Source organism: Lepidochelys kempii, chromosome 6 (genome assembly GCF_965140265.1).
Source record: "Lepidochelys kempii isolate rLepKem1 chromosome 6, rLepKem1.hap2, whole genome shotgun sequence".
Classification (NCBI taxonomy): domain Eukaryota; kingdom Metazoa; phylum Chordata; order Testudines; family Cheloniidae; genus Lepidochelys; species Lepidochelys kempii.
The window spans coordinates 113,455,365-113,527,453 of record NC_133261.1 but is presented as its reverse complement, the minus strand read 5'-3'; the positions used below and the strand labels follow the sequence as shown (position 1 = coordinate 113,527,453).

At 45.2% G+C, this 72,089-nt stretch overlaps 1 protein-coding gene across 4 annotated transcripts; it reads right to left on the bottom strand.

Annotated features, from left to right (window-relative positions):
* Positions 1-22,422: 22,422 nt before the first annotated feature.
* Positions 22,423-71,135, bottom strand: TNFAIP2 (TNF alpha induced protein 2). 4 transcript variants are annotated; one of them, XM_073349726.1, is made up of 12 exons: positions 71,056-71,135; positions 43,719-44,115; positions 41,167-41,806; positions 36,596-36,710; positions 35,035-35,157; positions 33,649-33,749; positions 33,447-33,545; positions 31,604-31,730; positions 30,189-30,311; positions 28,252-28,407; positions 26,978-27,099; positions 22,423-25,896 (listed from the first exon to the last, which is right to left on the bottom strand). In XM_073349726.1, the coding sequence occupies exons 2-12, from the start codon at positions 44,101-44,103 to the stop codon at positions 25,755-25,757; spliced, it is 2,133 nt and encodes a 710-aa protein (XP_073205827.1). In that variant the 5' UTR covers positions 44,104-44,115; positions 71,056-71,135; the 3' UTR covers positions 22,423-25,754. The 4 variants fall into 4 exon arrangements, with proteins under 4 accessions (XP_073205827.1, XP_073205828.1, XP_073205825.1 ...); XM_073349727.1 differs by having other exon boundaries at positions 43,719-44,074; positions 71,056-71,113; XM_073349724.1 differs by lacking the exon at positions 71,056-71,135 and adding an exon at positions 55,418-55,500.
* Between the last annotated feature and the right edge of the window lie 954 nt (positions 71,136-72,089).

Genomic DNA, 72,089 nt, shown 5'->3' with positions numbered 1-72,089 from the left:
TCGTGCTTCCTCCCAGTAACCCACATCCCCACTTACCTCAGGGCTTTGGTCTCCTTCCCCTGGTGAACCTAGTTTAAAGCCCTCCTCACTAGGTTAGCCAGCCTGCTTCCGAAGATGCTCTTCCCTCTCTTCGTTAGGTGGAGCCCATCTCTGCCTAGCACTCCTCCTTCTTGGAACACCATCCCATGGTCAAAGAATCCAAAGCCTTCTCTCCGACACCACCTGCATAGCCATTCATTGACTTCCACGATTCAACAGTCTCTACCCAGGCCTTTTCTTTCTACAGGGAGGATGGACGAAAACACCCACCTACAGACTATACCACTTCATCCAACCAGTAACATGGAGCCATCAGCTTCTTAGACTAGGTGAAGGGAGATCTTTAGCTGCCCTCCTCCCCTTTCCCCGTCCCTCTTCCTTCCTGTGCCTTTTGCCCCTTCTGAACTAATGAGTTAATTAGCCTTTCAGCTTCCTCTAACCCATCCCAATCTATCAACTGGGAGCAGTTCCCATAGTCAGGTGTGCTCTGGGGCAACTAATTGGAGTTGCACTGTCTGAGTGTAGGCTCAGGTGAAGGTCCTCAGCATTCTGTCCCTTCCCCCCTGCAGGGTCTGTTGCCCAGAATGCTCAGATATGCTTGGGATGAGCTACTCTCATCTCTTTCCTGCCTTAGTTAGAGCACTAGGATTCTTGGCTGAGGTAAGAAAAGATGACTTTGTAAGCTTAGACTGTTAGGCCTTATGATCCAACACATAGTTAACACAGTATTAGCGTAGCACATTAATGGTGTGCTTAGTATAACCCAAAGGTACTTCATCCCCTGCATTCTAGCCCTACATCAGTAGAGTGCTGTGTATGTGAAAGCTGTTTTGCTTTGTAGTTTCAGTTTGGATTAATTTCTTGACTCTTCTTGTTTTCCACTTTTCTCTCCATTGATTGACATTTATGTCTGCATTGGGGAGAGAATAACTGGGGCCTACTGATTTTCATTGTGGATTCACCTGACTTCAACCTAATGGGAAGCAGTTGGTGGTAGGGCTAATATGTGCTGAGCAGCTCCTATCCCTGTCTCTCAGGGAATGTCTTGCTCTGGAAAGAAAATAACCAATGCGGGTAAGAGGAAAAAGAGCTATGACTGGTTAGCCCTGAAAGGGCCTTTGTTTTCTGGACACATGTAGATGGATGTTGGTCTGGGCTCAAGGTAGAGTCTGGTTCTTCCTGGTACTGGTGTCTATATAGCATGTTTGAGATGAACTTGTAAATCTGCAGTTGGGATTCCCAAACCCTGTGCCGTGACAGCTTAATGGCAGAAGATGTCCTACCTCTGCTCGCTGCTGCAGAGTTAAACTGGCTCTGTCAGCTTGGACTGCAGCTTGTTTGGACTGTGCCGGTGTCTGCTGCTATTTCAATATTTGACCGCAGCCTGGCCTCTGTGGAGAGGGCAGATGTGGTGCCCAGCTGGTATCTGTGTACAGGGTGCGTAGTCAGCCTAGCTGCCTGAACGGAGTGTGGAAACTGGAGAAGAATACCAGGCAGACACCTGGCATCTTCCTACCTCCAAACTGAGGCAGATGCTGATCGGATCCAGACTGGGATTTTGTGGCTCATCTTCCCTCCTCTAGTGGACAAACACCCCAAATTCTTTTACTGGGAGCTAGGGATGGGTTTGGCGTCTGTGCTCAGGTATGAATTTTGCAGCTCAGGCCCATGTTTAACAGTGGCTCGGGCCACATGCATCCACATCCTGGTTTCTGAGTGTGCCAGATTAGACTCTTGAACATGTGGCCCTTTGGGACCACGCAAATGAGCATTATGAAATTAAATTGGTGAGCGACTATGCAGGGGCTTGTAAAGCACTACCCAGAGATTATTTGTGGTCTATGACTAAGGCTATGTTTTAGTCACAGGTATTTTTAGTAAAAATCATGGACTGGTCATGGACAGTAAACAAAAATTCACGGACCGTGACCTGTCCATGACTTTTACTAAAACTAAATTAAACTAAACCTAACTAAAACTTGGGTGGGGAGCTGGGGTGGTCTGGGGGGGTGGTCTGGGTGTGAGGGGCTGGGGTATTCTGGGGGAGGTTGGTCTGGGGGTGCCATGGGTGCTGAAGAAGATGGTCCAGGACCCACGCTGGGGCGGGCGGGGGAAGCCAGGTGGCAGCACGTGTCCTAGGACCCCCACTGGTGCTCAGGCAGGGGAGGGGAAGCCGGGAGGCAGCGCGTGGCCCAGGACCCCCACTGGTGCTGAGGCGGGGAGGGTTGGTGCGGCTGGCAGGCTCCGTACCTGGCCCCACGTAACCCTGCAGCTCCTAGGCGGTGGAGGAGCTCAGGGGCTCTGTGCATTGTTCCCCCCACAAGCACCATCTACGCAGCTCCCATTGGCTGGGAACCATGCCAGTGGGAGCTGTGGGGGTGGGGCCTGCAGGCCGCGCACAGAGCTCCCCGACCCCTCTGCCACCTAGGAGCCGCAGGGCCATGCCAGTGGGACCTGGGGAGCCCCCCACCCCAAGGTAAGTGCTGCCCCACACGCCAACCCTCCACCCCAGCCCTGAGCCCCCTCCCACACACCCAAACTGTTGCTGCTGACTCAAGGGCTGCCTGAGCCAGGCAGCCCCTGAGCCAGCACCGGCTGCTGCAGAAGTCACGGAATTTACGGAAAGTCACGGAATCCGTGACCTCTGTGACAGACTCGCAGCCTTATCTATGACTAAGCCTGGAACTTAAAATATGTTTCATGTACTACATGCTAGGTAATAACAGGAGAGGATTCCATATTTCTAAAACTAAACTGACTCTTTATTAAGAAAATTGTGTATAAAGATGTTGGAACTGCAGCTAATATTCTAGCCATGTAAATACAGGAGACTGCCTTCCTGGTGTCTTCTTCAAACTCTTCCCTCCTGCAGCCTGTGTTCCTCCCTCCAAATTCCATGCAGGTTGCTACATTCATCTTTCCTTTTAACAATTTCTGCTCTGTCTTTTGTGACAGGATTTACTGACTTGGGGCCAGAAGTTACTAGTTCATGGCCTTTACCACCAACCCATTGCAGCCTGCTAAGCTTCATAGGCTTTAAACCACTATCCCACTTGTTTGTGTCATGATTGTTATTGCAGGATTGCTTCCATCCTGTTGCTGCCTTCGTCCTGTTGGGTGGTGTCCTGTTTGTCCTTTGTGTTGCATGTGCACCTCATTTCTTCTGCCTCTCCTACATCAGGTTACCAGCTAGCTGAGGCTCTCTGTCCATATTTTCTATGAGAAAGCTGGACAGGGCCCACGGTGACTGTTCTCCCTCTTCTCTCAAGCTGGGGATATTCTGGTGCTGTATTGCAACCAAATCCATGGTTTGCACTGCCTAGCTGTGAGAGATACTCCTATGTGTCAGCTACTATAAACTCCTAGAGATAATCTCTTGTTTTGTGGGTTTCTTTTCAACACTGTGTACTTGCCCACCAGCCTCAGAATGGTTTTCTTCTACATCACCAGCACTTGGTCACATTTCTGCAGTATAATATTGTTTATCAGTGTTGTTGGGATTACTCTGCAGCTGGCTCAGCAATCCATCTGGGATTGAATTAGTCATTGTTCTGCTAGCATAGCTATAAATATGGCAATTAAATGACTGGCAGCCTAGTGCGTGTATATTAGCAGATCCCAAAGAGGCTCCAAGTCACACTGCAGATATCTTCCTCTTCGCTAGAAGTCTCTACATCCTCAATCACTGCACATACTGCTGCTTTTTCCCATCTTCCTGGGGTAGCTTTAGCACTGGAACAGACAATGCTTCTATTTTCCACACCCTGTACCCCCGTGTCCATAAACTGGGCATTTTTCTTTCTGCCTTTTGTGTTGCCTTCTGCAGTACGTACACTGGACCATGATGTTCACATTTTCAGTCACTCCATCTCTGTCCTGCTTATTGGGCTCCTTTAGGTTGAGCTTGTGTACCTATTCTGCACTCGTAGCTATTGCTGTTTTGATACTTCCCCAGGCAGTTCATCTGCCCTTGCTATTTGGAAGCATTTTTCTGGGGTTAGATCTGGTTCTCTCATGGAAGCTGGAATCAAGTGTCCCACATATTATCCTGTCCCCTAATCAGGGAATCTTTTATGTTTCCAGAGTTACATGTGGACGACAGAGTTCTCCACTCTGCAATGTAAGTATCTGTTCTCCCTTCTGTTTGTTGGTATTGTGTTTTTTTTTAAAAAAACACCCCAATATCTCTCCACAGTCTCATTTTTGTCTGGTGTCACAGTACTCCTCAAACACCTCTACCGGCTGTTCCAGAGTTTTGGGCGTTATTCCTGGCAATGGTTCTCACTTCTTGCCCTGTTTTTCTATAGAGATAGTAAAAAAAGCTTTACCTCATTTTTTCTTCTTTATCCCTATGCTTGGAAGGATTAGATTTTTATCATAAATGTTGAGGAAAAAATATTTCCATTGATGATAATAAAAGAAATGTACAGATAGGCAGAGTAAGAAAAATGTTGTTTGAGAACTGATTAGAGTTAGATTTGAAGATATTTACTTTGTATATTTTTACGTGTGATGTTGACCCTCCCTCCCCACCATAATTTCACACAACTGAAAATTTAAAACAATACAAATTTGGGAAAAATGCTTCAAAATAAACATTGATATTTTCTGTCGCAATTATTTAAAAGAATGTAAAATTGAATTCTGCCAAGCCTTTTTATCCCCCATGGTCAGCTCTGCATACAGACTCAGTTATTGCTTCCCCTGCTCCCATGCTTGTCCAAAGTATTTTGTCTTCAAATTCAGCAAGCCTTGTGTTTGGAGTCCCTCCATGCTGCCTGTTTGCTCTGTTTCTAGGTGTTGCTTTGTTTGCATGTTAATCACAGTAGAGACACCACTTGTCTGATTTTTGAACTGGACAGCTCTCTTTTTTTGGGCAATTTGTTCCCCATGTGGTACTGAAACAGAATGGACATAGTTTTTGGTATTGGATGGGAGATGCCATTTTGAAGCATGTGCTGTTCCATTCCCGCCAGCTTGAACTTGCATGCATTGTGTGTGTAAGTAAGATCATGCCCGCGGGGATGGAGCAGTGTGCTCTTCAAAATGATTTCCCCTGTGTGACATGACGGTGCATATGAGGTCATGCAGGCAGGGGTAGGCCCACACCATTCCCAGAAGTAGCAGAATGTCCTAAATCAAAGTCTTCCTTGGTGTGGGCCTCACTACTACTACCAGGTTTTTTGTACCATGTGTTGGGTAGTAACATGAAGACTCCATATTTCTAAAACTTAACGCTGTTTGTTAAGAGGACTATTTACAGAGGTGCTGTAACTGCAGTTAGCATTCCAGCCACTTGCACACAGACTGGCTTCTTGGTGCCTCCTTCAAACTCTTCCCTCCTGCAACCTGTGCTCCTCCCTGAAGGTTCCCTGCAGGTTGCTGAAAGAGGACCTTGATTGTCTGCCTGTCTGGGTTTGGGAATGTCTAAACTTGGTCCTGTTGTGCTTTGCAACTGTGCAACCTGAATCTGCTGGTTGGTGTTGAGGTAATAATATCATTGAGGTGATATGCATCATATGAGAACCTGTATAGAATATAATAGGTCTGTAGTGGCTGGCTCGAATGTAGTGGAGGTACTTCACAATGAGGCATAACATCTTGGCCCTGTGCAGTGGGGGGGGGAGTTTTTTTGCCAAAGTCTCTTTTCAGAACCCCGATTTCTGTGTCCTGATTCTCTCTGTGGGGAACTGTGCACTTCATTGGCCATTCCAAAAAATCAAACACACAGAAAAAATCAACCAATGTTAGGTTGGGCTTAAAGGTGTCAGGATCCCAACGCAGGCAGTCAGGACCAAGGGTTGGAGCAGGAGCAACCCTGAGGCATGGAGTAGAGTGTAATCAGGCTCCAGGCCAGGGCCCATATCAAGGGTCAGGGTCTGAGTCAGAAGGCAAATCCCAAATCAAGCTGAGGTCGAAGCCAGGAATTGGGGAACAAGGAATGGCCATGACAGCTACAGTAAATCCACACTGTTGCCTGGACACTTCCTGGAATGCCCTTAGGTTTATATAGGATGGGGAGTCAATCAGCAGCCATGAGGTTGCTCCCTGTCAGACCCCTTGAGGCGGAACTTCCCGTGGTCCGAGTCCACAGAGGGTTGTGGGCAGTGGTGTGTGAGCAGGTTACAGCTGTTGCTAGGTGGCAGTCTGGAGCTGCCCACTCCATAGTAGCATTTCAGGCCTGAGTTCTAGACCTGTGGGGCCTTACCAAAGGGAAGCCTTGCCTTTAAAACAAAAAGAGGCACAGTCAGTTTCTGATTAATAATGGTGCAGCCACATTACTCCCATCCTTCAGCATGTAACATATGTGAACAGACTGTGTGCCTCCATCACCTATGCCTGCATTCTGGCAGTATTCCAAAAGGTACCCAAGGGGTGCACTGCTGCCTAGCACACTCAGAGTCTGGGGCTAGTATTGCGCTGAATGCCGTATGCTATCTACTAGCTGTGTTCTTGACTTCCCAGGCTCTTCCACAATGCTAGTAAACTAGCAAATTCCCTTTGAAAAACAGACACTTCATACAATTTGCTTCAGTCTGATTTAGAAAGGAGGATTTAACTTTAGTGAAGCTTTGCTCCTTCACTGGTTAACATACAGTAGATAAATACACGCTTTCCCTTTTGTGCACTGATAACAGAGAGTGCACATTGATAAGAATCTGTATCGTCTCCAAGCTCTGCTGGGCATTTACTCCATTATCAGCTAGGGGCACACAGTAGTCATAGAAATGATAAATAACTTTTTGGCAGGAATGGAATTTAAAATGGTTTAGCCTCCATTAGCAATGGGGAAGCACTCTAGGCCATTCATCAGCCCCAGATATCCAGACAAGCTCGTCAGGGGGATGAGTGTCAGGAAAGATCTATCCAATTCTGATCTTTAATAAATAAATAGATCGTCATTGTTGAATCATGTAGCCCACAAATATCTCCAGCCTTTCTGCAGGCCGTAGCAGGCCCAGCCAGCATAAGAGGGTCACAATGGAACTGAGAACTGGGGCTGACATCTTTAATTACAGTACTTTCCCAGTCTGGCTTTCTAGTTGGAACCATGAGCTTCAGCTTCTAGAGCAAGAACGGGTCTGACCTCTCTTTAACCAATTTGCTGTGGGTTTCATGCGTGGGGGTTTCATGTACGTGCTCATCTGGAGAAGTGTTTCCCCTGCATAAAAGCAATTTGAGCTCCTTGGGAGTTTTTATTAGGGGAGATCAAATCAAACAAAATGGGAATGTATGGTTCATACATTCCACAATATCACTTTAGCCCTCGTGATATTTTAACAGATTAGTAGGGGATCCTGAGTTGGGCAGTTAAACAAAGACCCACAAAAGGCTTTTGAGCATAGCTATAAACACTGTGAGAGCTTTGATGGCTGCACTTCCTTTGATGCATTCTCTGTTTATGTAGCCCTGTTTCTCTAGGGCAACTCCTCCGTTTTTCATACTGCCTTACTTCTAAGGCTGTCTTTGTGCTTGCTGCTAGTGCCGTATAGTGTTTTGCTAACTTCTAGTTTGCACCTGTTCCCAGTGAAGCCTAGGAAAGTCACTGGGATGCGGGGAGTGCTTCTCCTGTTTATGAGCTGCCCAGAGTAGACACTGCTAGGGGATGGTTTAGCTCTCTCAGTGGCTACTAAGGTTACCCCAATTTGCTCCCCTGATACAATGGTTCCTATTGCCAGGTTGTAGAACCACAGGGATGCAGATTCACTCTGGCCATGTCCCTACCTGCTAACAATCTCCCCCTTCCACTTTCTGGCCCAATCCTGAATGCCCTGTGAACCAAGGGCTCCTTTGGAAGTGGTGCAGAGGTTCCCTATGCTGGGGATATTCCTCAGGTTGGGGGGGAGGAGGGGGAGGGTCATGCCTGCTTTACATCCCTTTTATGCAAGGGGAACCACAGGACAATGATGAACTGGGCCCCATTAGATCAGTACCAGCAGCCCCCAGCTTGAACCAGACAGCGAAGGAGCTAGAAAAGGGGTAGAGAGAAAATATTGAAAACTTTGGAAATGATTAACTGGGTCAAAAACAGTGACACTCCCACTTTAATTAGGTGCAGCCTTTGGAGACAGCTGCTCCCAGCATGCCTGGCTCCTAACTGGGAACTATAGCCTACATGTGCTGGAGGATGGACTTGTTCTAATAATGTCTGTGATCTGGATCCAAGATGGAACATGTCTCCAAGATGGAGCATTTGCATGAAACAGAATAGGTTGAAGCTGCCACTAATTAATGGCATCTCTGTGGGCTGCAGCAATTAAGGGCAATTTCAACCTAGTCTGTTTCATGCAAGTTTGGGGCTGCCTTCATGCTGCTGACATGTTGCCATGTGGCCATCAGTTTGGTAAAGTTTGGCTGTCCGAATACACAGCAAATAACAGCCCTGCTTGCTGGGGATGAAATGTCAAAGCTGGGCTGGAATTCAGATCCAAGAGATAGGCACAGAAAGGGGCAGCATTAGGGCTAGGCCACCACTTTCACTTCCTCTTGTTCATCTTCCACATTTCAGTTCCCTCCCTTTGGGCTTTGTAAATCTTAGAATTACAAAAGTGGGAATTAGAAGAATAGGCTCAGAGTGGACCAGAAGCTTTAAAAAGCACTGGAGACTTAACTGAGGCTGATGAGGATTGCAAGTTATGTACTTACATTATATGTATTCATGGATCACAGGAGGTCTGAGCTGCCAATTAAATACAGCTGTGAAAAAAGTAAATGCAATCCTAGGATGTATCAGGTGAGGTATTTCCAGTAGATGTAGAAAAGTAATAATGCCATTCTACAAGTCACTGGTTAGACCTCATCTGGAATACTGTGTATAATTGTGGTCACCCATGCTCAAGAAAAGATGAATTGTACCTGGAACAGGTGCAGAGCTGGGCTACTAGGATGAGCAGGGCAATGGAGGGCCTATCTTAAGAGAGGAGATGAAAAGAGCTTGGCTTGTTTAGCCTAGCAAAATGAAGGCTGAGAGGGGATCTGCTTGCTCTGTATAAATACAGTGGGGGGTCAAACATCAGAGAGAGGGAAGAGCTATTTAAGCTGGTACAAGAACAAATGGGTACAAACTGGCTAGGAGTAAATTTAGACTGGAAATTAGGTTTTTTAACCATCACAGCAGTGAGGTTGTGGAACAGCCTCCCAATGGTGGGGGGGGGGGGGCGCAAACAATCGAACTAATTCTAAGATGGAGCTTGCTACATTTATGAATGGGATGTGACCGGTTTGCCTGTGATAGCAGGGGACTGGATTCAGTGACTCAGAAGGTCCCTTCCCATCCTATGCCTTATGTTCCTATGTATTACAGTAACTCCTAGAAATCTCAGACAAGAACGAGGACCCTATTGTGCTAAGCATAGTTCAGAAAAATAATGAAGATATGTGAGTAGGTGGGATCATGATGGAACTGAGTGAACAGAATCTAGCAGAAATAGGTCCCTATTAAATAGGACAATGAAGCTATCTTTACAAAATCATTTTTATTCTTGTTCTTGGCTGAGCTGTCAAGCTTCAGTAGTCTCATCTGTGGGGTTTATGGGTTGGGTTGGGCCTGAGGGATAGTATCTGGCAACTCTGGGAGACTCCAGGATCAATATTTTTTTCTATCATATGGTTTGAGTTACAGCATCTCCTCCCTTTCCCAGTTAATCTCCTTTCTCTCACAGGCATTCCAACATTAATGAGAACTCGGAGAGCTCAGCTATTTTGCTCCAAGTTCACTCTTTTTACTTGTTGAAGATTGAATAACATGTCAGTCTCCAGCAGGAGTTATTCTTGTCTGAATGCTCTGTCCTAGTTAGATAAATATTATCGGAGCTTGTGGTTCATTCCTTCTCCTAAAGCAGATGGCGTATTAGGACACAGTTTACTCCATGCTCTGCTGCATTGCATACATTGGCTGAATGGGGGAATGGTTCAAGAATGCACTGGGAAGGTCAGAGGGAATGCATGGGGTAAGAACTACCCGTGAATGCTAAGAAGGGATTCAAAAAACATCCCCGGGGAGACCCAGGCCAGAATTGCTGCTATGGGTAGGCACTAGAAGCAATTAAAAGATTCAGAGGGAATTGCAACAAGGTAGAGAAAGGTCAAAGAGCGCCAAGGAAAACTAGAGCTATTGAGCTGAGAGGTTTGACTGAAAACGTCAGCTGCTCCCCTAGGAAATGGTGGCAGATAACTGAGAACGAGGGAAAGCGTTGGGGTGCTTGCCATGAGAGACAAAAGGGTGGGTGATACTGGAGTGCCAGAGCAGCCACAGGGGCGGGGACCACACTGGTCGGGACCAAGGACTGAGAGGAGGGGTTTGTAGAGAGGGATGATCAGCAAGAAGGGTCTGTCTGAAGACAGAGAAGCAGAGCAACACAGGAGAGAAAAAGGGCAGAGTAGTGACTAGTGAGAGGAGAGGCACTGAGGGAAATGGAGAGCTTCAAAAGTCAAAGTACAGGAGCCTACTGTGCGTAGGGCCTACTGTAATACATAAGTATGTGGAGGAGGAACTGATGGGCTGGGTCATAGGAACAATGAGGAGATCTCTAGGCTGATCAAAAAAAGAAGGATTTTTTATTGTTACCCAATTTCTAAAGCCCAGGGAGACTGTAACACATAATCAGGAATGTTTACATTTCTAGAGCTCATCTGTTTAAACAGTGTAATTACCCAGCCTTCAAATCAACCACCCAGATGACACATGTGATCAGACTGGCATTTGTATGCTAACACATTTCTACAGGTGCATTCTCATCTCCATAGCAATGGGGCTGGCAAGATTCAGAGCTTTTCTTAGACTTGTGGAATCACTGCTTCACTTGGTGGGGGCAATGTTCTTTGTTCAAATAGCTGCAGTGCTAAATTATTCACAAAGGCGATGGATTAAGCTGCCGCCTATTTTGACACGTCTCTTACAGCTAACTACACAAGATATAGTCAATATTTTAAAAGTGCCATAATAGAGGGTGTGGCCATATCCTCTTTACGAAACACGTATGTAGTCATCACACCAACGCCTCTGTCTAAAGTGTTCCGAGGCACCACTTTGATCAGGATTTTGCCAGCTGCCACATCTGGAATCTCTAGCATCCAGTCTGCTCCTGAAATTTTCTTCATCTCTGTTTAGCATTGTGAGGTCATAAGGTCATTTGCTCCCTGAGTTTGCGAAGTGTTTGCTGTGAATCTAAATTATGTAAAGTGCCACTAGGTAATACAGTGAGGGACACATAAATGCTGCTATAATGTCTTGTTTACATTAACTGAATTTATGCCTGTTTGTGCAACTAGGAGACATGAAGACTTCCTAGGACACAGTCATCGGGGCAAAAAATATCCATGCAGTAGTTGTTGGCACTAAACCGCTGCTTTGGTTGGTTGGTTGATTTGAATTAATTTACTTTATTGTGTGAGAGTTGCTAGGCTGCTGTGTGAGAGTTGCTAGGCTGCTAGTGGATTGTAACAGTTAGGCTTTGTCTATATTGCAGCCTGCACGGTTTAACTAAAGGTGAAATTTTAAACCAATCCAGTTAAAATGGTGCCAAACCCTGTGTGGACACTCTTAATTTGGTTTAGCTTGGTTTAGTTGAACTTGATGTAGAACTGAATTGAACTGACATAAACCAGATTTCGATGAATGTCCACCTATAGCTTTGCATCATTTTAACTAGACTGGTCTCTCACTTGATTTAATGTTAAACTGGTGTGTACCTTTGAATGCAGAAAGGCCTAAATGTCAGGACACCAGTAGCTTGTGTCCATGCATGCTCACTGTCAAGCTGTGCTACCGTGGCTCCAGAGCGTGGGTGCCAGCCTCTGCACAGACGGTTGGAAAACAGGTCACAAACCCCCAAACTGGCTGTGAGTTCTATACTTACACTTGATAATCGGTTGGTGAAATCTAACTCCTCAGGCACTCAGCCTAAACATGGAGTCACAGGCAGTCCCATTAGGTACTCTGATCTGTCTTGCCACCCAGGTAAGCTTACCTTTGTGACAGATGGTCCATTACACCAAAGATCACAGCAATATTCAGGCTACTCCCAGTCCCAAAGGACCCGTCACTCGCCCCACTTTAGATTTTGCACCAAAGACAACACCTGTCGACATTCCTATAACAAACTATTGTATCTAAATATTTATTATCAAGGAAACAAAATAAGAGTTTTTACAAGGTAAAAGCACGTAAACATATATACACACAAATGAGTTCCAGTCTTGAGCTTCAAAAGGTAATAAAAGCTTCTATAACAAGCAAGCTCTATATGTCCTTTAGAGCTAACACAGGCCACACTTTGGGGATCTCTTGCTTTTACCTAGAAAACCTTGCCCTTGAGAATCCAAGCAGCATAGAATCATAGAAGTGTAACACTGGAAGGGACCTCGAGAGGTCTCCTAGTCAGTCCCCAGCACTCAAGGCAGGGTTAAGTATTAGACCATCCCTGATAGTTGTTTATCTAACCTCCTTTTAAAAACTTCCAATGACAGGCAATTTATTCCAGTGCTTAACCACCTTGGCAGTTAGGAAGTCTCTTGTAATGTCCAACCTAAACTTCCTGTACCTCAGTTTAAGCCCATTGCTTCTTGTCCTATCTTCAGAGGTTAACAAGAACAATTTTTCACCCTCCTTGTAACAACCTTTACATACTTGAAAACTGTTAACATGTCCCCTCTCAGTCTTCTCTTCTCAAGACTAAACAAACAAACCCAATTTTTTCAATCTTTCCTCATAGATCACGTTTTCTCAATCTGTCCACATCCTTCCTGAAATGTGGCACCCAGAACTGGATACAATACTCCAGTTGAGGCCTTATCTGCATTTAGTAGAGTGGAAGAATTACTACTTGTATCTTGCTTACAACACTCCTCCTAATACAGGATGATGTTTGTGTGGTGGGTTTTTTTGTTTGTTTGTTTGTTTGTTTTTTTGCCATAGTGTTACACTGTTGACTCATATTTAGCTTGTGGGCCACTATGACCCCCAGATCCCTAGGCAGTCATTTCCCATTTTGTACGTGTGCAACTGATTGTTCCTTCCTAAGTGGAGTATGTTTCATTTGTCCTTATTGAATTTCATCCTATTTACTTCAGACCATTTCTCCACTTTATCCAGATCATTTTGAATTTTAATCCTATCCTCCAAAGCATTTGCAACCCCTACCAGCTTGGTATTGTCTGCAAACTTGGGAATTGTACTCTCTATGCCGTTATCTAAATCATTGATGAAGATATTGAACAGAACCAGACCCAGAACTGATCCCTTCGGGGCCCCACTTGATATGCCCTTCCAGCTTGACTGTGAACCATTGATAACTGTTCTCTGGGAATGGTTTTCCAACTACTTGTGCAACCACCTTATAGTAGCTCCATCTAGGCTGTATTTACCTAGTTGGTTTATGAGAAGGTCATGTGAGACAGTATCAAAAGCCTTACTAAAATCAAGATATACTACATCTACCAGTCCCTCCATCCACAAGGGTTGTTACCTTGTTAAAGAAAGCTATTAGGTTGGTTTGACATTACTTCTTCTTGACAAATCCATGTTGATGTTGTTTACCACCTTATTATTATCACCTTCCAGAGATACATTTTCTCCCTGTTAGGGCTTTTTATTCCTTCCCCTGTTCTGCTTTGAGTTGCAGATTCAGCTGTTGGGAGGAATTCAGTTGCATGTCTCTCTTCAGAGAGGGTGGGGGGAAGAGAAGCAATTGACAGTCTTTTGTTCCCTGATGTTCCACAATATCTCATTTGGTGTTGATGGGCCTTTATTGTCAGGCAGGACATAGCACCTTCTGTTGGAGTCTAACATTTCACACTAGTTAATGCTTCTCTCCTGTCTGGTGACTTACACAGTTACAGAAGCTTACAATACAAGTGCTCAAATATTACCTTACAATATGGTTTACAGATGTTATAAGTGAGAGTAATGCATGTAGCAATTTACAAACATTCAATACAATCTAAACATATTTTTATAACTCTAGTACTTGTTTTCAGGGACGGCAGGTTTGTATAATTTTTGGTGGTGCCCAGAACAGGTCCAAGTCCCGCACCCTCCCTGCCCCAACACCTGCCTTGTAAGCCAATGTACAGTAACTCCTCACTTAAAGTCGTCCCAGTTAACTTTCTTGTTACGTTGCGGATCAGTTAGAGCAGTGGCTCTCAAACTTTTTTTCCGCGGACCACTTGAAAATTGCTGAGGGTCTTGGCGGACCACTTAATGATCTTTTCAAATGTTGTTTGTACCATTAGCTAACTATTTTAAAGCGCTTTGGATAAAAGTGCGATATTAAAAAAAACCCCTAAATAATAATTAACTTTTTTTGTTCTACACATAAAAGCACCCAACTCATATTTTAATATCAGTAGCCATAACGTTTCTAATGTGATGGATGTGCCCTCTCTCCCCCACCGCAGCAGCCCCCAAGCTGGGGCTGGGAAGGAGTGGGGGGGTGTCTCTCCCTCTCTCCCCTGCCGCAGCAGCCCCCAAGCTGTGACTGGGAAGAAGGGGGGAGTCTCTTTCCCACTCTCCTCCACTGCAGCAGCTCCTGAGCTCTGGCTGGAAGGAGGAGGGTCTCTCCCCTGCCACAGCAGCCACAGAGCTGAAGCTGGGAAGGAAGGGGGTCTCTCCCCAGCAGCCGCAGTCCTGGAGCCTCTTTCTCTGGCCGCCATAGCCCTGCACATCCCAAATTCCCCCACCCCCTCTTCTCACACCACTGCTCCCTCCTACCTACCTACCCCCTATTCCTCCCAAGGCCACCACCTCCCCTTACATGTGCATCTTGTCCAGGGTCCAGGCACCTAATTAGAGGAGCCACGCCTGCACAGCTCTACTAATTAGGTGGGTGGCCCTTCATTCTCTCATGTGCGGTCACCCAGGCACGCACCTCAGAGGGAACTATCCGCAGACCACCTCTGAATTAGAGAACATGATCATTTAAAGTTGCCCAGTGCTCCCTTATAACGTTGTTTGGCGGCCGCCTGCTCTGTCCACTGCTTGCAGAAAGAGCAGCCCGTTGGCGCCAGCTGGTGGGGGCTTCGAACCAGGGTGGGCCGACAGCCCCCCATCAGTTCCCCTAAGTTCCCTGTGCGGCAGCCGCCCAGCAGGCTATCAATTGTTGGCAGTTCAGCTGTCCCTCCCCCCACTGCCGTGTGCTGTTCCTGCCCTCTACCTTGGAGCTGCTCCGGGAGCCTCCTGCTTGCCTCCTATTTTATAGGGACAGTCCTGATTTTTGGGTCTCTTTCATATATAGGATCCTATAACACCCGACCCCCGTCCTGATTTTTCACACTTGCTGTCTGGTCACCCTATGTGCAGGTGGGGAGGGGAAAGAGGGGTGTTGTTGTCAGGGTGTCCCCCTCCCCCATTCCTGCCCTCCATCTCCACAGAGCAGTGGGGGACACGGCAGGGCTCAGAATGGAGGGAGCTTGCTGGCAACAACTCTGTCTCAAAGTCTCTCTCTCACACAGAGGGTGTGTGTCTCTGTCTCTCTCTCTGCCATGCTGTCTTCCCCCCTCCATTCCTGCTGCCTTATAGAGTGAGGCTGCATTAACAACAATGTGTTAACCCTTGGGGGCTCAGCCGAGTGCTGGTTCATCATTTAGCAGCAAGGCATTCCCTGGGAAATATCCCACCCTCTTCCACCCTCTGACTCCACCACCTCAACCAAGCTTCACAATCATCACTGCTGCGTACAGTATTAAACTGTTTGTTTAAAACTTATAGTGTGTGTGTGTGTGAATATATATAGTCTTTTGTCTGGCAAAAAAAAAAAAATTCCCTGGAACCTAACCCTCCATTTACATTAATTCTTCACTTAACATCGTTTGTTAAGTAACCCAAGTAATGGGTTCACTTAACATCGTTTCACCTAAAGTAGCATTTTTCGGGAACATAACTACAACATTGAGGAGTTACTGTATATTTTTTAAAATAATGTAAAAATGTGAGGGCTCTGGGGTGGGGCTGGTGATGAGGGGTTTGGGGTGTGGGGGGCTCAGGCAGAGGGTTGGGGTGCAGGGGTGAGGGATCTGGATGAGGGGTTTGTAGTGTGGGAGAGGGCTCAGGGCTAGGACAGAGGGTTGGGATGCAGGGGATGAGGGCTCTGGGGTGGGACAGGGCTGGGGATGAGGGGTTTGGGGTGCAGACAGGCTGCCCCGGGGCAAGGGCCAGAGAGGGCTAGAGAGGAGGATTCCCCCAGCCCTCTCCCCGCAGGCAGCAGTGAGCTCTGAGGGAGACCCCCCCACATCCCCCTTGCACCACACTCACCTCGCACCACTGCCATTGCACGTGCTCCTAGGCCCCCTCTCAGGTACAGGAAGCCCCCTTTCTTGTCATGGGGGTGGGGGCTGCCATCACATGTGCACCTCCTCCCCTGCTGCTGCCCTTCACTGTAGCTTCACTGGGGGTGGGGCTGCCCCTTGTCCAGCATGGGGCAGGAGCGGTGACTGTGGGTGGAGGGGCCCCCTGTGCTAGTGGAGGGTCCCGTTGGAAAATGAAAGAGTCCGCGGGGGAAGGGCAGGCTCAGGGTCAGTCTGTTCTGGCAGTTTTGGGTGCTGGGCACTAGGACCCTGCGGCGATAGTTAATGCAGGGAGGCAGCATGGAGGTGCTGGGGAGAGACAGGGATGCTGCACTCCTGGGGATCCAGGGCAGCAAGGGGAGGCCGGGGGACACTCGGGGGAGGTGCAGGGGGGCGGCAGGTGGGGCCAGGGGAGAGACCCAGCCCTGAACATTGGTGGAGCTGCGCCCTCGGGCTCTGAATATTGCTGGAGCCGGGCACCCCGGGCCCATATAACTCGCTGCTTATGCCTGTTTTGGCAGTACTAATACGTAGGTGAACCTGACTGATTCCAGCTATGTGGTGTTCAGTATGCAAGTGAGACGTGGGGAGCTTGGCATGAGCAGGCACCTTGTTTGCCAGTGCCACACTCATTTTTTAATTTTAGAACATAAGAAAGGCCATAGTGTGTCACACAATGGTCCGTCTAGCCCAGGATCCTGTCTTCTGACAATGGCTGGTGCTAGATGCTTAGAGGGAATGAACAGAACAGAGCAATTATTGAGTGATCCATCCCCTGTCATCCACTCCCAGCTTCTGGCAGTCAGAAGCTAGGGAAACCCAGAGCATGGGGTTGCATCCCTGATCATCTTAGCTAATAGCCATTGATGGACCGACCCTCCATGAACTTATCTAGTTCTTTTTTTGACTGAGTAATACTTTTGGCCTTCACAACATCCCCTAGCAACAAGTTCCACAGGTTGACTGAGCGTTGTATGAAGAAGTACTTCCTTTTGTTTGTTTTAATCCTGCTGCCTATTAATTTCATCGGGTGACCTCTGGTTCTTGTGTTATGTGAAAGGGTGAATAGCACTTCCTTCGTCACTTTCTCCCCACGCTCCATGATTTCTAGACTGATGTCAGATCCCCACCCTTAGTCGTCTCTTTTCCAAGCTGAATAGTCCCACTCTTTTTAATCTCTCCTCATATGGAAGCCGTTCCATACCCTCAATCATTTTTCTTGCCCTTCTCTGTTCCTTTTCCAATTCTAATATATCCTTTTTGAGATGGGGTGAACAGAAATACATGCAGTATTCAAGGTGTGGGAATACCACGGATTTATATAGCAGCATTATGATATTTTCTGTCTTATTATCTATCCCTTTTCTAATGGTTCCTTACATTCTGTTAGCTTTTATGAATGCTCCTTTTCAGAGAACTATCCACTATGACTCCACTATGTGGTAACAGCTGATTTAGACCCCATCAGTTTGTATTGTTGGGATTATGTTTTCCAATGTGCATTATTTTGCACTTATCAACATTAAATTTCTTCTACCATTTTGTTGCCCAGTCACCCAGTTTTGTGAGGTCCCTTTACATCTCTTTATAGTCCGCTTTGGACTTCACTATCTTGAGTAATTTAGCATCGTCTGCAAACTTGTCACCTCACTGTTTGTCCCTTTTTCCAGGTCATTTATAAACATGTTGAACTGCGCTGGTCCCAGTGCAGATCATGGAGGGACTCCCCCCCCCTTTTTTTTTCTCCCCCCGGCTATTTAACCTCTCTCCATTCTGAAAAATGACCATTTATTTCTACCCTTTGTTTCCTATCTTTTAACCAGTTACTGATCTATGAGAGGAACTTTCCTTTTATCCCATGACTGCTTACTTTGCTTAAGAGCCTTTGGTGAAGGCTTCCTGAAAGTCCAGGTACATGATATCAACTGGGTCACTCCTGGCCACTGCTTGTTGACACCTTCAAAGAATTCTAATAGATTGGTGAGGCATGATTTCCCTTTACAAAAGTCGTGTTGACACTTCTCCAACGTATCCTGTTTATCTAGGTATCTGATAATTCTGTTCTTTACTAAATTTCAACCAATTTGCCTGGTAGTAAGCTTAGGGTTATATCTGAATAAATCATATAGACTTAAATCTGGCAAGAGAGAATCCTACCAAGTCATAACGAAACTTGGCAAAGCAGTCTAGTCTGGTGATGGGAAAATTCAAAGGTTCTGGCTTCTAACCATTATTTCTAGGCTCCAGAGCCCATAAGTGCCTTGACTGGATCTGACAAAGCATTCTCTATTTTTTTTTTATGCCTTCTCATCAGAAACATGCTTTAACAACTCATTGTTCAGCTACCCAGAAATCTCAAACACACAATCGTTAATTTCATCACAAACTTCTTAGATTTGGCAGCAGCTCCAGAGACCTTGCTGACTTTCCTTAGCTTTGGAGAGACTTTCTAAGAGTCAGGAACCAGTTGGGGCCAGAGTCAATGATCTTTATTTTAGCAGAACTCCCATTGATTTTAATGTGAGCGTTGCTTTATAGAGGCCTGTTGAATTGAGCTGTTGTATTTTTTTAAATGTTTCTGCATGTCCCATGTTCAGTAGGATCTAGTGAGGAATGTATTAGGCTCTGGATCAAGGTTGGTGTTTAGATCTCACTACTTAGGAGCTCCAGAGAACAGGCAGTGCTTCCCTCCTCATCTATGATTTATGCTTTTTAACAAGAAATCATTGTAAATGATACTGTTAACAATGTGAAATAATAAAACCGGCATTTAATCTGCTCCAAGTTTCTTTTCCCTTGGGTGTCTCCCAGTGTCTGCCCGTACTTCCACAAAGGTTGAGTTCTCCCCAGCCCACTCCTTCTTAAGCATGTTTTTTCATTTCTTCCCTCTGCCTTAGGAGAATCTGTGGCATGGGAATACAGTGCCATGGGTCAAGGAACATACTTTTTCCCCCAGTCAGTTTTTCAGAAGAGAAATGCTACTTTATCTAATCTTAATGATCAACTGATATGTCCAAGTGTGGGTAGATGCCAGTATCAATAGACTCCTATGGTAATTAAACAAGCCACGTTACTGACCACAGAAGTTGATTTTATTTAGCTTATAAGAGCGCTGGTTTATTTGTGATAATATCTAATCAAGCCACTCACCTATCCTCATAAGTGTGCCTTGAAAAATGTGTATGAAGTATGCTACATATAAATAATGCCATTATAAGTATCAGGTCAGACAATAAGATTAAAAGACTCTTTTGTTCCTGGGCTCGCTAAAGGTGAAAATGAAGTTTTTTATAAGGGGACTCGTACAAGGCAATTGCTCATGCCATATGAAATGTGTGCGAGAGATCATTTGTTCCTTCCCTTCAGATGTTTAGATTTGTTATTTTCCTTTAAGCATTTATTTAAGTGGAATATTTACTTTTAAGGCCAACATAACAGTTGACATGTTTGTTAGTTACTAACAGAGCTGTAAACCAAAACTTGGACAGCATCAAGCACTGCAAAAAATTGTTTACATCAAGTAAAACATTCTTTGGCTAAGTGGGGTATAAACTTCCATATAACGGCTAATAGATGCTATGAGCATTCGTGCTTGAATGTTAAAAAGTCAGTACTGCACCCAGATTTTGATATGTAAGTAGGTACATTGAGTTGCAATCAACTCTCACCTCAGACCTGATAAACTCATTTCACCAAATACATCTTACAGGATATTTATGCATAAAGAGTAATATGCAAGGTATCTACAGAAAGCTCATAACTTGTCAAGATTTGTAATAATTGTGAACATATGTACAGGTAATAGTTAAGAAATAATGTATTTATATTGAAAGTATGTTTTATGCACTTGGAGTAAAAATAGTCACCAGGGATAATGTGTCTTAGTGATGGTCCATTCCATCACGTTTGGAGTTATCACCCTGGTTGGTTGGTGATGCAGTGCAAGGCTCAATGTTTCGCCTTGCACAGTACTAGGACTTTCCTAGGAGACCATCAGAGGTAAATGCAAACAACCAAAACCATCTGAAGCTAAAAAGGGAACTTTACAGTAAGCCAAGGGTTCACCCTGTCTGTGAATAGAAACAAAAGGCTGTTTTCAGTATAACGTAGAGGTGGGCGAAGCACTCTTCACTGAGAAACCCCCTTGTGGAGGGGCGGTGTTTCATGAATATCCTGCTTCTTGGGAAACCAGCCAACTTTTCAACAGCCTGAACTTTGGGGGAGGAGGGAAACACCGTACTTTATGAGGTAGGAAAGGGAACTATTGATAAGTGTAGATCCAGATTCACAGTCTTTGATTTTTTGCCTTGTATTGTAACCATTTGTTTCCATGACTTACTCTCAATTCTAGTTAAATCTTTACATTGTCTTAAATAAACCTACTTTGGTTTGATTGTAAGTGCTATGTAGTTTACAGGAGTGGTGGTTTAAGATAAAACTGTGAATTGGGGTAAACTGCACCTTTGGGTGTGCAGGAGCTGGTACTTCTGTGAGTAGCCAGTGTCAGGGGATGGAGTTCACAGGGGAATGATTCAAAGGGACTCAGGGATGGGGGGGCATCTATTGTTAACCTGCAAGGTGAAGACAGGGATAGCATAGCCCAGAGGAGAGTGTTTGAGTAGCCAAAAGGGTGCTGGTAGTAGGGAGCTGACACCCAGCCAGGCCCAGGCAAGACTCCCGCACACTGGTGGCAGGGGGTGACAGTCCTGACTGCCCCAAAAACTGTCACAGCATTTGAAATTTTTTATGGTGTTGCTTTTTCAGCCATGTTAACAGCATTCAGTAATGGCTGGTCGAACTCTCTGGGACCTGATGTTTGCTATTAAAATGGATATAATTCCCATCGGTTTCAATTGGAATTGTGTCTGTTACTGAGAGCCAGATTGACCCATGGTGTTTAGTCCTTTAGGATCAGTCAGGCACGTGACTGCCATCTCTAGGGAGGGGCAGTTGTAAATTGTGGCAGTGAAATGGTGGCTGATCCCTCTAGCCAACTTTTCATCTTTCAGTGTATCTTCTTTTTGACAGTAACTAGGGAGTCAGAGACTGCTTCCATGGAAGTTTAGCAACCTCAGCATGGAGGTTGGGCCTAGGAGCACAAATGACAATATGTGGTAAAAAGAAAAGAAGTACTAATGGCACCTTAGAGACTAACCAATTTATTTGAGCATAAGCTTTTGTGGGCTGTAGCTCACAAAAGCTTATGCTCAGATAAATTGGTTAGTCTCTAAGGTGCCACAAGTACTTTTCTTTTTGCGAATACAGACTAACACGGCTGCTACTCTGAAACCTGTCAATATGTGGTGAACTGTACTTTCAGCCACACAAGAATACAAATTGGAAATATGGGGGTGCATGAATAACAAGAATTAAGTGTTGTGATGTTTCCCTCCATATTTTTTATGAAAATGTGCTTATGATATGACATAACTGAAATGTACTTTATGCAAGATGGGTCTTGTAAGGTATCATTGGAAAGGTTATAATTTACTGAATTTGATTATCCAATTTGTATGTCTGTATCATTTCTGTATCTGAAGTTAGGAATATTGATTATGTATCTCTATTTCAACGATTGTACTTTGCGTGATGCCCACTGCTACCACTTCAGGTACAACAATGGAAAAGCCAGACTGGGCTCATGGGCAATTAGCAGAGACAATGGACTGTGAAAGAGCTTAGTCTTCCTGTGGACAGTGGAGACAGCCTACAAGCAATGGCTGCCACAGCCATGCAGAGACCAGGGTCCAAGTCACCTGGTCCTGGATACCCCTCCTCCCCTTTTGGAATGCCAGTGGTTTTCCACTAGAAGACAAAGGGATCCCGCCTTACACAAGAGCTATATAAGGCAGAGGAGTGACATCATCATGGTTCTCCTCTGCCTCCCCCCCCTGCAAAAGAGACACTGAAGAAGACCTGAAAGCAAAAACTGAACTGAGGGGAGAAGGGTTGAACCCAAGTTGGAAGGGCACCTAGCTTGTGAGTAATAATACCTGAGGTCTCAAGAGGGAGACCAGTGCAGCTGCCTTTCAAGACTTTCTGTAATCTGCCTGCAACAATATCTAGGGTGAGAAATATTATTGGTAACCAATTTCTTTAGTGAAACTAGTTTAGTTTGCGTGTTTGGTTTCATTTGCTTAGTAATCTCTTTAACCACTTAAAAATCTGCCTTTTACAGTTAAAATTGGTTTTGTTTATTATTAAACCCAGTTTGTGTGATGTCTAACCAGGGGGGGACACGAGAAGTTGGGCATACCTTCCTCCACACTGAGGGAGGGGGCAGATTTCATAATATATCTTTGGGTCTGCATTCCCAGGGAGGTGGACACCTGTGTGCTGAGGCAAGTCCCTTAAGATGATCCTTCCCAGAACTGTTTGTTTCGTTCTGTAGTTGGGTGTGGCCCTGCCTGTGTGTTTGCTGGAGGAGGCTTAATAGCCTAGCTCAGCAAGACAGGTAAAAAGGGTGCCCAAGCTGGCATAAGAGGCAGGCTCAGTGCTATCTCAGCATATCAGGTGGCATCTTAAGGGGGTCCAACCTGTCACAAATGTATCCTCAGAAAATATACTGATCTGTCTTTATTATTCAACGCTTATAGTTCAGTTACACCTAGGCTGGGCACCACTGTGCTAGGTCCTACACAAACATACAGGAAATGACAGTCCCTACTCCCAAGACCATAGGAAGCCAGGCTACGGTATCAAATGAATAAGGCAGAGTATGCACTAACAATACACACACATAGCATGTGGCCCTGCAATACCAGCTTCTTTTATTTGTATTCCAGTAGTACCCTCAATGTACTAGGCACTTGACTCCAACATAGGGTTGCCAGGCATCCGGTTTTTGACCGGAATGCCCGGTCGAAAAGGAATGCTGGCAACTCCAGTCAGCACAGCTGACAGGGACGCTAAAAGTCTGGTTGGGTACCCTGAGCAGGCAGGCTCCGTGCCTGGCTCTGCGTGGCTCCCAGGAAGTGGCCGGTATGTGCCTCTGGCTCCTAGGTGGAGGGGCGGTGAAGGGGGCTCTGTGTGCTGCCCCGACCATCAGCTCCACAGCTGCCATTGGCCAGGAACACCATGGCCAATGGGAGCTGTAGAGCCGGCACTTGGGGCAGTGCCTGTGGGTGGGGGCGGTGTACAGCCTCCTGGCTGCCCATCTGCCTAGGAGCTGGAGAGACATGCCACTGCTTACCAGGAGCCACGTGTACTTCCTCCATCACTGGGAAATGCTGGGGCCACCTGAGGTCAGCGTGGCCCAGAACCTGCACCCCACACCCCCTCCTGCACCCTTACCCCAGCCCCAATCCTCCTCCTGCATTCTGAATCCCTCTTCCCTGGCCCCACCTCAGAGCCTGCACCTCCAGCCAGAACTCTTACCCCCTCCCACACCCTTGCTCCAGCCTGGTGAAAATGAGCGAGCGAGTGATGGTGGGGGAGAGCGAGTGACAGAGGAAGCAGGGATTGAGTACGGGCGGGGCGGGGCCTCTGAGAAGGGGTGGGATTTTCTGCAATTAGAAAGTTGGCAACCCTAACCTAACATTCATCAGGGTGCAAGTAGTAGGGGAATCATCTCTGAAGGAATACCACAGGGTTACCCATGCCTATGGTACATACACACAACCAGAGGTAAGTCAGCTACATTTCCAGCATAATTTTAAAATTGTTTAAATATAAATATTACATACAAAGATAACTAATTAGAGAAAGTAAAATTGGATTCTAAAATACACCAGTGACCTACAAGCACCTGTGGGAATACAACCTCAGGGTTAGAAAGCAGAAGCTTACATGCGGCATACACAAATTGTGGTCACATTTAAAGGTGGTTTTATAGGGACGTTAATGCCAGTATGCTTTGTCTGCAACTGCCATTTCACAGTTTCCATAGTCATTCATCCTCCTCGCAGATGAGCTTTCTACAGTTTGCTACAGAGGGTAAAGGTCTTGGGATTCAACAACTTGGATATTTAGGTAATTCTCTGGCTAAAAGATTGTCTTGAAAACAAACTTGCTTTCAAAACATACTCAAGATTAGTATTTCCAGATCTAGTCTAGACCAACAACAGCAGGATAGAGGGCAACTGAGAGAGAGAGATTTTATATAAAACAACACAAAATGTGTGTTGCATTTATGCAGTTAGGCCCCTGAACACTTAAAGCACATGTTCAAATCCCATTGAAAGCAACAGAACTGAAATGCATGCTTTGCTGAATGTTGTGGATGTAAGCAAGGTAAGTGCTTTGCTGAATGGGGGCCTTAGGCTACAACTATTACAATGTATAATTAGCTATAGAAACCCTTAATCTATAGCACTGGAAAACTACTGAATATAAACAGGAGAAAGTCAGAAATGTGAGCACTTAAAATCCCAATCCTATGCAGAACTCGGATAGGAGCTCTGCGTGCAAAGCACTTGCAGGACTGGATGCTAATTTGCCAAGCAGGCTTAGAAATTCACACCTCATGGAGGTGAATGGGGTATAGGAGTGATAAAGTCCCACCTTTGGCTGGCTGCTATGGCGTAGCTAGGGAATGCTTTCTGCAAGGCTTGCTTAGCTGGGAAGCAGCCCATCAGTTTACACAGTGCTGACTGTAGCCTCACAAAAGGAAGGTGCAGAAACCTAGATTTTTAAAAAAATTAAAATTTGGATTTTACAAAATGCAGAAAGCTCCTGAAGTCCCAAGATTGGCAGCTTTCTGTGCTGTGACTTTTCTCTTGTCCATGATAAGGCAATTTCACTTTTTGAAACACATGCAGTCACAACTTTCAATGAGACCCTTTAAAACTTTCCTTATCCAAACTGTTCCTGCAAGCTAGCCTGAGGACAGACTTTGTTCCTTCCTGACCCCTTCACCACATCTTACTGATCTAATAGAAAATGCAGCTTCGTAGCCTCTGATTAAAAAGAAAACCTAGCAGATGTCTACTGAGCATGCTCTGAAATTATTTTTTTCCCAATCACTTTGCTAAGTTTTTGGAAGAAAAAAATGAAATGTAAAGAGCCTCTTCCTCCACAGAGGACAAGCCATGCTTTATAGATCTTATCTAAATAATTAGTTAGCTAGGTAATACTTGCAATGCTCCTGGGAAGTGAGTGGAGTACTACTGTACCCAGGGGGAAACTGAGGCATAGTGGGATATGCCTGAGACCTCAGAGGGAGTCAGTGTCTGATTTGAGAGCTCTGTTTGCTGTTCAGAGAACTAGGCCACAACCCCTCTATCAGATTCCATCCCTTTGTAGCTAAGCACAGAGCAAATCTCTTCCCACAGGGGAGTCAGTCTTACAATGACAAAAAAGGACTTCAGCAGAGAAATGCTGATGCACTGGTTAGCTGCATGGCCCATGCATGAGGCCTGCTGAATCTGGCCCCATGCTGTGACTTTTACTAGTTTAGCAAATAGTCCCATAGAGTATGAGTGCTGGGATCAAGCCTAGGAAATCCTTATAGCTGAGAACAGTGGTTCACAGGAAGTGGTGGACTTTGTGCTGATATCCAGGATGCTCAGGATGCTTCTTACTTCACTGTTCGGCAAGTTTCCCTTGATGTACAAGATGGCAGCAAGGTGCTTTTTGCTAGGGAACAGAAAAGATCCAGTGTTAGATACACAGAGTGGCACTATCTTAGGTTTTTATGTGGCCCCATCATCTGAGCACCTAAAAGTCTTTAATGTCCTTTGTCCTTATCCTCATAATACCTCTGTGTGGTAGGGGAAGTGCTGGCCTGTCTTTTTGTTCTGTGTTTATACAGCACCTAGCAAAATGCGGTTCTGCTCCATGAGTGAGACTTCTAAGTACTACGGTAATACAAATAATTCAATCTCAATTCTGTAGATCGTAACTGAGACATGGAGAAGCTAAGTGACTTGCCCAAGGTTACACAGGAAGTCTGTGGCAGAGCAGGGAATATAATCCAGGTCTCCCAAGTCCCAGGCTAGCACCCTGACCACTGCACCATCCCCCACCCTCAGCTGACACGAAGAGGAGAGACCTGGCTCAGAATCAGCAAGGAGTCTGGTGGCACCTTAAAGACTAACAGATTTATTTGGGCATAAGCTTTTGTGGGTAAAAACCTCACTTCTTCAGATATGCCCAAATAAATCTGTTAGTCTTTAAAGTGGCAGAGGACTCCTTGTTGTTTTTTGTGGATACAGACTAACACGGCTACCCCCCCAGATACCTGGCTCAGAATGTGTAGATTCTAGATGGTGTCTTGCTTAACGCAGCTTATTTCAGCTGATGGGTCACCAGCCAAACAAACAGTCACAAAAAATTACATGTTGAAGGGTGGAGTGGAGGACACCTAGTCGGACCTATAAAATCAGTGGTGGCACCGCTGAATTATGGAACTTGGATCTGTCTTTTGGAAAAGAGATCAGGAACATTTAGGGGGAAAAAAATACCTCCTATCAAGATCTCTGAACTGTACCTTGCTAAAAAGGGGAGTTGTTACCCAACGTACAGTGGTGTTCCTAGGCACTCAGCATGGATGATGAACTCTCTGCTCTCTTTGTAGCAGGCCTTGAAGTGCTTGAACCTGATCTAGAAAAGCTGGTACTCACAAACTAGCTGCTTTTCATCTAATACTCAAGTATCTTCATGGAACTACTGTGGGCGTTCCTATTAATGTTCACAAATATTCTTCAGTACCTCTTACCTGATATCTGGGTATGTATTAGCAAGTATAGCAACTTCTATTTTAATGGCACTTGAATCCTGAAGTATGATTATTTCAGCCAGTTTTGGGAGTGCAGAATCCAACCATGTGGCCTTAGACCCCTATTAGAAAAAAGTAACTAGAGTAAACAGTCTGTAATACAGGTCCATTGGGAATACAAAACCTCATCTGCATGGGATGGGGACATAATCAAGAAACGCTGTTTAAATATGCTAAACCAGCTAAACCAGTTTCTAACACAGTTGGGTTGGCTATCAAGGAAGGAACTAAGCAGTAATTAGAAATGATGCCCTATAGTTTTCAGAGACATTGTTCTAAACTGGATTTAGCCGTGCCCAGACTTTGAAAAACTTATTTAGCTAGATTTTTGTTCTCTAAGCTGTACTCAGATCACTCTTCCCTAGCTGCTGGCCTACCTGCTACTCCCCAGTATGATTTTCTTCTCAGCTACTTAATCTGCTGGTTACCCTTGGAGATATGCAGTGACCTAACCTACGTGGCAGATGCATGTTGCATCCGTGGATGTGTGCCAGATCTTTGACTTCTCTACTATCTGCTAAACCCCTTCCCTTATTCCCCTGGAAAAAAAAGCCCGAAGCAGACCTGCTTTCCAGTTGCTGGAAACCCTACCTATGAAGAGTCTGGACCTCCCTCCCACACCACCTGCTTTTCATAGTCACCATCCCCCCTGCCACCTGGGTTCACTGCAGAGCCATGAAAGGAGGGATAGGATTGAGATTAAACAAGTGTGAGTTGATCATTAATTCCCTTACCCAATACACTGTTCTGAAAACAAATACTGGCATTTCCAGACCCAGCCTAGACTAAAAGCAACAGAGTCCAGGGAAATAAAGGGGAAAGTTGCATGCAAAACATACCCAGTGTATGTATTTATGCCACAGAACTGAAGCACCTTGGTATTACAATAGAGAACTATTAGATAAAGAAACTTAAATCTGTGTAAACTGAGCATAACAGGAAAGGAACCAATTGCATGAAATCAGGAGAAAGTGGGAAATCAGCATTGTACTTGGCAGCCCTTTTGCTGCTCCTTGTAAACTGTGTAACCTTCAGTCCCCAGGCATATATTCCAACTTGACCCACCCCTAGTCTCGGAAAACTCCCCTTCAGTCTAACATCCACTTGCAAAAACTAAATAGCATTTGAAGAATTAATCCTAGAGGCTGAAGAAAACTCCTTTCAGAAGTTCATAGGACTAAGTTCTAAAGTGGACATGATGAGCCAACACTAACCTTTTCTTTGCAGAAGCTCTGCAAGTGGGAGGCATGAGCTGAAATTAGTTTTGACAAGTTTTGCTGTAGTTCTGGGGTTTTCAAGCTGACTTTCTTCTTCATTAGCCTCACAATGTATTCTCTCACCAAGTGACTATGAATCTTCTCCATAATGCCCTGTTGGGGAGGGGAAATGGGAATTAATTCAGTAGGATCATATGCATGGAACCCACTGTGAGGGCTACAGATTATGCCAGATGTCTGACATCTGGCATAGAGTTGCCCCTTATCTCAATGGCACTTACATACAGGGCCCCATAGCCCCCTCCTATTGTGTATCCAAGTCCAGTGCTGGTGAGGGGTGGGGACACAGGGGCTGAGCCCTGCAACTGGGGAAGAACTGGAGTTACAATGAAGCACCAAGCACTCGCCTTTGACTTGACAGGAGGAATGGGCAGGGAATAGAGACTCAGATGGTTCCAAAGAGTAGCAACAGAGGGACAATCCTCCCTCACCTCTAATAGACTTGCTCCCACTGTTGTCACAGAGAGGACAACCTTGGGGAATTTCTTTTCGGTTGCTCCCAGTCCCAAGTTCTACAGTTGTTCCTGGTGGAGCTGATGCAGGAGGCGAACACCTGGAGAAGGTAACATCTCCTGCCCACTCACCCAGAGGACTTGCAGATGTGCAGCCTCTTTCTAAGGCCAGCCACCAAGGAACAGCCAAGAGCAGTCTTGGAACTGGATGAGTTAGGGGAGGAAAGAAAGGGAATGGAGGGGACATTCACCACAGGACGAGAGGATGGCCTGGGCTAGCATAAGGGAACTCAGGGAAAGGGTGGGATCTGTTTTGAATTTTTAGCATAGGTGAACTTGGGAAAGGGTGGGGTCTGTTTCGAATTTTTGTTTGCGACACCTTTGAACAGCGTTAAGCCCCTGTTTGTACATGTGGATCGAAGGCAATATGGTCCCGATGCTAAAACACGGTGTGCCAAATTCCCACCCTCAGTTACACCTGGACAGCCATGCTGGAGTCTCATTAGTTCCGAAGTACTCACTCACCTTCCTATTACTGGCTGGTCTAGAGTCCTGTTCTACCCAGTGCACAAACCCTCCCAGCCCCTCGTAAGCAAAGCTAATGATGTCTGGGAATTGGCTCTTTCCCAGAATGGGGATTTCCTATTGGCAATGAGTGATGCTTGAAAAATGAAGCATGAGAGGTAGAAATATCGTAGGGAAACAGGAATATGCCTCAACTCCTCCTGGTCCCCTATTTGATTACATGTATTACTGAATTTGTTCAGATATTAGTGAGACAAAAGCAGGAAACAGAATTCTTACATGGGGACTGTACATAGTCCTATTTGAGGCTTGCTGTATAACCACAAGAAATATGGACTTGGACACTTAAAATTGCCTTGGATGTGGCTGAGGATAGAAGCTTGCACTGCAAATCACAGCATCTAGACCTGGCCTGTTCTTGAGATTGGCTCCTGTTGCAATCATCCCTGCAAATACTTAGGATTATCAAAGCCACTCTAAACTAATTTGCACATGTGCAGCCATGCTGGGGCTGGAGGACCAACAGCCAAGATCCTTGGTGTAGACAAGGCCTTATTCTGAAGAGCTGCCTGAACACTGAAGCCTCTCTAATGTGTTTGGCCATCATGCTGAAGAAACCAGGGTAAGAAGGAGCTACGTGAATCTGGCTTTGATGGATAGGAGTTGGCATGATTTAGGTAATCTGCACAGTAATGGAAATCCCTCCTTGGGGGTGGGATTCGCAATTGTGAAAACTCTCCAGTTTAAATGGGGTTAAGCTGGCACTTGCCAACATGCCCACCCAGTCCCCTTGCCAAACCGAAGTGAGTCCATATAGCTGAGCGTCACAATGGTCCCTAGTTGACAAGCCAAACTTGGATTTCCTAGAATTCTTTCAATGTCTCCCTTTGACCTTACCTGGTAAAAGGGGTCGAGGAGAGTCTTGAATTCTGAAAGGTGGTTGCTGGTGACCTGAATGATTTCATCCATCGTTTCACTGCACGAAAGCCATTTACTTTGTGTGAACTTTCTAAAAATAGGCTGAGGAAAAAACATGCTGTTCAGCTTCTGCAAAGCAAAGTCTAAATGCAAATATGTACGTAGAGATTTAACATCTTATACAACAGGTGTGCATGGTGCTGTACAGAGAAATTAAAGATGGCCTGCTAAAGGAGAAGAGGTGAATGGGACTTGTGCCCTTCTTTGCTTCCTTCTGATGAACAGGATAGAGGTCCGAAAGGGCTTAAATTAAAAACAATCTTTCTGTTTCCATTTCTTAAATTAGAATTTTGCATCTTGTCTACTCTATGATGACTGATAAGGACTGATGACATTGAGTTCCAAGGGAATGAAAGTTGAGGGAAGAGATTTTAATCAGAAATTGTATTTTGTTGGAAGTTAAATAGATATTTACCCCCCCAAAAAAACCCAATAATGACACTGGAGAGAGGTTGTCTTCCTTAAGAGTCCACCCTCCTTGGTCCTCTCAGTTAAGGTTTGAGTTCACAATGAACATCCCTGAGACCTCCCAAGAGGTCATCGAGGAAAAGCAGGGAAGATGAGATTTGACAATCCTGATGTTTCTTTAATTAGAAACAAGAAGTGGAGAAAAGCCTTTTATTTCAAAGAAAGGAAGAGCCCAGAAGCCAAAAAGTGAATAAGTCCAATTTTAAATGCTTCACAGATCATCTTTAGATATGTGTCCTATCCCCAGGAATTTACAGGAAAAGGCCCTGCTGCTGCAGACAAGTATGTAAGTAATGTTGCACATGTGAGGAATCCCCGTTAGTTCAATGGGACTACAGTACTCAGGCTCGTTAAGTTACATTTGTTTTCGGGATTGAGAACTAAAACACTGGGAACCAACTGAGTTTTAAATAATGAAGGTGGGGGCTGAGACTTGAAGTTCAGATCTGGCTCTGATCTCTTCCCAAGTTTGGGCGTGATCGGTTGTGGACCCCCTCTAATAGCTGAGAAAAGCTCAGATTTTTCTTTAGACTGTAAACTTCCCATTCAGTTAAATCAACCAACCTGGAGTGTGTATTCATTGCTTTGATAAAGACAGCATGATGATGACGACCTCAGCGAAGTAATGTGCTCAGATACTCTGATGTGCAGTACAAACCCTGGAATACTGGGTTGCCGTGTGTTTCACACCCCTCCCTCCCTCCATCCCCCCCAAAAAAAAGTATTCTGGGAAAATTATGTTGACCCTACTTTTGTCCCAAATCAAATCAGTACCATATTAGACTTTTCCTCTACAGGACTATTTCATAGGAGACAATTACATCCCTAGATGCTTGGTATTTATTCATGTACTTCACACAGGTTACCTTTAACTCCAGAAACAAATCTTGAAGCAGTTCATCATAGCCACTGTTCTCTATTTCACGAAGCGTAGCAAGTATTTTCAATCTGGTGCTGTCTTGTGCTGATGTCGTGGTTTTCTCCGTGTGGTCTCTGAAACAAGATGCAGGAAGAGATTCGTTACACAAAAAGAGGAACGCTAGTGGGAGAAGCAGATGTTAATAGGTCCGTAAATGCAACTTAGCACCAGGACATCAAGTTTTTGTCATTACCCAAAAAGTAAACTAGAATTCTGAGTGGCTTCTATGTTTTAGAGTAGAAGTGATGGTCAGTGTTAGTGGGAGGGATACTGATTACATGATGATGACTTTTTAATTTGTCTGTCTGGCAATTGTTCTATTATTGGATGTGCATGTAAATTATCACTGCATATGTGGATGGCAAAAGGGCAGATTCAACAAGCCCTGCCATTGCCCCACGTAAAGGCCAAACTGCAGTGGAAATGACATCCCCTGCTACATGGGACTTGGCCACTGCAGGAACTCCATACCTCCTTGCCAGCTTGATGGCAGTTCTTGGCATAGGAGTGCAGGAATGAAGTTGTGGGTGAGCTGAGCTGTAGCAGGTTCATGGGGCACACAGTGCAGATACATGGACTCAAACCCTCATGAAATGAGTGGCAACAGGCAATATCTGATGCTCCTTCCTGTGGCCCTGGTGGACACTGGCTACTACAGGCTGGGCCGTAGGATTCAGTTCCTCAGCCTTGTGCATAGGTGCCGATTCCATGGATGTTCTGGGGCTGGAGCACCCATGGGGGAAAAAATGGTGAGGGCTTAGCACTCACTGGCAGCCCCCCCAATCGACACCTCTCCTTCCCCCAGCGCCTCCCATCCACCTGCAGCTTCACAGATCAGCACCTCCCACAGATCAGCTGTTTTGTGGCGTTGGGAGATACTGGCGGGGAGGGGAGAGGAGCCAGGGTGCAGTGCGCTTGCGGAGGGGGCAGAACTGGGTGGGAAGAGGCAGGGCAGGGGTGGGGCATTGGTGGAAGGAGTGGAGTGGGGGCAGGGCCTGGGCGGAGCCAGGGGCAGCATCCCCCAGCAGAATAGAAACTCGGCACCTATGTCCTTATGCCTTTTGAACAGTTTGACTCAGGCTCTGACCTCTCACGCAGGATTCAGTCTATTGTTTTTCAGTTATTTCATGAAAATAACAGATAATATCTCCACTCTGTTAGGAGAGCCAGAAGGTACCTTAGTTTTGTAGCAAAATATTTAATGATGCACAGCTTGGATAAAGGAAAATGCAGTTGTGGAAACTGTCTAATAGCATGAAACTGCTTGTTCCTAAATAATCAAATGGCACTTTTCTTTTAACCCAAGTGCATATCTGTTCTACAGATGGGTACTTGGAGGCTCATGACTTGTCCATGATCAATCAGTGTAAGAACAAAGAATGAAACCCTGGTATTCTGATTCCATGACCCCTATGTTGTCAGAATTTGCACTCAGTAGGAACATTTGAAATCTGGAATAATAGGACTATTTTATGAGCCGAAAATCTTTGGGTGGGGTTCTCAGCTGCTCCAAAATGACACATGAATGGGTTCCCTAGAGCAATGCTAATTTACACTAGCTAAATAATTAGGGTGACAAGTATATAATGTAAATATTTGATTAAGCATTTTGGATATTAGCTACTGGAAGTTGCACTGTAGCTTCTCTCTCTCTAAATCTGTATATAAATATTAAATACAATTAAAGGTTTCAGTGTGTTTGCTGCTGTAATGCTCTTTACCTCCAAAAGCTACAGTCACCCGGATTAATTACAAAGCAACAAGTTAAGCATTTTCATTGTGACTCTTACCTAAAATTCATGCAGTTGTTAATATTTGCAATTATCATAGCCTTGAAATAGCCATGCTGCTTGTTTTTCTCTTTAAATTCTTCTAAGGCTTTCTTGTAGCTAAAGGGAGAGATTGAAAGAAGAAATCATGATCAGTAACTTTGCAACTGGATGTCACTCTTGCGCTTAGAAAGCTGTATCCTGCAACAGCTTGTTATTGTACCTTTTCAAAAATGTTGACAGCTCCACCAACAGTACGATGGACAGTTGGTTGCCCAGTTCAGGTGTAATTTCTGCAGCTCGCTTTTGTCCTCCATGAATAGTCTAAGACATAAAATTGAACATTGGTCAACTTCAAACTTCTACAACAACCCTCTCCCGCCAAAAACAACCCACAGGAGAGTTGCTAAGGTGGCTGATGCGGATTTCTTATTAGTCATTGGTGTTAGAAGAGTTTAGTTCTCAATGCGATAGGCACTGCACAAACACAAAGCAAGAGCCAGTGGCAGCTGCCTGCTTTAGCTGCCTATAACTAAAGATGGTGGAGAAGTGGGAGAGGTGCCGTGACTTGTCCAAAGTCACACAACAGAGCTTGGAACAGAATGCTGGTCTCTCCTGAGTCCCAGCACAGGGTCCTAGCTGCTGGACCACACTGCCAGTCCTAGGAATAAGCAATGGAACTGTACTTATTTTGGACAATAATGCAATATTTGCACCCTCTGATTTCAATCAAAAACATAGATGAAGAGGAAGGAGACACTAAATAGCAATTCAGAGGAAGAAAAAGTGTGACCAGAGCGTCAAATGATATTTTTTATATATATATAAAAAATAATACACACACACACACACACACACTTTTTGAAAAATATCTTCTAATCATCTCTGGGGGGGTGGGGGGGGAGAGAGAGTCCTACCCAAGAAAAGATGAAGGACAAGAGTTGATTTGTCTAACACAACCTGAAACTCAGCCAAGTTCCTCAACAAATAACTGCTATTTTGCTCATTTGTGTACAAGAGGTCCTACTGGTTCAGTTTTGGTTACACACATGCATTCCCTTTTGTCATGTCAAACAACGGCAGGATTTTCCCCCTCAACATGTTTGAGGTGTGGGGAAGAGGAGTTTCCCAGGACTGCAGAGCAGAGGGACCCGCTAGTCCCTAATGGATAACCACCCATGCAATCAACCCACAGCCTCTTACTGAGGCAAGCCTAGTGGATAGGACATTGGTCTGGGCTGTGGGAGAGCTGGGTTCAATTCCCTGCTCTGGTATAGCCTCCCTGTGAGACCTTGGGCAACTCACTTAGTCTCCCTGTACCTCCAGTCCCCATCTGTCAAATGGGGATAACAGCACTTCCCTACCTCACAGGGGTATTGAGGATAAAAATCTATTGATAGTTAGGACGTGCAGAGATACTATAATTATGTCATAAATACCTAGAGAGATTTTTTCCATAGGATTACATGGTCTTCCCTTTATTTGGATATCTAGAGCTTCTTGACTGGATTGTACTTAGTTTCAAATCCTAATACCTTCATGACAGTTATTTAATTTTAAATATATCCTGGATCAAGTAAAACAATGCACTTCAGTGCATTTCTGTTACCTGGATGACATCTATGGCTAATTCACTATGAAAACGTCCATCCAGTTTTTCCGGTTCTTTCTCTTCTGTCCACCTCTTTATTTCCATTTCTAAACTCTTGGCCAGCCAGTTCTTGACAGAAGCCTTGACAGAATGAAGGAAAAGAAACAACATTTACCACAGCCCATGTACATGGTTTTTAGTGCTCACAGTTCGTGGGCTACATTTTACTGGTCAGTCATGTAATTTGTCTGGCCTAACGGAATTTTACATCAAATCCTGCTAGGAACTTGAAACTCTACTCTCTGCCAGTTACACGAGTCTCTCAGACGGTACCATGTAAAAACCCTATACCCGTAAGGCCCAATCCTGCCGTCTTTATTCAAGACTATATTGTACCCTCCTGTGCTTAGCTCAGGGGAGGGCATCCAAGAACTCTGGAACGTGAAGATTATTGCAGTGTTTCCAATTAATGTTTCGTCAGGGAGAGGCTTGGAGGGTGTACAGGATATTGCCCCCAATTCCCGGGGGAATGGGAAATGGAAGCTCCAGTGCTGTGGGTCCTGCTCAGTCTCCCTCATGGCTCCTCTACCACCCAGAGTGCAGAAGTTAATGCTACAAAAAGCAGCACAGTCTTCTGGGCACATCTGCACCTGACTAGCTACCAGTTTGGGAGGAGAAGCATGCTGCATATAGTGGCTGCTTCTCAGCGCTGACCCTTCCTGCTCCTGACATGGATAACTGCAGAGCTGCACAGTGCATACAGTAATTAGCACCGAGAGGCTACTGCTGCATTCTGTTTGCTCAACAACTTGCCTGTCCCAGCTCACATCTGGAAGGGATTATAGACTGGAACTCCAGACTGAACTTCCTTTCTACTTACAAGTCTCCAGGAATTCTAGCCTGATGTTTTTGACTGATCAAAAGGTTCTAAGCACTGTGATTACTAGAATGGTCACCATTTGAGGTCTTTTGGGAGGGCGGGGGGACAACCTAAGAATAACAGCCTCTCTGCCATTTCTGCAAAGATTCTTCAGTACAGTTAAGGGCCAGGTTTTCAAAAAGCAGGTCTGCACAGTTGCACACCTTTGCATGCACCCAACCTGCTTTCACAAATGCTGTGGGTACGAGTCTCCTCTGAGAACAGCACATAAGTCAGGAGTAATGCCACTAGAGCTACACTGGACATACGTGGCTAGGAGAGGAGAACTGAGCCCTCTCTCCATGCTTTACTTAAAACTGGGTCCAAAAAAATCTTTGACTGTTTATTCCCTCTTATGGTAAGGCTTTCAGAGCTAGGATAATTGTTTTACTGTGTAAATAGCCATGCAGCCCCCAAGGCTCGTAGGCTGGGCTGAGCATGAAGACAATAGCATTTTGTTATGTAGGTCTTTGTGCAAGAGAGAACATGATTCATTTCCCACCCGCTTAGCGAGGTTGAACTAACATGTCTGATCTTGAAAGGTATGTAAAATGATGCAGAGAGCAGAGCAATGCACAGTAACTGTGCCCTGGACAAAATAAAGCTTCACTAAGGTGTGTCACAGAAATAAAGGTAAGAAAGGAATGAACAGACTCTCACCGCTTCATTATACAAGTATGTAGCTTCAAGCTGTTTGATCATTTTGGGTGGCAAAAGGCTCCCCAGTTTGGCTTCATCCAACTCTTTCACTAAAATGGAATTTTTTCTTATGTCACTGGAATGAAAAAGCCAAACAAACAAACAACCACATTTCGTAGAGTCAGTGTAATTAAAGACAGTTGGTTTACATAAATCTAACGTTGCTAAAGAAATCAGTGAAAACCAGATGTAAAAATGTGTTGCCGTTAAACGCAGGCAGGCCTTGGAGGAAAGGAGGCAGCGCCCAGGCTTTGTAGCCCAAGTTTCTAGTTATAGTTTGTTCGTGCCACTAAACAATAACGGACACTGGCACAGCTTGCTGTGGGAATTCAAACAGTGCAGAAGTGTTCTAGCCTAAATGGAACCAGGAGTTGAGTTTTGTGCCAGCAGTTGAGGTCTGGTGGGAAAGGGAGAATTCAAAGCAGTGAAAATAAAAGCAACCCTTCCTCCTTCAATAGCTGAATTATCTGATGGGACACTGGGTTTTAGTGATTAAGTAATGTTGGACAAGCAGTTGTTTTTAAAAATTCAATCTCTAAAAGATTGGCTTTTGGTGTCTCATATCCTGCTATTATTCTTTCTGCGAAATACCTATTGAAGGGAGGACTGATGGCTTGACATGGAGGCAGAAATAGGCTGCTACCCTGGTGTCAATGTGGAATGACTCCATCAGCCTCAAAGGAGACTTACACTTAGGGCAGGTTTTGCAAATTTGGCGTTACCCTTTTGAACTGCAGTGAGTAATGTTAGTGATTTACCCAACGTCCACATTTATAGATGAACCATCACTTCACAAATACCACTAGCAACAATCCATGGGCTGCTTTTCTACAACTTCAGAAACTTGTTGCCAGATCTTTAGCAGCAGTAGTGCTGTGTCAGGCACAGCTGAGTGGGGAAGATGACCAAGGTGCAGAATCTGCATTTTTTGTTGAAAAAAGTTCAGTCAAAAACGTACACTCAGTTCTACGGTTTATCCTTCATAGGGCATTTGTATAAGAAAATAGCCAGTGTTCTAGATAACTACCCTAATCCAGTGGTTTGGAGCACTGAAACAACATTGTCTGATTCTCCCCTCCCCAAATTACTCCTGAAACCACCCAATCGGTTTTCAAAACAAAGCCACGTATTTTGGCTTATGCCAGAACTTTTCTGAATGCAATATGCTGAGGGAGGCTTGCATGGTTTGTTCTTTTCCCCCACTGTGTGCTGCACCTTTAAACGTCTAGGGATCAGAGCTGTGCTGCTTCCCTGTTGCAAAGTTGCCCTAAAACTTGTGTAGCCAGCTGCAGGAGGGTTCACCCAGTGCAAGGGGAACCCGAGGCAACATGAATCACTGTTGTGGTTCCCCGTGCTGCTGCATCTCCTATTGCCTGCTGCAGGAGGCCTGGCCAAGGATTCTCTCCACTCTGCTGTTCCCTGAGAGGTGAAATGGCCCCTTGGGGCCATAGGCAACTAACTTAAACCTCTTTTGTGAGGGGAGCAACCAGTGTCCAGAATCATGGGGGAGGGGAGGCACAATGATGACTTTAAGGCCAACTGTCTACATCTTCCTTCTCCTCAGCTGCACGGAGCACTCCTTAGAATCAGCTCAGGCTCTGGGCCCAGAAGCCTGCCCTCTGCTAAAGGTGACCACTACGTTTCACTCAGGCTGTTAGGTGAGAGGCATGGTTTGAGGAGAATCTTTCACAGAGGAAATCTACAGTCATCTGGTTTACATCTCCATATATTCAAATAAAGTCACTCAGAGTGATAGGACACGGTGAGGGTTTTGTGTATGGAAAAACGGACTTGCTTTTAGAATTTCAACCCACTGGGGTAAATTCATCCCTGGTGTACATATCCTGTGGTGTTCTAGGAAATGCCCAGGGACATCACATATCCTCATTTACCAGTGGTAGGTAAGCGCCTTGCGCAGTGTACCCTCCCCCACTGCACGGTTGGTGTGTTTAACATGGGAAGTAGGTTAGGCTGGACGTGAAACACTGACCGTCTCTGCAGTCTTAGGGAAGGTGTCTGCAAAGTCTCTCATCCATATTTAGCAATACCAATTTAATCACACGTTGCACCTTATGAAAGTAGTTAAAACGTGGCTAGCCTATCAACATTTCGAGCCCGAGTGTAGCAGCGCTTTTGGAAAAATGCTAAAATCAACCTCAATTCAATCATCTTACAGCAAAGCAGCACTTAGGAAGAAAAGACTTTTGGGTTTTAAAATAAAGTAACACAGCTTTTGTATTTACAGTTTGTGATAAGAAACAAGACTTCTTCACAAAACATATCTAACAGCAGAGCAACTGGTTTGTCTAATGCTATAGAGGAGTTGAGTTTTACAAAACATGGGGTGGTTTGACCTGATAACAGTCCTTTGGCTAATGCTCTGCTGGACTTGGGTTCCAGTCCTTGCCCTCCTAACTCAGGGAGTGTCTACAAAGTAGCTGGGTGATGCGATTCCCAGTGTGGCTAGACACACATGCACAAGCTGTTCAAGCTAGTATGCTAAAAATAGCTCGGGGGCCAGGGTGGCACAAACAGTGGCATGGGCTAGCTGCCTGCGCTGTACCCCCGGGGCCGGGTGGGCTTGTACTCAGGTGGCTAATCTGAGCCACTGCCCACACTGCTGCGGCCACACTGCTACTTTTAGGTGCTCGTTCGAGCAGAGCTAGCCCATGTATGTCTACCCGAGCTGTGTATTACACCTCCCAGCTGCGGTGTAGACATACCCTCTGGAGGTACACAGGGATTGTAGGTAATGCCTAAGCAACATGCTCCACCCTCCCAGGTGACTTCACATAGTGTTTCTCAGGAGCACAGGCCTGCAGTTGAATGAGGGACCACAAGGAAAAGAGGTCCTTCACTGCCCCAGGAGGAGATGACTGGGCTGGAGAAGGAGAATCTGGAAGAGTTCAGTCGCACAGCTGGAGGGGTGATCAGGACAGGGAGCCTTTCCAGGCTTTTGGATGCAGTGAGCTATTTGATTAAACAGTGGCAGCACTGGACTTGACCCCCTTCCAGCCCCACTGGGCTGAAAGATTGCTGTTGTGGCACTCTGAGGGGAAGTGAAAAATCCTCCCCACGGGATTAGAATAAACGGCAGGTGTTGATTTCAGGCCAGGTCCTCAGCTGGGGTAAAACAGCATAGCACCATTGATTCCAAAAATCAGCCATGTACTTGACATCAGTGGAGCGAAGCCAATTTACACATAAATATGTGGGCATCGTTGGAGCCAACAGAGCTATGCTGATTTACATCAGTGGAGTGTCAGGCCCAAGGACCACACAGTACAAGACCTGGGAAATACCATCCTATGTATTTAAGCTACAGGGACAGGTGAGGGGACTCCCTGACTACTTAGACGCCCGCTGAATCGGCTGAAGAGCAATGGAGTGTAATTGGCATGACTCAGTGCACAGGAGCATGGTGTTAAAGTGTAACTGTACATGGTGGCAAATGATCCACTACAGAGCATAGACAGAGAGGCATCTTCTGTGACCTGCAGGCTGTTAAGTTACAGTGTATAACCTGGCATGGCTGTCAAGATAGCCAAGAGGTGTTTGAGTTTCAAAATTACTCTCTGAATTGGATACTGTAAAAATTGTACTTGATGCTGTACATTGCTAATCACTGCAGGCAAACTCCTGCCCTGGGCCATGCGGGTGTGACTGATGGGGGCACGTGAGGGTGCACACATCCATATGGCAGCACTTGCCACAAGGCACTAGGAGAGGGCCCACCTGCCAGTTCTCACCAGCCTGCAGAGCGGTATGGTCTGCTAGCATGGGGTGTGATGTAACCCCTAGGTGTCTTGTACACATGCTGCAACATGGAGCCTGCTCTAGAGGTGGGTGAACCCTGCTCCTTTCTGGGACCAGCAGTAAATTATGCTGTAGAGTGTCTCCCAGCCGCCGTTGCCCATCCTGCGCTGGCAGGATGGCTCATACACCTTCAGATGGATTCCTAAGACATACCCACTTCCCCGTGTGCCTGCTTACAGCAAGGGAAGGATTTTGCCATAAATATCCCCTATTCTATGGCTATGTCTACACCATGCAGCCTGTGTCAGCAAAGCCCTCTCATGTACACCCAGCCTACACGGACTAAAGGACTTTTTCGGTTGGTATAGGAATACCACCTCCCTGCACAATGTTCGCTGCCTCGACAGAAGCCATCTTCTGTCAACATAGCTCAATCTACATAGGGGTTTTGTCAGCATAGCTATGTTGGTGAGGAGTGTGGTTTTTTCACACTCCTGTCAGATTCAGCTGTGTTGACATAACTTTTAAGTTTAAACCAAGCCTAAGTGTTCTCTTCTTAGGATGCACTTTGCTCAGACACCATCTCTAAACGTCCAGAGAGAGAAATCACCTTTACTGACTAGTTCTGGAATCTACTATCCAAAATCTGCTATTGGCAAAACCACCAAAGATAATGGACTAAGTGATGATAGGCCCCATCCATGTATGATCTGGGAATACATGAATGCAGATCAGTCAACTCTAGTGAGAAACATATAGATATAATCACCACTTACTTTGGATAAAGGTTCTGCACCCAAGTGAGGAGGAGATATGTGTCCTTCTCTCCCAGTTCAAAGTCAGCAATCTGCTGCAGCTGAGAAGAGAAATAGCTGTGGTAACATTCTGCATATGTGCTGCACACGTTAAACTGCGCATGGTAATGTTGTTTAATGCATTCCACCACTGTTGTCATATCCTCTTTCATTGTCCTTCCCATGTGCAGGAGGCAATGAGCAGTTGTAGACAGGTTCTCAGCACAGCTAGTGCGCTGGATGTCTTTCATACGATCAGCTACAGACTGCTTCACTGTGTCCATCCAAACCTCCCTCCATTTTCTGGGTCTGTAACTCATGATCTTGTCAGGTGGCTTCTCTGACTTGTATTTCTCATCCTCCACCTCCTGCTCTTCTATTGCGTACACAGCATGCCGTAGTAACTTTGGATTAGCTGGTGCTAGGATTATCGAATTCTTTATGATGCTGAAGACTTTACACCTCAGTAGTTCATAGAGTGATTCCACTTCACTTTGCTCCCTTGTCAATTCCTCTTCACTCTTGCCACTTAAGTTGCTGTAGAGGGCCCACTCCAGAGCAATCAGCTGTTGTGTGGCATCGAAGAAATGGTCACTTTCAAGGTGCTCTCTGATTTGTTCAGCTGTCAAAAGAAGAACAATTTTTGTACCCAAATGCTTTATGACAGAGGCTCCCATCTTCTTTACAAAAATGGCCCCACAATACTACAGTGCATTCAGTTATACAGCCCTTTTAATGCAGATTCTTAGACGTCACTGCAAAGCGTCATTCAGGTGACTTTTAGAGATCTCTGAATATTCCTGCCATCTCTCTCGCAAGACATGACTGTGACTCAGGCTGTGCCAACGTATTACAAATCCAGGGGTTGGATGTGCTGCCAACCGTTTTATGCTAAAATACTAGAGGTTCTACTAAGGGCTTATAGATAGAGAGATATAGATATCCCAGTTGAGTTTTGAAGTTTTTTTTACCCTCTGCCATCCATCTAGCAGTAGAAAAGATCCAGGCTACTAAACTGAGCAGTACCTGCATCTTAAAAGCAGGAACACTGACGATTACGGGAAAGTGTATGCAGACACACCAAAAGCTCAGCCAGTTGTGCTCTTTATTGTAAAGTGTGTGTGTGTGTGTAAGGGATGGGGAGGAGTGGAAACGAGACAATACATCCTCAGGTCTCACCCGTGTCCGCTTGCTCCTCAAAGATCACTTTGGAGGGAACAAATGTCAAAACCTTAGTCACCAGAAAGACTACAAATCATTCAAAGGCCATTAATAGTACCCCTGACCAATAGTGAAGGCAATCTGCTCATTCCAGTCATGTCACACCCAGTGATGTCACTGGGAATTCGACACATGGATCACGGGCATACTAAGACATTTGAAGAACGAGTATAAGCAAACAGAATACAACAGTAACTAAAAAACCTGGCACATGAAGTCCCAATATTAGAGAAAAATTCAAACTGTTGTTGCTCCTGAACTTAGATTTCCACTAGGATTGTGGATCAGAAGGATAGAAACAGTTGGCAAGTACACAGAATCTAGTGTCCAGCTGTTAGTACTCGCTGTTGTACCAAGAGCCAGACACTAGAACAAAAAACCTCAGGGAAAACTGATTTTTCATCCCATGCCATGCCTGAGGCTGGTCTGCAAGAACTCTGAGCATGCAGCAAGCTGAGGTATAAATCTCTCCTGCTGCTGCGCACTAAGTGTCCATGTGGACCCTGCTGCTGCACACTAAAAATTCCAGGATGTGCTTGAATCGACACTCGTTTCAAAGCGCGGTAAGTCAAAATGCATGTGCATTAAGGAATTTACAGTGCACACTAGCAAGGTCCACGCAGACAGACACTTCATACATGGCAGGCTAGTGTGGGGTAGATTTACACCCCAGCTCACCACAAACTAAGTGTTCATATAGACAAACCCTGAGAATATAAATACTTGGTGCTAGTAGGTAAGCATCAAAGTGTCCAATCCTCCTTCAAGCACTATACTCTGGACAGGAGAGGCCGCTATGTTAGAATACCCCTCCCAGTAAAGGTCAATCATCATTGTCCAGTGCTACAACATCCATTACAGAAGCCTGGCTTTGGGGATGGTGTGGCTTCCAGTAACAGCTGACAACAGGTGGTTTCCAGCTAGCCTCGAGGCTGTATGGATGCTAGAATGGCCAGCCTACCTGCTTGGCCTCCAGACATATATCCTGGTGGTCAGACGCACACATATTTTGCCAAGCCTGTTTGTTATCTGTACCAGGGTTGGACATTTACATTGGAGATAGACTACCCAACACTAATTGCTTAAAAGGAGGAAGGGATAGTCTAGTGGATTTGGGAGACCTTGGTCCAATTCCTGCCTCAACCACAGACTTCACAGGAAATCTAGTGGAAGTCACTTAATCTGACCTATGCCTCCATTCCTCACCTGTAAAAAGGGGATAATACTTCCCCACCCCTGAGGGGCACTGTGCGGATAAAATACACTAATGATGTGGGGTGGCCATATATGTAGATAGAACTGGCATACTGTACCTGTCAATACTCCATCATTTTCTATTAGATTCTCTATCTTCTGACCACCCCAAAAATTGGAAAAGGCATCTTTTAGTTTTCCCTTTATTCCCTTCTTTTTCTTTTTGGGACTATCTCTGCACTCAGATGAATGAGGACAGCTCTCATTGGCTTCAGTGGAAGGTTCATGTGAGTCTCCGAGAGCAGAATCTTGTCCTTGGCTTTCAGTTTTCATCTGATCTTTTGGCTGGGTCTCTTCCACAGCTGATTCAATAGACACAATATCTGGTTCGGATTCTGATGATGTGGAAGGTTTTCCAGGCAGCTTTACTCCAGTGACGCAGTCCTTAGAAATCTTATCCATCCCAAAAGGACTGCTGTTGAAAAAGTGCATCATTTTTATCATCTTTTTTTAAGTCTGTAAATTAGAGTAAGGAGTTGTCAGGTCCAAATGCTTGCATAAAAACAAACAAACAAACAAACACGTCAGTGACACAAAGTTAAGGCCTATTCCCCTAAATGAAAATTGCTACTGTAATCTGCTGTTAAACATGTGTGGACTGCACTGAGAGAGTTAGAGCACATGGCCCAAGAATGCGCCAGGCGGGGGAGCATTGAAGCAGGCAATCTGCAGAACATTAGATAGGGCCCAAGACAACACCTTTGTTGACATTAATAACACCGAAGTGGGTGGATTTACTCCTGTGGAACCTGAAAGCAATGATTCAGAGCTGTCTTTATTGGAAATCTTCAGGAGTCTGTATAAATACATAAGTACATGTCTTTCCACCAGAGTGTGGTGGAAACAAGGAACTCAGTGAGGTTAGTACACACAGTCTGTAATATAGGGACACCTGGGGCCCAGTCCTGCACCTAATCTGGGCCTGCTTCTAATCTCTATGAAGAAAGAAATGCATGCACATCTGTTCTTGATGGTACACACCAGTTGCCACTGGCAGCTTGCACATGCAGTTACCTGATTTGTAAGCACAATCATAAAAATCAGACAAGCTAGGTGTGCAAATGCATTTGTTGGGGGAAGTCGGGGATAGGTTCAACTTTGCTCCCAATTAAGTCAATAGTAAAACTCTCTGACTTCAGCCCATGTTGAGAGCTTTTTGAAAATCCCATTTATAATGTATAGGAGACTCAGGCACGTACTGGGAAAAAAATCTTATCAAGTAATATTAATGTCTGCAGGGCATGAATTCTCCCGCATTAGGATAATATTTATTACTAGTCTCCCTTAAATACCAAAGACCCCGGTCAGAGTCAGGGTCCCTTTGTACTCTATGCTGTCCAAACAGAGCAGGATCCATCCCTGCAATGACTGATGCACTATAGACTATTTTGGTCCCTTTTCAGTGTATTCTGGAATGTAAAAGACCTCCATTTCAGCAAGCCTCTTGGTGCAGTGACAGTCTCTAAAAAGATACAGCTTGGCTGTTGTCAAATTCCCACACAAATAAACCAAATCTCTAGCTCCCACCCCCTCAGAAGAGATGGGCCTTACATAGCACAAATGCTGACCTCCAGGCACTAGCTTGAAATAGCATGGGAAGCAAATTCAACTCGGATTTTCTACAGTGAGAGAATCCTCCTATGGCAGGGAAAAGGGGGAGTTTCTTGAGATAGGCAGGTCCCTAACCATACAGGAATTTCCAGTGGTACTGGAATCAGCACTGCAATGTCTGGTACTGTAAAATATCCAGTATTTGAAAAATCCACTCCCTACCAGTGAGTAGGAAGCATTCTCTGGTGAATGAGGCACCAAAGCCATCAACTTTTTGTATAGCACCTAGCACAATAAGTTCCTTGTCCCTGACTGGGGCTCCTAGACACTACTGCAATACAAATAATTAGTTAAAAAAAACCAGCAACCCAAACCAATGCTAAGTTTCTAGCCCTTGCCACCAACACCACTCTTTGGCTCTCATGCAGGTTATGGCTAATGCATTGCTATAGGCAGACTGGCCACTTTTCATCTGTGATGCTGTGAAACTGTAGCATCAGAACAGTGGGCAGCTGCATGGTTAGAAGTGGGGGAAGAATTTGCCTAAGACCACACCCTTAACAAATGAACGTATAATATCAAGCCCTCCCAATGCTCTTCTTCAGTTTATGCTGTAAGATTTAGGGCCACATACTTGGATATATGCGTAATCACCCCCCTACATGCAGCTTCTATTGATACAAGCACTGACGTGTAGGGACGTCAATTGGAAGAATATGGCTTTGTTTTGATTCTGATAACTGACATTGTCATCATCCAAAAATAACTATTCTAGAACGTCAAATTGATTGCTGTGACTGTATGACACAAGCTTATGACTCACAGGCACTTGGGAAAGGGCAGCTTTACAGCATTCGGTTTTACAGAGGAGTATTCCTTCTCTGCTTTGACCTCTGGGGCGAGATTCAGGATTTGGAAGAAATAATGCAGGTTGCTTTTAGAGAATGCGAGAAACATGATAATTTTATTAATGAAAAAAACCCATTGGCTATATTCAGTGCCACTGCCAGTCTACACATGCAGAAATCAACCCAAGATAATTGGCTTATGAAAATTACCAGGCACACCTTGTTTAACAGGTTCATTCATTTGCAAGTGACCACAAAGGTTTGCTAAAAGTTAAAGCCGGGTGAGCAGCATTCCAAATGAACAGGAATAAGTGAATGACTCTAGGAAATCCTAGGGGCAGATCTGCCGATTCTTCTGCCAGCAGGAATGTCATCACAATGGCCAGAAACAGAGGGCTGGAACAGGAGTTCTTTCAAATCAGTCTTCATGACAGTTGTGGCATCACTCACACAGTGAGAGAAAATGGGAAGTCTGATGCTCAGGCTCTTAAGGATGTTGTCATTATCGCTAACATAATACTAATTATGACTTTAAACAATAGATACAATTTCCTCTTCTAGAATCAAAAGAAACGTGGGGATTTTTTTTAATTTTTATTTTTTGGTAAATAACCATTGCAATTCACTATAGCTAGACTCAATAAGGTACATCAACTCCAATTTTATGGTTCTTATGGTGTAAGACATCTTCCCCTTTCATTTGTCATTTATTTCAAAGGATGCCATTGTAATAGAGAATCTAGACAGATGCCCAGTGGTTATATTATCAGAAGGCTATTGTCCTATTCTCTGTTTTCCAGAACAAAGACTTCTTTGTATCTAGATCTGCTGGGCCAAATTAATACCTCCTATGAGATCAGGAACAAATATGGTTTACACACACGTATTTTTCTGTTTGTTCAACTGCAGAATTAGTTAGGAGTAACCTCACTCCCATCTGGCATTCCAAGCAAGCTGTCCTCTTGTTTTAAATGGATAAAGACATTTCTCCATTTGCTGTCCTCAAAGGTGGCATGCAAATTAAAAAATGGGGCTTATACTTTTATTGTTTTGATGAAGACTTGAAAGGTAGATTTTGAAGAGAATTTTACTTGTTTTGACAACAATAAACCTTGCTTTTGTCTCAGAGGGCTGAGAACTAGCAAAATGACATTACAAGGCTAGAGAGGGAAATGTGAGAACAGTTTGTAGTCAGAATGACTACAGCTTTGGTTGTATAACATATTTAACTTCAATGACAAATCAGCATTTTGGATAAAGGATGGACTTGTGAAAACATTTAGCAGTTCTCCAGTCCTTCAATTAAAGGGCTTGGTCTAACATGCAGAATGTTCCGATGAAGTGAGCTGTAGCTCACGAAAGCTCATGCTCAAATAAATTGGTTAGTCTAAGGTGCCACAAGTACTCCTTTTCTTTTTGTGAATACGGACTAACACGGCTGTTACTCTGAAAAATGTTCTGACAATAAACAAGTCCTCCAGAGAGAACCAGACTTGATGTTCCTGATATTTCTAAGGTTAAAAAAAAAGCAAAATTTAAAAAACTAATCAACAAATAATAAACAAACATAAAAGGGCACAAGCCCAAGTTAAAAACCAAAACAATGGAAAGTCCTACGGCTCCAGCCTTCTATCCCAGAGGGCTGCATTTCAGCAGTGGGTGATACAGAATAAACCATATAAATACAGGGATTTTAAAGATTATAAAAGGCTAAATGATTATTACAAAAGTAATTAAATATCAAGAACTAGGTCTACCCTAAACTTGTAAATACTGATTAGTGCTAGGGGGCACAGTCAATTATGTTTGACTCTTTCACTAGTCCCAGTTGTTATCAAAATGTGCAGCTCTTAGTGATTTTGCATTCATTTATGCTGCCGGAATCCCCAAGGCATCTCAGCCACCTGTGTGAACTTGGAATGCAGGCCACTCCACTCTCCCCTACCCCAGGCTAAACAGACAAGCCAAGAGCCTCTGAACACTGTCACCTGCTTCTCCACTGTAGTTTGGTTTTCCCTGCTCAGTAAATACAGCACCACAGTTACACTTCACCTGACTGCACTTTACCAAAGGGAAGCTGTGTAAATTAATGGCTATATCACAAGACTAGGCATTAGGAGACTTGGGTTCTGTTCCTGGCTCTGCCACTGGGTTGGGGGTAACTTGGAGCAAGTCAGTTCTCCTCTCTGTGTCTCAGTTTCCCTCTTTAGCAAAGCAGTTAGAGGTCCACTGCTGAAAAGCATTGTATAACAGTGAGGTGGCATTTGGTGGTATTATAGCTCCTCCTGGCTAAAGCCAGCGACCTACAGAAGTTCTGAAATACTGAATCATTTCCCTGAAATGGAGCAAACTTCTCTCCCACCCCAGGAATCAGCAATTGATGCCACTTCCCTTAGAAGCATGCAATCTAGATAGACTCCACTTCATTAGTAACAGAGATCTCCAAGTGGCACCATTTCAAAAGGTGCCCCAGTGATGCGTGGAAACATCCATGGGCATAATTATTTCTGACTTGGTCCATCATAGCCAGAATCACAGTCGGGAGCATAAATGGAACCCTCTGCCTTTCCATATGAAGTAACAATAAGGTTAGGATCAATATTGCTATTGACTGGTGTTAGTGGCTGAGGAACACAGTCAAATGATCATCAAAGTGTTTGGATTCTCTGGATTGTGCAAATAGCTTTGTGTTCCTCAGACTTCTCAGCTCCTGAAAAGTAGCAACACTGAGGTTTTGGGGAGTGGAAGAGGTGTGGTGTGTTGTGAGTGGAGGGCAGGGGAAATGCTTGAAATAGATCTCGGAGGACAAACTCTGAAGATCTGGACACCACATGGAAAGGGCTCTTATACCACTTTTATCTTGCCAAAAAACAACCCAAACAAACACAGAACCTTCAGAAAACTAGTAATCTGACTCCTGCCATATGGCTATTATAGCACATTTATTTAGGATGAGCCCTGGCAAACCAGAGAAAGGACTTAGTAAGCAGAAAAATAAGCCTGCAAGATTTGTTTTCTTATAAGATTCTTTGTTGGCTCTCTCCCCTTCTTATTTCCCCCCTCCCACATTGGTGCCTGCAAGTATTGTCACAAATTTGTCTTATTTTCATGTTTACTTCCAGCCTATTGATGATACAGGCTTGATGAGATTTATGGCATCTCTGTTGTTTAAAGAAATCCATTTACCTCTATTCTACAGGAGTTCAGAAACCCAAGATAAGTTACAACAGTAAACTCTGCTATCTACATTTTCCTTTACAGTCCTGACTTTAAGGAATTCATGTCAAGGGCTGGTGCAAAAACTGAATATTGACCAATGTAACTAAATCAGTAGAAAATCAGTTACAATTAAATCAGTGCAATCCCCTAGTGTTGGTGCAGTTACCAATATAAGAGTGTTTATACGAATATAGCTTGTTTCCCTTCAAACCAGCTTAAGTCTTGTCTATGTGAGAAAATTGCACCAGTTTAACGATATTGATTTAAAAAAAAAAAAAAATTTAACTGGTGGAAAAGCTGTACAGATGCTCTTATTTACCTTAATCCTGTTCCTAATGGATTTAAACCAAAGTAAGCCACTATTAAACCAAAATAATCCTTTTTCACTGGATTTTCACCTTAAATTAAATTGGTGAAACAGTCTCATGTAAAAAGAAAAGGAGTACTTGTGGCACCTTAGAGACTAACCAATTTATTTGAGCATAAGCTTTCGTGAGCTACAGCTCACTTCTTCGGATGCATAAAGTGGAAAATACAGTGAGGAGATTTATATACACACAAAGCATGAAAAAATGGGTGTTTACCACTACAAAAGGTTCTCTCTCCCCCCACACGGCTCTCCTGCTGGTAATAGCTTATCTAAAGTGATCACTCTCCTTACAATGTGTATGATAATCAAGGTGGGCCATTTCCAGCACAAATCCAGGGTTTAACAAGAACGTGGGGGGGGGGGTGTATAGGAAAAAACAAGGGGAAATAGGTTACCTTGCATAATGACTTAGCCACTCCCAAGCCTAAGTTAATTGTATCCAATTTGCAAATGAATTCCAATTCAACAGTCTCTCGCGGGAGTCTGGTTTTGAAGTTTTTTTGTTGTAATATCGCAACTTTCATGTCTGTAATCGCGTGACCAGACTCTCACGCGATTACAGACATGAAAGTTGCGATATTACAACAAAAAAACTTCAAAACCAGACTCCCACGAGAGACTGTTGAATTGGAATTCATTTGCAAATTGGATACAATTAACTTAGGCTTGGGAGTGGCTAAGTCATTATGCAAGGTAACCTATTTCCCCTTGTTTTTTCCTATGCCCTCCCCCCCCCGGACGTTCTTGTTAAACCCTGGATTTGTGCTGGAAATGGCCCACCTTGATTATCATACACATTGTAAGGAGAGTGATCACTTTAGATAAGCTATTACCAGCAGGAGAGTGGGGTGGGGGGAGAGAAAACCTTTTGTAGTGGTAAACACCCATTTCTTCATGCTTTGTGTGTTTAAAAAGATCTTCTACACTTTCCACAGTATGCATCCGATGAAGTGAGCTGTAGCTCAAGAAAGCTTATGCTCAAATAAATTGGTTAGTCTCTAAGGTGCCACAAGTACTCCTTTTCTTTTTGCGAATACCGACTAACACGGCTGTTACTCTGAAACCAGTCTCATGTAAACGAGCCTTCATCTAAACTGCTTTTTCTATTGATTTTAGTTAAATTGGTGCCAAACCTGAGTGTTGACCAGCTCTACAGCTTCAGACCTGATTTCACGGCTTCGTTAGAAGCCACCACCACCGATTCATAGAGTCTAAGGCCAGAAGGGACCATTGTGACCATCTAGTCCAGTGACTCTCAACCTTTCCAGGAGTCTGATTTGTCTTGCGTACTCCCAAGTTTGACTTCATTTAAAACCTACTTGCTTACAAAATCAGACATAAAAATACAAAAGTGTCAGAGTACACTAATACTGAAAAACAGCTTACTTTCTCATTAAATCAAATATTAAATATCATACTTACATTTCAGTGTATAGTATATAGAGCAGTATAAACAAGTCATTGTCTGTATGAAATTTTAGTTTTTATGGACTTTGCTCATACTTTTTATGTAGCCTGTTGTAAAACTAGGCAAATATCTAGATGAGTGATGTACCCTCTGGAAGACCTCTGCGTATCCCCAGGGGTATGCGTACTTCTGGTTGAGAACCACTGATCTAGTCTGACCTCCTGCATAGCATAGGCCATAGAACTTCCTTGAATTAATTCTTGCTTGAACTAAAGCATCTTTTAGAAAAATACCCACCAATCTTCATTAAGAAATTTTCAGTGATGGAGAATCCACCACAATCCTGGGTAAATTGTTCCAGTGGTTAATTACCCTCACTGTGAAAACTTAGCTCCTTATTTCCAGTCTGAAATTGTCTAGCTACATCTTCCAACCATTGGATCTTGTTAGGCTTTTGTTTGAAGACCTCTCTCGTGAGTTGGCCTGGGCATTAATTTCCCAGTGCCTCTAACCTCTACCATATTTATCAAATCCATATTGCTACACTCTGGGCTTTAAAAGAGACATCATCAGCCTTAGTATCCTTCTGTCTGAAATGTGCCTGAGATAAGGTAGGTAAGATAATATCTTTCATTGGACCAACAAGATTTATTACCTCACTTACGTTGTCTCTCATATCCTGGGACCAACAACACTGCAGACACCTCTGACATGTTTTACATACAAGTGCCACATGACACTTTGAGAAGAATTCAGCATGCTGGGTGCTGAGCTCTTTTGAAAAGCTGTCTACCAACTTTCTGTTCCATTGCAACGAAGGTTGGATTAAAAAAAAAAAAAAAGACTCAACCTTGGCCTGACTCTGCTTCCCCTGAACTCAAAATCAGTTTTACCATGAATTCTAGTGGGAGCAGAGTCAAAGTAATGCTGAGCATTTTTGAAAATCCCATCCAATTTGTCTGCTTCCTTTGTGCATATAACAGCACTTTGTGTATAGTCAGTTTCACTTCCCCCCTATAATATAACCTCTTAGCTCATTACCTACACTGCAGCTGGGAGGGAGCCTCCCAGCCCCAGTAGACAGATGGGCACTAGTGTGGTTTGAGCTAGAGTAACACCAACAGATCCCAGTTGGCGGCAGGCAGTATCGAACCGTAGACATCTGGAACTTAGTGTATGAGCTAAAAGCCAGCTGGCTCTGAACTAAGGCTGTGGAGCAGACTCATTTAACTCTCTCTCTCTAAGGGGTCTCAGTGCCACTAGATGGGATGAACATCACACCCAGAAGGTGTGTGGGTTACACTAGCACACTCAGTGTACATGTTGTGGTTCTGGCACAGACTCACGCTAGCCACCCACACTCAGAGCCAGGGGCTCGGGTGGGCTTGGGAGCCCGTGCTGCTGCCTAAACCGCAATAGCCAGACAACTACTTTTAGCATGCTAGCTTAAGTCCTGCTAGCGTGCATCTGTCTACTTGTGCTGGGAGGCTCGCTGACTGCTGCAGTGTAGACAGATCCCGATCTCACAAGCACTTACACATGTAAGTTTTAGCATGCAAGTATTCCTGTCAACTTCCAATGGGGCTCCATAGAGGGACAGGGGTCTGTTTACCTCTGTGCAACCCCCTGGAGAGTGTGTGTTACAGGTTCCCAAATCTGCTGATCCACAGAGGATGTGAGTACAACTGGGTGACATTCTTTTCCAGTAACTAATATATTTACTGAAAAAATGCAGTTTTGAGGCAACCCAAACTATTTGCAAAGTCAGATCAAACTCAGCAAATAATTTCAACAGAATTAAAAACTCAGTTGGGGGGGGAGAAGAAAAATTGAAATGGTTCATTTCAACACTTTCTCACTGAAGTGACATTTGGGAATGACCATCTGCTCAGAAACAGAAAAACTGAAACATCTAGTTTTGATATGAAACTAACCTAATTTTTTTCCCCAGGATTTTTTGGTTCCGCAACCGAGCCAAAAATCACTTATCTGCTCAGTTCCAGTTAGGAATCTTGAGCTCTGGAAGTCCCCAGATCATTTCCTGATGTCGACCAAAATGGCAGGTGTCACATACCCACATCTCACTGCAGAATTGGAGCTTGTGGGTAAAGTTCTCAAAGTGCTTAAGTCCTATTTTCAAAAGCGACATAGGCACTTAGGAGAGCAAGTCCCAATGATTTGGGCTCCTAAATCACCTCTGAAAATAGAACTTAAGTGCTTTTGAAATTTTTTCCGTATGTGACTAAGGCATCTAAGTCACTTTCTCTTGTTAATGAGGATTTTTCAAAAAGCATTGGGGAGAAAAATTAATCATAAAATGTACCAGGGGACTCAGGAAAGTGTAGTAGCTGAAATTTCTTCTACCTCCCTTTCTGCCCGGATCGGCGGGCAGCGATCGATCCAGCGGGGATCGATTTCTGTCTGGCTCGGCAGGTGGGGATCGATTTATTGTGTCTAGTCTATTATTGTGCTCTCAGACCTGAACACAAATCCATTGACATTAGTGGGAGAGGCACATGTATATCGGTGAGCACTATCTGGACCCAGGATATTAGCCAACTGGCTAGCTGTTTAAAAATTGGTTTCTGTAATGGATTTACTTTGGGCTCCTGCCATAACTCAGTACTCTATATAAATAATACCAGTGTGTGTGCAGAAGGTAAATTATTATTCATTTTATTTTTCTACACAGCTTCCTTAGTGTATCTGCATGACATTCCTTCAGTATGTAGTTAGAAACATTGTCTAAACTTATTCTGAGCTGTAGCTCACAAAGCTTATGCTCAAATAAATTTGTTAGTCTCTAAAGTGCCACAAGTACTCCTTTTCTTTTTATTAAAAGAAATAAACAAAGAGAATGGGAGAAGGATACAGGCAACTTCTAATGTAGACATGGAGTTCTAACGATACTTTGTTCTTACACAGCATCTTCCTTGCCTGGATCGCTCACCCTGTTGCAAAAAAATTTAGCTCTTGGAAGCAGCTATCCAAGGGGGGGAAATCGATCTATACTAGACACGATAAATCTATCCCTGCTGGATCAATCACTGCCCGCTAATCCAGTGGGTAGTGAAGACATACCCTTACATGAAGAGACCAGACTTTCAAAAGAGCTGAGCTCTTAATTGAGAATCCCAGAGGAGCTGCTGGGTGATGAGTATTTCTTAACATTGGACCATAAAATGTGTGCCCCATTTCTCCATGGGCACGATGAAACAGAACCAGATGTGACTTTCAGTCATATGCATTAATCAAAGGATCATTAAACAGCATCAAGGAGACGCCCTCTCTACAAACATTAAGAAGATAGTTAACTCTGGAGTTGAAAACATCATCCACTTAACTGCTCCGATAACCATTGCAGGGGATGAAGGGATCACTTCCTAGGTATATGGTGGGATTCCACAAGATAGGAGATGTTCTGGGGTGAGATGGGCTCTCCAAGTAGAGCAATTCCAGGATGGGAGTTACCTTTGCACCTTCAAAAGGGGACTAAAATATCAGGGGGTAGGTTCAAGGTGTTGGCGTATGTCCAGAAGTATACAGCAATACCGTAACTGGCCCTTGTGGATAAAAACTGGCAGAATCCAGGCACCGGATGTCTTTCCAGTGTTATTGGGCTGCGATGCGGCAGGGCAGGACCAGTTCAGATTTTTGGAGTGAAGTAGAAGGAACTGTTTTCTTCCTAGCATGATTTGAGAGTCGGGACCAAAACTGCTAAAATCCATCTGGAGCCCCATGTTGGATCCCTGGGGATTAGGGTGCAGGAGGGGTGCAGGGTGCAGGCTCTGGGAGGGAGTTTGGGTGCTGGATGCAGGCTCCGGGCTGGGCCAGGGGTGCAGGAGGGGATGAGGGGTGCAGGCTCTGGGAGGGAGTTTGGGGGCAGAAGGAGGTGCAGGGGTGAGGGCTGTGGGGCTGGGGATGAGGGGTTTGGGAGGGGCTCAGGGCTGCGACAGAGGATTAGGGTGTGGGGGGATGAGGGCTCTGGCTGGGGATGAGGGGTTTGGGGCGTTGGAGAGGCTCAGGGCTAGGGCAGAAGGACAGCTGAAGGGCAGCCTGCCCTGCCACTAGTGAAGGGCGGCACTAGGACCCTACGGTAGCAGTTGATGCGGGGAGCCGGCAGAGCAGAGTCAGCGTGAGCTGCAGGCTCCGGGGCCAGGGCAGGTGAGCGGGGGCAGCAAGTGGGGGCCAGGGGACATCCGGGGGAGCGGCGGCAGGCGGGGAGACCCGGCCCCAAACATTGTTGGAGCCGGGCCCCCGGGCCCTGAATATTGCTGGAGCCCGGGCACCCTGGAGAAGACCCCGACCCCACTAGTGGGGGCTAGATCAGCTGGAAGGCACAAGGCGCGCTGGGTGACTTACTCTGTCCTGCAGTCCCAGGCTGGCTCGCGGGGCTCTGGCGCGCGCGCTCGCTCCTGCCGCGGGTGACTCTGCTCCACCGCTGCTGGAGGAGCTCGGTGCTGCGGCTATATAGCGAGCAGCGCATGGGGGGCGGGGGCGGACCGGGCCACTGGCTGGGGAACTCCGCCCGCAGCTGGGCCAGAGCGGAGGGGTGCGGGAAGGGGGAGCCCGGAATTTCCGCGCGCCGGGGAGCGGGGGCTCGCGGGGCAGAGGCCAGGAGGTGGGGCTGCATGACAGGAGCAGGGCTGGGCTCCGGCGGCTGCCCGAAACTCTCATCCTCACTTGCAAGGCACCGGAGCGTACCACACAGGAGGGGACCTGGCAAAACGGATTGGTCAATAATCCCCGTGAGGTCATCGCCGCGGATTGTCCAAAGCGGAATTCTGATTGATCCGCTGGGCAATTGGTTGTGATATCCTAGCCACAAGGCTGTCATCGCTCGGTGTAAATTCCCACTCAAGACACAGCCAAAGCTCCTTCCTCCCTGCCTTGCTAGGGTCCCTTATGGGCGATATCCCTGTGGAACGATGTCCGTCTCCCTCCAGCATCGGCCTCCCTTTCTCCATGGCTCCCTCCCCAAATAGTTACATAGTAACTTAAAACAAAAACAAACGAACCCTCTCTCCCGCAAAAGGAATTACATGGTCCACGTGCACGGGCTGGTTTCATGCCCTACTGTGCTTTCTCTTGGGACATGCTGATTCCGCTCAACCACCAGAGTTCACAGTTGCTGGGTAAAAAGAAAAGGAGGACTTGTGGCACCTTAGAGACTAACCAATTTATCTGAGCATAAGCTTTGGTGAGCTACAGCTCACTTCATCGGATGCATACTGTGGAAAGTGTAGAAGATCTTTTTATATACACACAAAGCATGGTTTTGTGCTGGAAATGGCCCACTTGATTATCATACACATTGTAAGGAGAGTGATCACTTTAGATAAGCTATTACCAGCAGGAGAGTGGGGTGGGAGGAGGTATTTTTTCATGCGTTGTGTGTATATAAAAAGATCTTCTACACTTTCCACAGTATGCATCCGATGAAGTGAGCTGTAGCTCACGAAAGCTTATGCTCAAATAAATTGGTTAGTCTCTAAGGTCCACAAGTACTCCTTTTCTTTTTGCGAATACAGACTAACACGGCTGTTACTCTGAAACCTGTGAGTTTCTGGGTAAGTGGTTTCCCAGTGCCCCCACCTGCCTGCCATTGCTACCAAGGTAGGCAGTGGACAATTTTCAAAACATTCAATGGCATTTTTTGTTCATCCTGTTCCATGTAAAATATCACATTAAAGGTTTCAGAAATAAGAAATCTTCCTTGGGATGAAAATCACAGTGATGCACTAGGCTAAAAATAACCCTGTCCGCAGAGAACAGCGGGCAGCCGCCCGCGGGGCCCCTCTGCCGCTCCCTGGGGGGTGGCTGGCCCCGCACGCCCCCTGCACCTTTGGGCGGCGATGGGGCCCCATCATACGCCGTTCCCCAGCAAGCGGGAGTCCAGACGGGAAAGATAGTTTGGTTAGTTTCTCCCTTCCTCAGTCCAGGGCCCCATGCTGGGAAAACAGGCCCCCAACTTTCTCACAGTGTTGTGCGTATCTTCAGGGCCCCGGAGCAGAGAAGGGCCCAGCGAGCACCAAAGGCACTCAGCTGATAGAGAAGATAATTCCAGGAGAACTTCATATCGAGCTGGTATCCCCTTACATGTAACAATACCATCTATGCAGGAAACTTACGATTTGGGGTCATCCCCACCCCATCCCCAGTGTAAATGACTCTCCACTCTCCACCTCAGCCTCAGGATTCTACATTGTTGGGATAAATAAACTTAAATAGGTGGCACCAAATTTGTACAGAAGAAGATAAGAAAGAGTCAGACCAATGGTCCATCTAGCCCACTATCCTGTCACCCAACAGTGACCAATGCCAGATGCTCCAGAGGGAACCAAACAGGGCAGTTATCGAGAGATCCATCCCCTATTGTCTAGTCCCAGTTTCTGGCAATCAGAGGCTAGGGACACCCAGAGCACAGAGTTGCATCCCTGACCACCTTGGCTAATAGTCATTCATGGATCTATCCTCCAAATGTAGGTGGACGCGATCCTTGTGTGGAATGTAGGTAACTTTAGGACTAAAGGAGGTACAGCTGAGAGGTGGCTGAAGGTATATTAAGCCCCATAGGAGGAACAAGGGGGGAAAGGCAGATGGGTGCTCAAGGGGATTAATAACATCCATTTGTTGCTTTTCCGCTTTCCTAAGCACCAACCCAATTGGAGACTTCTTGAAGTGGGGAAGACCTGGAGTCCCCATGCTCTGTCCTTTGGCCTGACGTGATCCTCTGGCCCTGCCAGATGGGGTCTCCTGCTGTTTCACACCTCTGTCTGTCCTGTTCTACATGCAAGCAGAAGGAAATGGATGGAGGAGGAATGGGCTATGACAGTTATTGTTGCCAGTTTTGTGCCCCCTCCCTCCATCCCACTTTGCTCAGAGGAAGCCATGAGGGGCTGGGGGCAGACAACAATGCTTTTGGTCTGAGTACCATGACAGGCCACCAGAAAGGACTAATGTGCTTGGGGGGGATATAGCTCAGTGGTTTGAGCATTGGCCTGCAAAACCCAGGGTTGTGATTTCAATCCTTGAGGGGGCCATTTAGGGATCTGGGGCAAAAATTGGGGATTGGTCCTGCTTTGAGGAGAGGGTTGGACTAGATGACCTCCTGAGGTCCCTTCCAACCCTGATATTCTATGATTCTATTATAAGAATGGCCACACTGGGTCAGACCAAAGGTCCATCCAGCCCAGTATCATGTCTACCAACAGTGGCCAATGCCAGGTGCCCCAGAGGGAGTGAACCTAACAGGTAATGATCATCCGACAAAGTGGGTATTCACCCATGAAAGCTTATGCTCCAATACGTCTGTTAGTCTATAAGGTGCAACATGACTCTTTGCCACTTTTACAGATCCAGACTAACACAGCTACCCCTCTGATACTTGAGGTAATGATCAAGTGATCTCTCTCCTGCCATCCATCTCCACCCTCTGACAAACAGAGGCTAGGATCACCATTCCTTATCCATCCTGGCTAATAGCCATTAATGGACTTAACCTCCATGAATTTATCCAGTTCTCTTTTAAAACCTGTTATAGTCCTAGCCTTCCCAACCTCCTCAGGCAAGGAGTTCCACAGGTTGACTGTGCACTGTGTAAAGAAGAACTTCCTTTTATTTGTTTTAAACCTGCTACCCATTCATTTCATTTGGTGGCACCTAGTTCTTATATCATGGGAACAAGTAAATAACTTTTCCTTATTCACTTTCTCCACACCACTCATGATTTTTGTATACCTCTTACATATCCCCCCTTAATCTCCTCTTTTCCAAGCTGAAAAGTCCTAGCCTCTTTAATCTCTCCTCATATGGGACCCGTTCCAAACCCCTAATCATTTTAAAGTTGCCCTTTTCTGAACCTTTTCTAATGCCAGTATATCTTTTTTGAGCTGAGGGGACCACATCTGTATGCAGTATTCAAGATGTGGGTGTACCATGGATTTATATAAAGGCAATAAGATATTCTCCATCTTATTCTCTATCTCTTGTATGTATAGTTGGGGTTATTTTTTCCAATGTGCATTACTTTACATTTATCCACGTTAAATTTCATTTGCCATTTTGCTGCCCAATCACTTAGTTTTGTGAGATCTTTTTGAAGTTTTTCACAGTCTGCTTTGGTCTTAACTATCTTGAGCAGTTTAGTATCATCTGCAAACTTTGCCACCTCAATGTTTACCCCTTTCTCCAGATCATTTATGAATAAGTTGAATAGGATTGGTCCTAGGACTGACCCTTGGGGAACACCACTAGTTACCCCTCTCCATTCTGAAAATTTACCATTTATTCCTACCTTTTGTTCCCTGTTTTTTAACCAGTTCTCAATCTATGAAAGTAACTTCCCTCTTATCCCATGACAACTTAATTTACATAAGAGTCTTTTGTGAGGGACCTTGTCAAAGGCTTTCTGAAAATCTAAGTATACTATATTCACTAGATCCCCCTTGTCCACCCGTTTGTTGACCCCTTCAAAGAACTCTAAAAGATTAGTAAGACATGATTTCCCTTTACAGAAGCCATGTCGACTTTTGCCCAACAATTTATATTCTTCTATGTGTCTGACAATTTTATTCTTTACTATTGTTTCAACTAATTTGCCCGGTACTGACATTAGACTTACCGGTCTGTAATTGCTGGGATCACCTCTAGAGCCCTTTTTAAATATTGGCGTTACATTAGCTATCCTCCAGTCATTAGGTACAGAAACTGATTTAAAGAACAGATTACAAACCATCGTTAATAGTTCCGCAATTTCACATTTGAGTTCTTTCAGAACTCTTGGGTGACTTGTTACTGTTAAGTTTCTCAATTAATTCCAAAACCTCCTCTAGTGACACTTCAATCTGTGACAATTCCTCAGATTTGTCACCTACAAAAGCCGGCTCAGGTTTGGGAATTTCCCTAACATCCTCAGTTGTGAAGACTGAAGCAAAGAATTCATTTAGTTTCTCTTTATCGTCTTTAAGTGCTCCTTTTGTATCTCGATCGTCCAGGGGCCCCACTGGTTGTTTAGCAGGCTTCCTGCTTCTGATGTACTTAAAAAACATTTTGTTATTACCTTTGGAGTTTTTGGCTAGCTGTTCTTCAAACTCCTTTTTGGCTTTTCTTATTACATTTTTACACTTAATTTGGCAGTGTTTATGCTCCTTTCTATTTACCTCACTAGGAGTTGACTTCTACTTTTTAGAAGATGCCTTTTTATCTCTCACTGCTTCTTTTACATGGTTGTTAACCCACGGTGGCTCTTTTTTAGTTCTTTTACTGTGTTTTTTAATTTGGGGTAAAGATTTAAGTTGGGCCTCTATTATGGTGTCTTTGAAAAGTGTCCATGCAGCTTGCAGGGATTTCACTCTAGTCACGGTACCTTTTAATTTCTGTTTAACTGACCTCCTCATTTTTGCATAGTTCCCCTTTCCGAAATTAAATGCCACGGTGTTGGACCATTGAGATGTTCTTCCCACCACAGGAATGTTAAATGTTATTATATTATGGTCACTATTTCCAAGCAGTCCTGTTATAGTTACCTCTTGGACCAGATCCTGTGCTCCACTCAGGACTAGATCAAGAATTGCTTCTCCCCTTGTGGGTTCCTGTACCAGCTGCTCCCCGAAGCAGTCAGCTAAAGTATCAAGAAATTTTGTCTCTGCATTTCGTCCTGAGGTGACATGTACCCTGTCAATATGGGGATAATTGAAATCCCCCACTATTATTGAGTTCTTTAAGGAAGATCCTGGGAACTACAGGCCAGTCAGCCTCACCTCAGTCCCTGGAAAAATCATGGAGCAGGTCCTCAAAGAATCAATCCTGAAGCACTTGCATGAGAGGAAAGTGATCAGGAACAGCCAGCATGGATTCACCAAGGGAAGGTCATGCCTGACTAATCTAATCGCCTTTTATGATGAGATTACTGGTTCTGTGGATGAAGGGAAAGCAGTGGATATATTGTTTCTTGACTTTAGCAAAGCTTTTGACACGGTCTCCCATAGTATTCTTGTCAGCAAGTTAAGGAAGTATGGGCTGGATGAATGCACTATAAGGTGGGTAGAAAGCTGGCTAGATTGTCGGGCTCAACGGGTAGTGATCAATGGCTCCATGTCTAGTTGGCAGCCGGTATCAAGTGGAGTGCCCCAAGGGTCGGTCCTGGGGCCGGTTTTATTCAATATCTTCATAAATGATCTGGAGGATGGTGTGGATTGCACTCTCAGCAAATTTGCGGATGATACTAAACTGGGAGGAGTGGTAGATACGCTGGAGGGGAGGGATAGGATACAGAAGGACCTAGACCAATTGGAAGATTGGGCCAAAAGGAATCTGATGAGGTTCAATAAGGATAAGTGCAGGGTCCTGCACTTAGGACGGAAGAACCCAATGCACAGCTACAGACTAGGGACCGAATGGCTAGGCAGCAGTTCTGCGGAAAAGGACCTAGGGGTGACAGTGGACAAGAAGCTGGATATGAGTCAGCAGTGTGCCCTTGTTGCCAAGAAGGCCAATGGCATTTTGGGATGTATAAGTAGGGGCATAGCGAGCAGATCGAGGGACGTGATCGTTCCCCTCTATTCGACATTGGTGAGGCCTCATCTGGAGTACTGTGTCCAGTTTTGGGCCCCACACTTCAAGAAGGATGTGGATAAATTGGAGAGAGTCCAGCGAAGGGCAACAAAAATGATTAGGGGACTGGAACACATGAGTTATGAAGAGAGGCTGAGGGAGCTGGGATTGTTTAGCCTGCAGAAGAGAAGAATGAGGGGGGATTTGATAGCTGCTTTCAACTACCTGAAAGGGGGTTCCAAAGAGGATGGCTCTAGACTGTTCTCAATGGTAGCAGATGACAGAACGAGGAGTAATGGTCTCAAGTTGCAGTGGGGGAGGTTTAGATTGGATATTAGGAAAAACTTTTTCACTAAGAGGGTGGTGAAACACTGGAATGCGTTACCTAGGGAGGTGGTAGAATCTCCTTCCTTAGAGGTTTTTAAGGTCAGGCTTGACAAAGCCCTGGCTGGGATGATTTAACTGGGAATTGGTCCTGCTTTGAGCAGGGGGTTGGACTAGATGACCTTCTGGGGTCCCTTCCAACCCTGATATTCTATGATTCTATGATTCTATGATTTTGATAGCCTCTCTAATCTCCCTTAGCATTTCATCGTCACTTTCACTATCCTGGTCAGTTGGTCAATAATAGATCCCTACTGTTATATTCTTGTTAGAGCATGGAACTACTATCCATAGAGATTCTATGAAACATGTGGATTCATTTAAGATTCAGTTCAAGTCAGATTTTAGCACATTTATTATTCATATAGCACCTGGAGCTTTGCAGAATGTGTAACTTTGCAGATGACTGTTTCCCAGCCCCCAAAAGCTTAGTCTAACTCTGATACACAGGGTTTGTGGAAGAAATGAAGAAAAGCCTGGGTGTTTTCCCCTTCTTCTACCAATCTGTCTCCTGTTCATTGTTCTCTGCCCAGCTGCTGCACTCATTTGAGTGTCATTAGGCAGCTGCACCTGTATGCAATTTTGGGTATGTCTACACTGCAGTAAAAGACTCACGGCACAGCTGTGGCTGGTTCAGGTCAGCTGACTTGGGCTCAAGAGCTTGGGTTGTGGGCCATACAAGATATTCCAACCTAGGCTGGAGCCTGGACTCTCCGGCCTCACAAGGTCTCAGAGTCTGGGCTCTGAGCCTGAACATCTACATTGCAATTTATAGCTTTGCAGGTTGAGTCCCACAAGCCCATGTCAGCTGACCAGGGCCAGCCATGGGTGTTGCAGTGTAGACATTAAAGGTCCAGTTCTGCGAGTTAAATTGCAGAGAGGCCGCTGCTTACAATTGATGAACTTGGATGTGGAGTGAGCACTCAAATATGCCATTTCTGCCAGTTTGCCACCTGCAACTTTCCAGTGCAAAGTGCCTACCTCCTGGATAATGCTTTCCATGCAGTATACAGGGGCATACACACAAGATTAGAGGTGGATCTCCACGTGGGACTAATGCAGATAATGGGTTGAAAGCACTGGCTCAGGAATGTGAAGCAGCCTCTCGAGTCATTCCAGACCCAAATTTGCACTGAACCTTTTGTAAAGCTTTGTTGTATTCAGAGAGAGTTCTCATCTCCTCCACCAGCATCACAGGACCAGGAGACAGGGCAGCAACTGCCGCAGTTTTTCTGTTTCTGGCCAAAAGCAAAGGTTCTAGATGCTAAAATGATAGATGCTGCAGAAGAACTGAAGAGAGGGAGGGCTTGATCCTCAGTTGGTGCAAATAGGCATAGGCGTACATTCAGTGGTATCCTTCACTGTTTCATGAGCAAATGAATGAAAGGATCTAAATTATCTTAGCTTATGGGATCTGTTTGTTAGTCTGTAAAATCAATGTAGTTCAATTGATTTCAGCGGAGTGGCACCTATTTACACCAGCTGTGGATTTGTCTGAGAGAGAGATTCTGGAAATCTGAAAGAGAGCTTCTTCCGATGAGATTTCCTGCCTCATTTTGCAAGCTCAAGTGGGTTCAGAGGATAAACCATCTTATAAGCTTTGGATAAGCTTTTGGATCCTTACCCAAATCTGAACGGCAAACTTTGAGGTTCGCTGATCACTTCTACACACACAGAGCTAGTCCTGATATCTACATTCTAATGGCCAAGATCCTACAAATGTGATATGTCCTGTAATGAATGCAAGCAAGATTGACTGATTTTTGCATTTTCTGCAAGAAAATGAATCACTTCCCCTTCAAAAATATAGGAAATGCAAGATAACCAACCATCTGTATCTGTATCACCAAACATCTTTTTTATACCCATTATGGTGTAGGCAAGAAACTGGTACCATTGCTGTGTGACTATGCTCAGGTTTGTTATGAAGTTCCTCTTATGACATTCCAGAGTCAATAAGCTACTTATAAAAGAATAAGTGCTCTCTTATTTCAATACACTTATTCATTGGGATGTGTCTAAGATTTCTGGTTAAGCATGTTTAATTAGGTGGATTACCAGTGATAGATAATTTTATTTCCCCACTGGGGTTTTCCAAGAGCTGAGCTAATTTAAGTCCTGTATGAATCCAGCTGCCTATGAACAAATTCTAGGATGCCAATGCATGTACAGTCAGGTTGTTTTTTGATTGCAGACTAAAGTCACATGCTAACACATAGCTAGCCATGGTCCCTGTTTCACAGATCTTAGAATCTGATTTGGAAACACACTCACTTTCTGAGTCTTAAATAACTGGAGGGGTTTAACTGCATAAAAACAACATAAGTGCAGCCCTGTAGTTGAATCTATGGAATAGTTCCAAAAGCAGGTCGAACTGGAAAAACTACTGTACACTAAACCAGCTTTTCCATAGAGGGTATAGGGAGCTGAGTTAATGTACTAGCCTTTTTCCTCTGGATACATGGATTGATCTTATCATATATCACAAACAGAAAAAAGTCTGGAATCAATTTAATCCACATGGGAATTTGCCCACATGACCAAACCCATCGAACAGTTGCTCTATTCTGTTCAGAAGAGGGTAACTCGGTCACTTGGTGGGTTCACAGAAACTCAGCAAGACACCCATTTCCTTACAAGATTTTGAATGTCTACTCACATCCACCATAATCTCTCCACTGCCGAGAGGATAGCCATACAGTCCCTGAAATCTAACTACCAGATAGAGATCAAAGCAGCAGACGAAGGGGGCACCATTGTAGTCCTCCACTGTGACGACGCCATTACCAAGGCTAACTGCCAACACTCTGACGCCACCAACTATAAAGAACTCAAAGAAGACCCTTCACCACAATTTACCCAGGAACTTAAGGATATCATCAATTCCTTCCCCTAACAACTCCAAGATAAATTCTACAAACTTCCCGGACCCATCCCAGGGACCTTCCACATGCTTCCCAAGATACACAAACAAGGGAACCCAGGCAGACCCATCATAGCTGGCCATCAGGGCCGGCTCCAGGCACCAGCGTTCCAAGCAGGTGCTTGGGGCGGCAGTCTGCAAGGGGGGCGGCGGTCCGTTAGGGCGTTTCCACGGCGGCGCCAGTTCTGCAGCAGCCTCTCTCTTCAGCCGCCCTCGGCTGCAGCTTCTATCCTGAGCCGCTTGCAGCGGCGGCAATCCTCTGCAGCAGCTTCTATCTCTTCAGCCGCTCGCGGCAATTCGGCGGCAGCTTCTATTTCTTCAGCCACTCGCAGTGGCGGCAATTGGGCCCACTGCTTGGGGTGGCAAAAAGGGTAGAGCCAGCCCTGCTGGCCATGGCACTGAAGGAACATCGGGACTGATAGAAACCACTCTCAAACCACTCACCACACAAAGGGCCAGCTTCCTTTAGGACACAACCGACTTCCTCCACAAACCCCACAACATTATCAACAACCTCCCTCAGAACACCATTCTTGTCACCATGGATGTCACCTCCCTATACACCAACATCCATCACAATGACAGCATCACTGCCTGCCTCAAATACTTACAAGACAATGGACAACCCTCTGCTATTCACCCCAAACACATCACCAAACTCATCCAGTTCATCCTCCCATAACAATTTTACATTCAACAACAAACGCTTTGTCCAAACCACGGGAACAGCCCTGGGTACTAGAATGGCTCCCCAATATGCCATCCTCTTCATGGGCCATTGTGAAGGGCTCCTTTGGGTCTGTTCCATGGGCTCCTTTGGACCTGCTCCATGCTAATGAGATGCACTTGCAAGATTTGTTCAGCCTGGAGAGCGGGGAGCTTAAAAGAGGGAAAGAGTGGTGAACAGGAAGAAGCTGCTCCACCCAGAGACTGCTGGTAACAGAGGTAGTCCAGCTGAGGAGGAGATAGCTGCGAGACACACCACTCCTGAAGCCGTCCTTACTGACAACAAAGCAATATGTCCCAGGAAGAGGGGTAGAAGGTAAACCCAGCTAAGGGCAATGGACTCTGAGAGACTGAGCCCTTAGAGTTGAATCTCTGGGGGCTTCCTGGGAGACTGGTCTTTGTGCCGGCCAGATCCTCCCCTCTTGCAAGGGGAAGAGATGAGGAGGAGCTACCCTCTGCCTATGGGTGGCTTCCCTGACAAAGCTCCCTCAAGCACTGCCAACCAGAGGAGAAGAGAGGGTAAACAACAGACAGTGGGACTGGATGTGCGGGGTCCAGGGAGCCCCCCCACAGCTGCCTTGAAGAAGAATTTCTGGACAAATGCATCACAAAACCAATGATATACCTGAGATACATCCATGATATTTTTATTCTCTGGACAGATGGCTTAAACTCCTTCATAGATTCCTACCACAACTTCAACAACCATCACCCATCCATTAAACTCTCTCTGGAACACTCCTCCACCAGCATCAACTTCCTGGACACCATAAAATCAGATTTAACAATGGAATCCTACAGCCAACCACATACAACAGGAGAGGTCAATTGTTGTATCCCCTTCCAAACACCTCCATTTCCCCCGCCTCCCAAAAAAATCTGTTAATGGGAATGCCTCAGCTGGATACATTGACGTGGGACGCTTGGCCACTATCTAGTGTGCCCTGCATTGTTCACAGATGCTGAACTGGTCATTGCTTCAGAGATCCTAAGAGAAATGGAGCCTATTGGCTAGGATGGAGTGGGAGCAGACAAGGGCAACAGAATATGGAGGGCCCTGGTGAATTTATTGAGGTAGGTGTGCCAAGAGACCCTGTGGTCATATTTTTGTGTCTTTGGGCCAGAAGTATAGGTGTGTATGGGGTGTACTGTTATCTGATGGTTTTTCAGTTTCAGTCTGATTGATGGAACCCAGCCTGTGAGGAGAAACAGCCGATCAGCCAGTCGTACCTGCGTGAAAAGGGGGTACTTTGTTCAGGAGGGAGCGTTAGTGCCTGCAGGACGAGACTGGGAAGTTGGAGCCAAAAGGAAGTGGCAGTGTCAAGTGTCTGAAAGAAAGCAGCTGGTAGCTCAACGGGATCTTTGTGAGATGGGTGACTGAGGGAATGTGATCTCTCGCTTTAAGAGGAGTAGGCGATGGAACCAGTTCTTGAAACTGCTTTGCATTTTATCCAAAATGAGTCAGAGCACAGAGCTATCAATATTCCTTCGGCAACGCAGTACCTAAATATTGACCTGCAGTCAGGGTTTCTTTCCCTCTAACCCAGTAGTGCTCATCATACTTTTTCAGTCAGCCCCCACCCCACACCCTCAGTAATGGAATGTGTCTGTGCCCCGCCTCCCATCACTGCACAAGCAACTTATGTCAACCTAGTTATGTCAGTGTCTACACTACAGCCTTGCTACCGGCAAGTGTAAGTGCCCTACTTCACTGACATTATAACTCCACCTCCACAAGAGGCATAGGGCTTATGTCGGTGTAGTTAGGGCAACACAGTGTCCCGATAGATACTGCGCTACTTACATCTATTGGATGTCATTCTTGTAATTCTGCTGGAGAAATTGACAAGAAAGCTGGCTCCCGGCTTCCCAGGTGGGCTGCTGCCCAGTCTCCACTCCAAGCCAGGCTGCAACCCAGGCTCCCGACTCAGGCTGCTGCTGAGACTCCCCACTCCCCAAGAGGAGCCCTGATGCCCCCCTGGAGTCCTAGCTCCCCATTCCCAGCCGGGCTGCCACACAGGCCCTTGGCTCCCCACTACCCGCTGGGAGCATGGCAGCTGACTGGACTCTGGGTGAGGATTTTCCCATGAAGAGCCCAGCTGCCCCCTTGATCTCTCTGCTCCCTGGTCCCCACCAGGAATGGGACAGCCACACTGGGCTTCTCAGCTTCCTGCTCCCCTCCATGAACAGGGCACCTGACCAGACACTTGGCGTGGATCTCCCCGCCGGGAGCCCGGCTACCTCCCCGGGCTCTCGGTTCCCTGCTCCCCACTAGGAGCATGGCTGAGTCCATCAGGTAGCTCTGCACCCAGATTCCAGTTGGCTGCCATGCTCCCAGCGGGAAGCAAGGAGCTGAGAGCCGGAGCGGAAAGAGCCAGGCTTCCAGCAGGGAAATCTGCGCCTGGCGTCCATTTGGCTGCCCCGTTCCCAGAGGGGAGCCGAGAAGCTCAGTGTGGATGCCCTGTTCCCAGCGGGGAGCTGAAGGTGTGGGGTAGCTCAGCTCCCGGTGGGGATCTGTGCATGGAGCTGAAAGCCCTGGCTCTCAGTCCCCCACTGCCCCTTTTAAGTCAATGGAAGCACCCCTGGTGAGGACGCACACCACCAACAGAAGGGAGGACAGCGTGGACATGAACCACCGCAGTAACTGCTGCAGTGCCTGTAAGTCAACCTAACATAGATCAACTTAAGTTTATAGTGTAGATGTGCTGTAAAAAGTGCCTTGTGAGCACCAGCTGCCAAACTTTAGGTTTGGGTTAGAGGACTAACATGAGCCAGGGTGGTGGCTTGATGGTTCCAAGATCTTGAGCAGTTCCTTTGAGATCTTGGCTTCAAATGATATAAATCTCTCACAATCATCTGTTCAAGATATTTGTGCCATCTTGAGCCACATTCCTACTGAAGTGTCAATGAAGGGCCCATCTGGTTTTGACCCAACCCAAAACCAAAACCAATAGGTGGGTTTGGGACCAGGAATTCAAATCTGACAGCAGCACTCTGAAATGTAGGTTGGAGGAGGGGTTCATTTTTGTGGCTGGTTTGACATCCTCACCCAGACTTGTTGGAGGAAAGTCCATATTTGAGGTTTCGGTTTGGACCCAGCTGTCACTGGTATGTTTTAAATGTACAGGAGCTAGTAATGTTGGCAGTATGGTCTAGAAGCTAGGACACTGCCCAGCAGTCAGGGGACTTGTGTGCTAGTCCTGGGTCTGCCACTGAACTGCTTTTTGACCTTGGGCAAAGGCACTTTCTGCCTCAGTTTCCCATCTATAGAATGGGGACTGCGATACTTTACTTTTGTCAAGTGCTATGCGGTCTAAGTAACATTATTGTTAAATATATTTAATGGTGAATGTTAGGATATAGATATTTAGGCCTGTCTGTAAAGGCCTATACTCTAATTTAGGCGTATTCTTATCACTTAGCTAGTTATAGAGGTATAAAAGAAAGAATCAAAATCACTGTCTGCTGGTGTAAGGGCCTTCTCTTACTGTGACAGCCTGAGGCCCTCTTCTTAGGCCAAGGCCTTTGGCTAAGCAGCAGAGCCAGCCATAAGCTGGGAAGTGAACGGTCACATTCTCACATTCCAAACAAGTCACACTGAAATAAGGTAATATTGGGCTGGTAGGAATACAGTCCTGTCCTGATAGTGCCTATCGCCTCCAGAGAAAGGGAAGAGCCTAGAGGATGTAAAAGGAAGTTTAGTTTGATAGTTTTCTGTTCGGTAAGAACTCACTTATCAATAGACACAGCTGGGAAACCCTTATGTCTTTACAGATGTAGTTGTGAAATCCTCACTTCTGTATTGTTTTGTCATTATAGTTTCCACTTTGCTATTGTTTATTTGCATGGTCTCTGTCTGGTTCTGTGATTGTTTCTGTCTGCTGTATAATTAATTTTGCTGGGTGTAAACTAATTAAGGTGGTGGGATATAATTGGTTGGCTAATCATGTTACAATATGTCAGGATGGGTTAGTTAAATTTCAGGAAAATGATTGGTTAACGTATAGCTAAGCAGAACTCAAGTTTTACTATATAGTCTAACCAATTTATCTGAGCATAAGCTTTCATGAGCTACAGCTCACTTCATCGGGATGCAACACGATGAAGTGAGCTGTAGCTCACAAAAGCTTATGTTCAAATAAATTGGTTAGTCTCTAAGGTGCCACAAGTCCTCCTTTTCTTTTTGCGGATACAGACTAACACGGCTGTTACTCTGAAACCTGTCACTATATAGTCTGCCATCAATCAGAAAGTAAGGGGAAGAAATGGGAACAGGGAATGGGGGTGGGGAAATTGGAATCATGTTTTGCTAAGGGGGGGTGGAATGGGAACAGGGACACAGGTGTAAGGCTCTGTGGTTTCAGAGCTGGGAAGGGGGACACTAAGGAAGGAAACTGGAATCATGCTTGCTGGAAGTTCACCCCAATAAACATCGAATTGTTTGCACCTTTGGACTTCGGGTATTGTTGCTCTCTGTTCATGCGAGAAGGACCAGGGAAGTAAGTGGAAGTAATATTCTAACAGGGAATATTAAGAAATAATGTCTGAGAACACTCTGATTCTATGGTGACCCTTTGGGCAAAAAGTCCAGCGATAGAGGTATTCTTGTTTATTTCTACACTTCTTAGGGCTATCATTGTGGCAGAGTCAATGGAGACAATGATGTGAATGGTGTTAGTCAGCACAGGAAATATTCTCACTTCCCATCTAAACAAGGTCTTTGGCTAAGGCATCTTTTGCCAGGAACTGCTCTGGGCTTGAGAAATCTGTGCCTGGAGATTTGCCAAGAGAAAGGTTAGTTTTCTCCTCTTTGCTGGTGCTGACAGGCTTTCAGGGAGCGGAAATGGGGTTATTCAAGCTGTGGCACACCTGAATTAAAATGTAAATGTGTTCCAGCACTTTCTATTCTCAGTGCTGCCTTTTCAATAGGGAGGGAGCATTGATTAGTGATGAGAGCAGAAGACAGTCAGGAGAGTTGAATTCTATCCTTGGCCGTTCCACTGGATCTTGAGCAATTTACTTAACATCTGTGCTTCATTTTCCCTACCTGTACTGGGGTGTTGGCAGCCATAATTACCTATATTACAGGAAGGCTGTGAGGCATAATTATGCATTAAGTACTTTGAGATTCTGGAATAGAAAGCTATATGAAAACACCGTACTATATTTGTCTTATGACGCTATCGTCTGCCTTTCACGCTCCTTGTTCATATAAATTTGCCATTGTTAACAACTTCTGAAGGCACACACCTGTTGTGGTATTAACATAAACATGCAGCAGTTAATCCTGTACAACACCAAATGAGGTGGGAATGTGCAAGCTGAATATTTTCCTCAAATACTTAAGCTACTGGTGCTATCCAGAGAATCCCAGATTTCCAAATATCGCTCAGCAAAACTGCTTGTTACTCACCATTTCTCAGTATTTCAGATGTATCTTTCCTCTTTCGACTCCAGGTACCTGCTGGTTAGTGCCCTAACGCGAGTGCAGGTAGGCAAGTGCTTCGACTCAAGTGCTCACCTTCTGAAACAGTTTCCGAGAATGGATATTTAAATGGCTTCTGGCAGCTTGCAAGTCAACAGCTTTCTGAAAAAACAAGTTTACCCTGCCTCACACTGGCTACCAGCAGGCAGAACAGCTGTTACCTGAAATCCTTTGACATCCATTCATGAAAACAGTTTTGGAACTGTCAGTTTCTCAGTGGAAATGGGTCCATTTATATAGCTAATCTCCTCTATGTAGGTAGAAATGTTTATGTCCTTAAAAATCAGTATATCTGGGGATTTCTTTCAGATTCCTTTCATTCATATTTGTCTTTGACCTCCCTGAAACAGTCTCTCAAACGCAGGTCATTATGTAAGTATCATAGTGTAGCTTCTATATTGTAGATAAGGAGCCTAATTTTAGATCAGAAGGAATGAAGTGCTGATTCAAAAAGTCATCCGACCTTACCAAACCCTGTCTGGGCTACAGTTTACAATAGGGGAGGCCTGTCTGATGGTAGCAGGTTCCTGACATATATGGGAGTATGTCCTGTTAACTGTGATCCGAAAATCTTTTGCAAAGGGGCAGCGGGGAAGGGAGGGTTTCTAAAAGTAGCGAGAGATGCTGGGCAGAGATTGGAGTGTTCTTAGCAATGGGAGGAAGGCTCCAGGGAGCCTCACAAGGACTACACACAATGTCAAACATTATAAACTATCCATCCTGGGCTCTGAGTCTACACAGCACTTAAGCATGTGCTTAATTCTAACCATGCCATAATCCCAATGGGACCTTAATCCATAAAGGGAAGGAGTATTGCTGCCCATATGGTACATTCACTTTCTTTTAAAGCAAACAAGCAGAGACTGTCTCTGTCCCAGTTAGGAAACCTCCCTTGTTCAGCTGTCCTGTGGCAGTAACTCAGACCACCTTAAGATTTACCATATTTTTACCTCTTTGCACCC

Excerpts from the sequence above, each read along its gene's own strand:
- TNFAIP2 (XM_073349726.1), bottom strand. The coding sequence starts at position 44,103 with ATGATAAAAATGATGCACTTTTTCAACAGCAGTCCTTTTGGGATGGAT. Across the intron at positions 36,711-41,166 it reads GTGCAGAACCTTTATCCAAA|TGACATAAGAAAAAATTCCA; the intron begins GTAAGTGGTGAT and ends TTTTCATTCCAG. Across the intron at positions 30,312-31,603 it reads ATTTGTTTCTGGAGTTAAAG|CCTATTTTTAGAAAGTTCAC; the intron begins GTAACCTGTGTG and ends TTTTTTCCTCAG.